Source organism: Triticum urartu, chromosome 6A, assembly GCF_056163025.1.
Source record: "Triticum urartu cultivar PI428250 chromosome 6A, HENAU_Tu73, whole genome shotgun sequence".
Lineage (NCBI taxonomy): Eukaryota > Viridiplantae > Streptophyta > Magnoliopsida > Poales > Poaceae > Triticum > Triticum urartu.
The window spans coordinates 73,234,496-73,306,584 of NC_141878.1; the positions used below are offsets into that span (position 1 = coordinate 73,234,496).

Below are 72,089 nucleotides of genomic sequence, written 5' to 3' on the forward strand. Positions count from 1 at the left end.
CTCTCTCTCTCTGTTTCCTCTCATTTAACTAGGAGCACGTGAAGAGCTTGGGCATTTGTTGCCTTCCACTATGTGGCCGATGCCATATTTCGCAAAAGTATGCCACATAACACGCATCGATGTCAAATCAAAAGATTTTGGCACCGCTCTCGCGATGTGAGAGAGTTGGCACCTCTGTGCACACAGACCCACATGTATAAACAAATCGATCAAACCAACTACACCAGCCTCTCACTCTCCCAAACAAGTGTTTTTTATTGCCTCAGTCCTCTCTCTCTCTCTCCCACGCAGTGTATTTTCATTGCGTGAGTTAATTTGGCACCGGAGCAAAGTAGGTGATCCAGATTGGGACACCAGGTGAGCAATGGAGGGGCATCGATGCCAAATGCATCACAAGTGAATTTGGCACATGTTTTGGCCTACATAGCCCACTTTTGTAATACTACCTCGTATTTAGTATAAAATTTTGACCATAGATTTACCTAAGAAAATGCCAATGCATGTCACTAAAAATTACACCATTTGAAATTATGTTCAAATACGAATCCAACGATATAGTTCTTAGTGACATGCATTAACATTTTGTCAGTTAAATCTATGGTCAAATTTTGATACTACAAAATTGGAAGAGTAAACCAGGACGGAGGTAGTACTTGCTCTTAGGGTAACCATAGAGTTACTGGAGTAGTCTAAGTTACTTTCCACTATGACTAGCCTAGGCTACTATAGTAGTACAGCATAAAAACGATGCAGGTGATCACGTGAGAAAAAATACTAAAAACATTTCTTTCGGTGCAGTGCGTAGATGCAGTTTTGAACACTACACTTGTCATAGTAATTTGGTTTCAACTTACTAGCGTGCGGGGTGCTACCCTGAGTGGTTTCAACTTTGTTTACTTCACCACGTGTCAGATGGGCCTCTAGTTTACTTATTTTCACCCACTGCCACATGGGCCAGCACACGAAGATACAGAACACGAGCTGACAAGGCAGCATGTGGATTGGTTGACCGGTCAACTAAACAATATATGGAGCTACGCTAACACAATGAGCGTATAATCCGTCGGTATAGAGAGTTCGAGTGAGAGGGGAGGCCCGTGAGAGATAGCAGAGAGAGAGAGAGAGAGAGAGAGAGCTACTCCCTCCGTTCGATAATGTAGTTCCAACATTTTTTTAAGTCAAACTTTTGAAACTTTGACCAAGTTTATAAAGAAATTACTTATATCTACAATACCAAAGATAAATGATAGTATGAAGTAAGTACATGTTGTGATGAATCTAATGATTGTTCCAGATGTAAATGTTTTTCTCCACATATACTTGGTCAAACATTTCTGAGGTTTGACTTTTCAAAACATCCACAAAAATATTTTACATCTCACGTCCACACCAGGCAGTACCGGCCATCAAATCATGAGGGTCAGGTCACGAACCAAACTGACCAATAAAGTTTGAGAGAGATTGAGGAGTCCCGATAAGGCTGAGTGGTGCGTCAGATAGCTGAGAGGGGGAAAGAGATATTCCATCCGCTCGATAATGCAGTGCATGTAAATTTTTTATAAGTCAAACTTTGGAAACTTTGATCAGGTTTACGCAAATGTTATTTATATCTACAATACCAAAGATACATCATACAAAACTACATCTCATGGTGAATCTAATGGTATATGTTTGCCGTACTAGATGTAATTCTTTTTCTCCACGTACATGGTCAAACTTTGTGATGTTTGACTTCTCGATAAATCTATATGTTATGGACCAAGGAGAGTGCCTCAGTCGAGACAGATCAAGTGCGTGTGAAGGAGAATGAGTAAGTGTGCAAAAAGAGTATGTGTGTGAAAGAGAAAGTGACAACAAACGATAAATTAGAGAGAGAGAGAGTGTGTGTGTTTTCGTTTCTTATGCGAACATATCAAGCATGCATCTCCAAGATGGAAAAGCGAGGCGAGGAGATACACGAAGATAGCTAGTGTGTGATTGTTTGCAACGGAGAGAGACACCCCTGTAGCACATGTCCAATAGAGGTGTGGCCAACAAGGAACAAAGGTCGAGAGGGACACATGGATGGCATGGACGCATGGGGAGGGAGAGAGGATGTGTTTGTGATAGAGAGATCCCGTCGAGATCGTGAGGGGACTGTATGGGTGGGAGGTCGAGGGAGTGCGTGCGCGATAGAAAGATGCCCCGAGTGAAATCGAGATAGACCATGCACATGTTTGTGATGGAGACTAAGATTAGCTAGTCATATACATATAGGGGGGGACTGTGTGTGCCTACAATTGAGTGAGAGACCATCATACTTGGCTAGTTGGGCATGAGATTGTGTGTGTGCGCGTGTGAGATGGAGAGAGAACGAGGGGGAGAGATAGAGTTTTAGATGGGCCTATCAAGTGCGAGTGAGATATGCATGTGTATGTGTGACCCAGGTGGATGGAGAGTTTGAGAGAGGGGGGAGAGCTCCGAGATGACATAGTGGTGCGTGAGAGAGTTACAGGCAAAGAGCCAAGGAATCTGTGTGCGTACAATGAGTGCACCCAAGATATCTAGCTTGGACTAGCTAGAGTATCATACATAGTGTGCGAGAGAGACCTATAGATGGTGTATATATGCATGCGAACTAGAAAGACCCCCCCCCCCACACACACACACACAAAGAGAGAGAGAGAGAGAGAGAGAGAGAGAGAGAGAGAGAGGGACAAACAAGGTTTTTGTGTCGGATGCGTGCGACAGAATTGAAGATTGTCGGCGAGAGAGAGAGAGAGAACAGGAGTCCGGGAGAGGGGGAGGTCGTGTTTTATGCATCAAAGACTGATATAAACCATGTTTCGATATAAACTTGCATTCAAATATTTAAATTGGAGAACATGTTGTCTGCAATCCACACATGAACGGATATATGCGTATATCAAACAAGTTCATTAATTTGACTTTCAACATGTTCATGGAGTACTATAATACTGTACAACATGCTACTCAATTGAGGTGTTCAATTTTGGATGTAGTTCACTATTTTGACCTACTGAACGAGCTATTTCATTGAATCAAGATATTTCATTTTGGGTTTGATTCGCGTTTTTGAGTGGGTCAACTATTTCTCATATAGTAAATCGCTAGCAACGAGCATGTAAAAACACATTACTCCCGAGCATCATCTCTCCATCTAAAAAAGAAGTGGCAAGCTAATATTTCAAAATTTGATCCGAATCGACTTGGTAAGGTAGACGTGGATGCTCGTTCTCCCAAAATTTGAACAAACCGTTAAACATCCTCTCTGCTCGGTGGAATTCGCCCGAGGAAATAAATGGGAGACGCGAAATTACCGTCCTATGTGGGACACGTATCAATTGGCCCGTTGTACATCGAGGGTAGGTTCGTAACTTCATCCAAGCGCGCCTTCTCCTCGGCCGAAATGACATGTGCCGAATAATTCATAAACCATGGTCGGCAAAACACGCTCTCCTCGCCCGAAATAGCTCGCGCCTACTATTTCAAAACACGCTCTCCTCGCCCGAAATCGCTCGCGCCCACTATAGTTCAAAACACGCCCTCCTCGCCCGAAATCGCTCCCGCCCAGAGAAGCAAAGTTACTCTACTATCCCCAACCCTCAGTATACAGACCCAAGCCGAGAAGCCTATAGGCAAGGGTAGAACTATAACTCCCCTCACATTTCAGACAAATGCGTCCGTAAGACATGGTTCCACTCCCTCCCAATTTCCTTGGGCCGCCCCCATTCATACCTCGTGGGCGCCAAATCACCTTCTCCCCGGGAAGCTCCCTTCTCCCGAGTCGCGAAACCTCAGCCCCACCTCCATGGTGCCCCCACCGCACCAATTTCACAGCCGCCCTCCTCCCTAATGTCGGAGACGCTGTCCATTTGCCGTTGTGCACTAGGTCGTGTGCCTCTTACTCCATGCTGCTGGTGCTGCCTCGACGACGGCCGCGTCAACCGTACCAGAGCCGATTCACCCCCGCTGTTGTTCACGGTGCCGGAGCGGCTCCAACTTCGGATCTGTCCAGAGTCCTGGCGCTGCTTCGGCATAGCCGTCGACCGCCGCGACATCGCTCTTTCCCTGCCGCCGGTCGCCACCGCAACCGCGTCGGCCTCACCGACTCGGCAGCTGGACCTGCCTACTTCACCATGCCGCCAGATAGGTCGCACCCTCATCTCAAATCACTTTATTTAGGCGTCAGTTGTCTGAATTTTTATTCTGGGCCAATCGATTTGCAATGGGAAGCAGCACCCCTCGAGGCGGCGGAGCTCCTAGGCTGTCGGTTGGCTGGTGTCTAACGTAAGGGTGCGGGGCCGCAAGTTCGCTGCGGAAGCAGCGCTTAGATGGCTATCTTTTAGAGTTGCGTGGGTTGAAGGTACTGCCGCCGGATCTGGACGACGGGGAGTCTTTGTGGATTGGCCCGGGGGCGGCGCAACCACGGCAGTGCGGTGGGGCGGGGGGCGGGGTTTTGGCCGGGGCCACGGACGGCGGAGGCAGGCTGCTCTACCCTTGGTCGCTAGCTCTTCGGGGAAGATTCCGAACAGTGTCAGTCGGGAGGCACAAGACGGCCAGCCATCCGGCGTAGATCGGACAGTACCAAAATAAAATAAAATCGTGTGACCCCAATTTAGTCTTCAGTCAACAAACGTGTGACCACTCTCGTACCTTGTTGTTGATCTCTTAGTGTATTTCTTCAGATCAAAGAGATATGTCGTTCTTAACATTATGCGTTATCTGCATCTTCAGACACACCGTCTTCCGACTCACCGCAGCTGCTCCAACAAGGGAAGCATACACTAGAAGGGAGCTATAGTCCCCACTCAACAGTTCCCTGCATCGAATGCGCGTGCCCAACATGCACAGCCACAACAACTGAAGGGCCATCGACAAGTCAGCACATGATGCTCACTCCTATGGATGGCAGCCAGATAGGTTTTACCCTCATCTTACTTGTGTGCAACATTTATGGCTTTGTTATTCATCTAAGCGTGGAAAATAGATCATCACATTTCACTGTATATTCATGCTGATCTCTTACGGGTCTTGTTCAGGAGTTAACGATGTTCCATAGTTCAGCTAAGATACTTGTTCTTTAGGTAACATTGTTCCATAGTTATCATCCATCAGCCAATGCTATCCCACAGGCTGGTGATTATAGTATTATGCCACTTCTAGTATTTTCTATGTTGTTCTTTAATACTTTTGTGTGCCATCTAGTTAATCTCGAGTACAAATGATACATATTCTGTAGCTTTCATCTGTGTTCTCCCTTTAGTTTATGAGACATGTTGCTGCTAGTTAACCCCAGTCCTACTATTTATGTCGTCTCCTACAGGCACTCATTACATAAATCTAACTACTAGTTGTCTTCCATGCATGTCAGATATAATTGCACACACTGATATATCCACAAGAACCTCACGGAGCAATGTAAAGGCCAATAAACTTGATGTCAATGATACCCAATATGATGGAACATGTAAAGGCCGTTCTTCAGAAGACTTGCAGAAAGATGATGAATCCTCTTCGCCCCACAAGGTCCTTGCTCTAACTTGGCCTGTGATATGGGTACAACATGCATATAATGTCCTGGAGTGTATCTACTCTGTTGCAATGCCATGTGCTTAGCATGCTGATCATGCATGTAAATATGTCATGCCTTCCTGTTTTTCAGTACCTATTCCACTCATGATAACATGTTTTCAAATTCAAGTACTGTCATTCTACTCTATCGCAATGCCATCTGCTTAATTTGGACATCATGCTTCTAAATATCTTATGCATTGTTATTCATCAGTATGTACTTCATATGTCTACCATACCATGTTTTTTTTACATTGAAGTGCTGTTCTAATGCTCTGTTGCAATGCCATCTTATTTTCCCAATCATACACGTGTATGTTGCCTTATTTATTTCTGTACGTATTCTGCTAGCATACAGTTTTACATTCAACTAGTGTTTTTTTACTGTGTTGTCCTGTCGTATCCCTAGCTCTTACACCATACTCCCTTTGTCCGGATTACATGTTGCCGAAATGGATAAAAAAGGATGTATCTAGAACTGAAATACGCCTAGACCCATCCATTTTTTCCGGATGGAGGGAATACATGTCAATATGTCATGCCTTTCTATTCTCTAGTACCTATTCCATCTCTCTGCTGCCGTATGTTTTATAATTAAAGCACCATTCTTCTGTACAAGGCATGCAAGGGGAAGACAACTATGTTAGAATCTGACGGGTTACAAACAAGGCCTTTGCAAAAGATCCAAATGCTAGGAGATAATAAACCAACTCCAGTTTTTATAGATACTGCTCCAGCACAGAGAAACCCAACTCCTACTAATAATAAGCAGATTCCAGTGGCCAAAGAACTAGTCCGCTCCAGTCCAGCAAAAATATGTCAACTCAATTCTAAGAAGCGTGTGCGTATCCTTGCATCATGAAATTTTATAGCATGCTAATCATATTTTCTACATGTTTCTTACCCATCTCTCTTTTAGAAAATAAGCTTAACAGATAGAAGATTTTCTGCAATGGTATCATTTATGAGGAATGATTCTTGCAGGAATTCTCTGTGCTCCAATGTAGATGTAAGTACCTGTTGTATATCACTATATTTTTACATCGGCATGTATTTTGTTAATCGGCGTGAATCCAACCTTTATCTGATCTAAATTTAGTTGTAGCAAAATGTATGATTAAAGGCCACAATGTTGATTTTTGCAAGGAAAACTGCCTAGTAGTTTTGCATCCTGAGCTACATGAGTGTACTATCTCATATCAGTGGGTTTGAATACTTTGGTTCTGCAGTGGGTTTTTTAGTGTTTTTTCTTACTGTGTTGTCCTGTCGTATCCCTAGCTCTTACATCATACTCCCTCCATCCGGATTAAATGTCGCAGAAATGGATAAAACTGGATGTATCTAGAACTGAAATACGCCTAGACCCATCCATTTATTTCCGGATGGAGTGAATACATGTCAATATGTCATGCCTTTCTATTCTTCAGTACCTATTCCATCTCTGTTGTAGCATGTTTTATAACTGAGTCACCATTCTTCTATATAAGGCATGCAAGGGGAAGACGGCTATGTTAGAATCTGAAGGGTTACAAACCAGGTCTTTGCAAAATATCCAAACGCCGGGAGATAATAAACCAACTCCATTTTTCATAGATACTACTCTAGCACAGAGAAACCCAACTCCCACTGATAATAAGCCGATTCCGGTGGCCAAAGAACTAGTCCGTTCCAGTCCAGCAAAAGAATGTCAACTCCATTCTAAGAAGCGTGTGCGTATCCTCGCATCATGAAATTTTATAGCATTTTGATCATATCTTCTACATGTTTCTTACCCGTCTCTCTTTTAGAAAATAAGGTTAAACAATACAAGACTTCCTCCATTGGGATTGTATTCGAGGAAAATATCTTGCGGGAATTCTCTGTGATCCAGTGCTGATGTAAGTACCTGTTGTATATCACTATATTTTTACATCAGCATGTATTTTGTTAATCGGCGTGAATCTAACCTTTATCTGATCTAAAATTAGTTGTAGCAAAATGTTAAAGGCGTCAATGTTGATTTTTGTAAGGAAAACTGCCTGGTAGTTTTGTGTACTGAGCTGCATGAATGTGCTATCTCATATCATGCACATTACTGAATTGTAGTGCTTCTCTGGTTGCCCATTCATTCATTGTGTCAATGTTGCTTTTGTATTACCTTACCTGGCTGATGATAGATGTGCCATATTGTGTTAATTTGGTGTAGGCTAGTTGCCCAAACGTTCGTTGTGTCAATGTTGCTTTCCTATTATCTGACTTGGCCAATGATAGCAATGCTAGTGTGTTAATTTTGTGCAGGCTGCTAAAGATAAGAAGACAAACTCTGAAAACAACAAGGCAACCCCATTGTTTCTTTCCAGTAAATCTAGGCCAGGTAATATGGCAATAACTCATGATTAATCTGTTTGGTTCCCGTCCTAATTTATGTTATGATGCAGTGGTCAAGACACTCTCCACTATCAATAATACAAGCCTACCAAAATGGCCATCTGAATCTGGTCAGTATCCTCTGTCTCGAATGCAATGGAATAAATGTATGTTTGTGAACCAATTAATGGCTGAAGCAATGATGGAAATGGTGGATGAATCAGAGGTGCAGAGTCATGCAACACAACAACTGATCAATGTTTTTAGAGACAGTGTGGCAAAGCAGCAAGAACTTGCCCACATGCTTATGGGCGTCATCTGTGCTGAGGTTGCATATTGTGACGTTGTAGATGGTTAGGTTTTGCTCATTTATTTGCATTGGCATCAATCTTTGATTGCCCAGTGGATGTAATTTCCTGTAATATATTCTGGATGTGCAACATTATTCCTTGTATGTCGTACCTTTGCTCCTCGTAATGGGCTCAAATTATCTAATTTGGCCTAAAGACATGAACAAACTTTAGTGGGCCCATTAAGTTAATGGGCCGTTACTAGGCCGAAAGTTAATGGTCGGCCCTCTTACCTCCCGGGTCGTTAACAGGCTGACATCGAAGCGGGCAACAGGTGGCCCCAATTTATTTCACGGGTCGTTAACAGGCCATTACTAAGTTTGGGCTACATATGGCCCAACTATACTGTAGACCTTTAGCAGGCCGACATAGACAGCGGGCTTGTATTGGACCATGAAGAGCATGAGCCGCTAAGAGGCCGAAAGTCAGGTCGTATTGTAAACGGCCCAACTGTGTTGTGGGCCTTTAGCAGGCTGAAAGAGAAACCGGGCTGGTATTGGACCTTGAAGGGCATGGGCCGTTAAGAGGCCAAAACTAAGGTCCGACTACAAATGGCCCAACTCATTTATGGTTCGTTAACAAGCCGAAAGGCACACAAGGCCAGGAATTGGCCCAACACCTAAATGGGTCGCTAAAATGCCAAAACTCAGGTCCGACTACAATTGGCCCAACTGATGTATGGACCGTCAACAGGCTCAAAGTGACACCGGGCCAGAAATTGGCCCAACACTTAAATGGGCAGCTAAAAGGCCAAAACTCGGGTCCGACTACAAATGGCCCATAAGATTTATGGGTCGTCAACAGGCTGAAAGAAACACCGGGCCGGAAATTAGCCCAACATTTAAATGGGTTGCTAAAAGGCCGAAAGATGTACATCCTGAAAATTGGCCCATCCATTAAATGGGTCGTTAACAGGCCGAAATCTCATCGGGCCGATATTGAGCCCAAATATATAGCGGGCTGTTAACGGGCTCGAACTGACGATGGGCTGCAATGGTGTCAAATCTTTAACGGGCCGAATTGGCACATCTCGTATGGGCCATGGGCTTAAATGGACCTGACACAAGTAGGCCTTATATGGGCCGGCCTGCTAATATTTACTGGTCGGCCTTTTTTCACCGGAATGGGCCATTGTTGGGTCGTGCCACGTGTCTACCTATCATAGGCGCCTCCTGTCCAATGAGTGGATGACATCTGTCCCAACGATGAGCCGACACATATTTCCTCTAGCCAATGATGATTTTACACGTGGAAAATCCCCATTGGTCGGGGCTGTTAACGGGTTATCGGATCCAAAACCCGACCCGATAGCTTAACGGCGTTCCGTTACGGTGGATGCCACGTGTCGGTCACCCTTGACGAAAGCACTTCTGTGACGCACGATTTATCATCATGGAAGTGGACACTTCCATGATGATAATTTTGGTGATGTCATGGAACACTTCTACGACAGTACAGGTATGACTATCTTGATTCTGTCATAAATTTGTCATGGATGTACATGCATGACAAAACAAGCGACCTACTATGACAAACACGTATCATCACGGAAGTGTATTTTTTTTGTAGTGTCTGCGTCGCCCGTCCTCGGGGAGGGAATCCTTAACAGAAGTAGCCCCTTAGGTGAGCATACGGATCCGAACTCCGATAGAGCCTGTTGTAGATGTTGCCCAGCTGCTCACCTGTTCTTTAGGGATGATACAGAAAAATAAGGTAAACAGATAAAAAACGTTACGGGAGTGCTTGTAGGGTGGTCCGTATTATGCTTCCGCCGATGCCCATGGTATCTTAAGTGCGTAGTGATGTGCGCGTGGTGCTAATTTTGCTAGTACAGTATGTGGGTGGCGGAAGACGAACTGCTACTTGCGTTCTGGGAGTGGTCGAACATCGGAGGGGAACTGTTTCTGGCCCCTGGCGTTCTGCTGGCGGGCCGATCGGTCGTCTTTATCGCCTGGTGGCCTCCTCCCCTTGTGGTCAGTGTTAAGCTTGCCTGCCTGCTTGAAGACCCAACAATTTCGGTTGGTATGATTTGCTGACCTATCAGGGTGACCGTGTATCTGACAAGGTCGGTCCAATATCCTTTCAAGGGTGGATGGTCCATCCTGGTTTGCCTTTAGTGGCTTCTTCCGTTGACCGGGATTCGGATTGTGAAATCCGGCGTTCACCGTTGTGTCGCATATATTACTGCGATTGTTGTGTTCAGTTCATCGTGGCTTGCCGTTGTCATCTCAGATTTCGGAAGTGCCCGGGCCGTTGGCATCGTTGCTTTTACGAGTAAGCCAGTTGTCTTCTCCCACACAGAAGCGGGTCATTAGAGCGGTAAGGGCTAACATGGATTTGGGTCCTTCCTAGCTGAGGTGACGCGCTAGCCATTCATCCCGGGCGCTATGTCTGAAGGCCGCAAGGTCTTCTGCGTCTGGACAGTCGACAATTTGGTTCTTTTTGACTAAGAACCTGGTCCAGAGCTCCCTGACTGACTCACCGGGCTCCTGGACAATGTGACTTAAGTCATCGGCATATAATGGCCGGACATATGTTCCTTGGAAGTTGTCTCAAAAGGCGTCTTCCAAATCTTCCCAGTTGCCAATAGAATTTTCTGCAAACTGTTTAGCCAGTATCGAGCTGGCCCTTTAAGCTTGATAGGTAGGTATTTAATGGCGTGGAGGTCGTCTCCGCGGGCCATGTGAATATGGAGGAGGTAATCCTCCATCCATACCGCGGGATCTGTTGTTCCATCGTATGATTCGATGTTAATGGGTTTAAACCCGTCTGGAAATTCATGCTCCATTACTTCGTTAGTGAAGCAGAGGGGGTGTGCGGATCCTCTATGTTGGGCCACACTATGAAGCACCTCCGGTAGGATCATTTTATGGTGCTCGGACCGGGCATGGTCGGCTTTATAGCGTCCGAATAGGCGACCATCATCGTCAGCCGAGGTATATCTTTGTGATCTGTACATTGATCTTGTGCGTCCTGCTCTACCCTCCGTGTCTTGGTTAATATCGCGGGTATTCCCCCGAGTTGTTTTGTTTTGATGGCTGGATGGGTTGGTATGGTGCTCTGCTTGGGCTGCTGCTTTGTCTGGAGCGAATTGTGGTCGGCCCGCCGCATTGTTCGATGTTTGTATGGGTTCCATCGCTCTGTCATCGTGTTGAGGGAGCCACCTATTCTTGGGGTGGTTTTTGACTGGGCTGCTAAGGCCATATTCTTCGGCGGCCAAGACCTCGGTCCATCTATCATTGAGCGAATCTTGGCTTGCTTGAAGCTGGAGCTGCTTCTTTCTTAGGCTCCTTGCAGTGGCTATAAGCCGGCATTTAAAGCGCTCCTGCTCGAGAGGTTCCTTGGGCATGATAAAATCCTCGTTGCCGAGGATCTCCTCTTCCTCGAAGAGTGGGAGATAATTGTTGTCCTCCGAGTCCCCATATGTGGTCTGTTCATCAGTGTTGTCTTGCCCGCCTTCCTGTTCATCCTACTCGGATTCTACCTCAACAAGGTCTTTGTTGTCCGGGGTATCGTCTTCTCTGGTGCTGGCAGTGTTTTCTCTTGGGCGATGTGATCTAATGTGCCGGTGTCCGGGCTGTGTACCAGGCGGTTTATTCTCGACCGAGTCATCCTTGTCATCGTCGAGAGCGCCGTAAGGTGTGTCTATCATACACACGTCATACCAGGAAGTGGTCATCCCGTGTAGAGCGGGTAGTAAGCTCTGGCCTTGCCCCTCATTGTCGTCCACACCGTCGATGTCTTCGGAGCGGGGGTCGGGCGTGTTGGTTAGGTCTTCAACAGTGTCTACGAAGTGGGTGGCGGGTGGGAAACAAAATTCTCCATCGTCCGCCGAAAGTTCGAACCGAACATAGTTCGGCGACGGGTCATCTACCAGGGATAGGTTTTTTAGCGAGTTTAGCATGTCACCCATGGGCGAGTGTTGGAAGATATCTATGGCGCTGAACTTGAAGATCGATAAACGATCGAGTTCGATATACGCGGGCTCGCAGGGTTCAGAGTTCGACATCGGAGGCGAGTCCGAGGTTCCGTTGATGCATATACCGTATGAAGTGGAATCTGCGTGCGGCTCCAGCACCGCGGAATCGGTAGCCCCTGTGATGGGGTCGAGCTTCCCATCTTCGGGCGACTTGATCTACTCCGGATTTAAGGCCAGAGCTGCTACAGGAGCTATCTCCTGGATGCGGCCCGATGACATGTTTAAGCCATGTTCATCGAGGCGATGGGGAGTGGTTGCCGTGGTCTCGAATCCGTTGAAGATCAAATCTCCACGGACGTCCGCGATGTAATTCAGACTTCCGAATCTGACCTGATGGCCAGGGGTGTGACTGTCGATCTGCTCCAGATGGCCAAATGAGTTGTCCCGCAGTACGAAGCCGCCGAATATGAAAATCTGTCCAGGGAGGAAGGTTTCTCCCTGGACAACGTCATTACTGATGATCGAAGGGGCCTTCGAGCCTTCTGTTGACGGCATAGTGGAACTCTTAATGAAAGCACCAATGTCGGTGTCAAAACCGGTGGATCTCGGGTAGGAGTTCCTGAACTGTGCGTCTAGGATCGATGGTACAGGAGACGGGGGACATGATGTTTACCCAGGTTCGGGCCCTCTCTATGGAGGTAATACCCTACTTCCTGCTTGATTGATCTTGATGAATATGAGTATTACAAGAGTTGATCTACCACGAGATTGTAATGGCTAAACCCTAGAAGCCTAGCCTATGTGAATATGGTAATGAGTATATGTTGTGTCCTTTCCGGACTATCCCCTTCGGTTTATATAGACACCAAGGGGATCTACGGTTTACATGGAGTCGGTTACATAAGAAGGAATCTTCGGTCGCCAAGCTTGCCTTCCACGCCAAGTAGTGTCCAATCCAGACACGAGTATGGTCTTCGATCTTCACAGCCCATCAGTCCAGCCCATGGATAACAGGCCGGACGCCCGAGGACCCCTTAGTCCAGGACTCCCTCAAGCGTGCCATGGCGGATCTAAAGGTGCAAACCGGACAAAGTCAACTTCACAACCAATGTTTGCTTTCAACTAAGAAGTGATGGACAAGAAATTAGAGTAAAGCAGTGGCGATCTATTTTCTTGCTGCGATAAATAAGTTAAGAAGATACGGAAGAGTATCGCCTCTGGTGTTGCGCCGTGTATGCATCAGTTGATAATTTCACGGTGTTGTGGTAGCGATCACTGTCGGCGGCGTGGAAGCAGATCTAGGAGGGTAGACGGTGGAGGCAGGGGAAATATCCTGGTGCGATGGACGAGCGGCCGTAGGAGCGGCGCCGGCATGGTGGACGACGGTGGGGATGAAGCGAGAGGGCGGGATACAAGGATCCCGGTCCGAAGCCGTGGATGAGAGAGGTCGATCTCTTGTAATGGACGGCGGCGGCGGGGTATCAGCTCCAGCATGGTGGAGGAGGGCGGTGGTGGATGGGGTGGCGGACTGAGGAGGCTAGGGTGGAGAGGGTGTTTTGGCGCCCACGGAGTATGAATGGGGAAATGGAGGGAGAGAGGAAGGGGGAACCATGTCTTCAGGGCGCGCTTGTCTCAAATGCGAGGAAATTTACAAACTTAGCCCCCATTTAAAATTTCCAACATCACAACAGTATTAGTCGGTTGGGGATAGGATGGTAATCTCGCATACAACGAATATTTGCCGACGAGAGTTTGTTTTGGCGCCCATCGTGTATGAATCAGGGAGGGAGTCGATTTCGGATGAGGAGACACTGTGTTTTGGTGCCCACTGTGTATGAATCCGGGTGAGAGGCGGTTATGTCACGGTTGAGTGAAATTACAAACCTACCCCTATCGAAACCTATAGAAATCGAGCCGATAGGCTTTGCATGTCACGGATAGGCAGTAATTTCCATCTCGCAAATTTTGGTTTCGGGCGGTTACTGCGACTTTCCCTGCTTTGTTCAAATTTTTGCATAGCAAGAGTGCACGTTTACCGTGCCAACTCAATTCGAATCTAGTTTGTATTCTATTTTTGTTCAGGCAGGATCCATTTTTGATTGGAACAAAATTCTATATACATCATTTTTATATATACTTTCAAAAGCACAACACCCTTTATACATAAATATGGTTTACAAATGGCATGATCTCAGATTCATAAGGCTAGATCTATCTTAATTTGGATTTTCAAATATTTGAAACCACTTTATGTTGAAATCCAATGTATGCATTCCTCATTAATTGTCTCCACTTAATGTGTGTTTCATGCGTTTTTTTACTTCTCAAACATGTGATACGTTGGAGACATATGAATCATATGTTTTCAGATCCTTTATGCATATTAATACCCCTCTGATTATGAACATGAATATGCTTTGTGAGTAGTTACGTTTGTTCCTGAGGACCTGGGAGAAGTCTTGCTATAAGTAGTCATGTGAATTTGGTATTCGTTCGATATTTTGATGAGATGTATGTTGTCTTTCCTCTTGTGGTGTCATGTGAACGTCGACTACATGACACTTCACCATTGTTTGGGCCTAGAGGAAGGCATTGGGGAGTAATAAGTAGATGATGGGTTGCTAGAGTGACAGAAGCTTAAACCCTAGTTTATGAGTTGCTTCGTAAGGGGCTGATTTGGATCCATGTGTTTCATGTTATGGTTAGGTTTACCTTAATACTTCTTTTGTAGTTGCGGATTCTTGCAAGAGGGGTTAATCATAAGTGGGATGCTTGTACAAGGAAGGACAGTACCCAAGCACCGGTCCACCCACATATCAAATTATCAAAGTATCGAACGCGAATCATATGAACATGATGAAAACTAGCTTGACGATAATTCCCATGTGTCCTCAGGAGCGCTTTCCTTTATATAAGAGTTTGTCCAGGCTTGTCCTTTGCTGCAAAAATGATTGGGCCATCTTGCTGCACCTTATTTACTTTTATTACTTGTTACCCGTTACAAATTACCTTATCACCAAACTGTCTCTTACCGATACATTTCCAAACACTTTTGCCCTTGTTTTGGACTCTAACTTGCATGATTTGAATGGAACTAACCCGGACTGACGCTGTTTTCAACAGAATTACCATGGTGTTATTTATGTGCAGGAGCAAACGTTCTCGGAATGATCTGAAACTTCACGGAGCTACTTTTCAAAATATAAGAAAAATACCTGCCAAAGATGAAGGCCAAGGGTCCCACCACCTTGCCACGAGGGTGGGGGCGCGCCTGCCCCCCTAGGGCGCGCCCCCTACCTCGCGGGCCCCCTGTTGCCTCTCCGACTCTAACTCCACCTCCATATATTGAGTTTCGGGGAGAGAAAAATCAGAGAGAAGAAATCATCGCATTTTACGATACAGAGCCGCCGCCAAGCCCTAAAACCTCTCGGGAGGGCTGATCTGGAGTCCGTTCGGGGCTCCGGAGAGGGGAATCCATCGCCATCGTCGTCGTCAACCATCCTCCATCACCAATTTCATGATGCTCACCGCCGTGCGTGAGTAATTCCATCGTAGGCTTGCTGGACGGTGATGTGTTGGATGGGATCTATCATGTAATTGAGTTAGTTTTGTTAGAGTTTGATCCCTAGTGTCCACTATGTTCTGAGATTGATGTTGCTATGACTTTGCTATGCTTAATGCTTGTCACGAGGGCCCGAGTGCCATGATTTCAGATCTGAACCTATTATGTTTTCATCAATATATGAGTGTTCTTGATCCTATCTTGCAAGTCAATAGTCACCTATTATGTGTTATGATCTGTTAACCCCGAAGTGACAATAATCGGGATACTTACTGGTGATGACCGTAGTTTGAGGAGTTCATGTATTCACTATGTGTTAATGCTTTGTTCCAGTTCTCTATTAAAAGGAGGCCTTAAAATCCCTTAGTTTCCGTAAGGACACCACTGCCACGGGAGGGTAGGACAAAGGATGTCATACAAGTTCTTTTCCATAAGCACGTATGACTATATTCGGAATACATGCCTACATTATATCAATGAACTGGAGCTAGTTTTGTGTCACCCTAGGTTATGACTGTTACATGATGAACCGCATCCGGCATAGTTCTCCATCACTGATCCATTGCCTACGAGCTTTCCATATATTGTTCTTCGCTTATTTACTTTCCCGTTGCTATTGCTATCATCACTATAAAATACCAAAAACATTACTTTTACTACTGTTACCTTTTGCTACCATTATCACCACTATCATATTACTTTGCTACTAAACACTTTGCTGCAGATATTAAGTTTCCAGGTGTGGTTGAATTGACAACTCAGCTGCTAATACTTGAGAATATTCTTTGGCTCCCCTTATGTCGAATCAATAAATTTGGGTTGAATACTCTACCCTCGAAAACTGTTGCGATCCCCTATACTTGTGGGTTATCAAGACTATTTCCGGCGCCGTTGCCGGGGAGCATAGCTCTATTCTTTGAGTCACTTGGGATATATATCTGCTTATCATTATGAAGAACTTGAGAGATCCAAAACCCAAGATCTATCCCTCAACTACGAGGGGAGGTAAGGAACTGCCATCTAGCTCTTCACTTGATTCACCTTCTGTTTTGAGTAAGCTTGCGACACCTACACCTTCTTCTGCTATTCGTTCTGATATGTCGCATGTTATTGTTGATGCCACTTCTGCTATGCATGATACTTATGATGAAACTACCTCTATGCCTGATACTACTATGCCACTTAGTGATTTTCTCGATGAACAACTTGCTGGGGCTAGAGAGATTGAAAATATTGAATCTGATGATACTGATGAAAGTGATGATGAAGAATCACTTGTTATTCCTAAGGGTTATGTCTTTGATCAAGAAGCTTCCTTAGCTATTTTAGCGTGCCAAAATAGAACTGAACTCAAAAGATTATTAGCTAAATGGAGTAAGCAATCTTTAAATGCTAGAATGAAACCTGACCCTGCTTTTGCTACTTCACCTATGTTTGTTACTGATAAGGATTATGAATTCTCTGTTGATCTTGATATAATTACTTTGGTTGAATCTGATCCTTTTCATGGTTACGAATCTGAAACTGTTGTGGCACATCTTACTAAATTGAATGATGTAGCTACCCTGTTCACTAAAGATGAGAGAACTTCTTACTTTTATATCCTTAAAATATTTCTGTTCTCATTAAAGGGTGATGCTAAGATATGGTTTAATTCTCTCGATCCTGGTTGTGTGCGTAGTCCCCAGGATATGATTTATTACTTCTCTGCTAAATATTTCCCTGCTCATAAGAAACAAGCTGCTTTAAGATATATATATAATTTTGTGCAAATTGAAGAAGAGAGTCTCCCACAAGCTTGGGGGAGGCTTCTCCAATTACTTAATGCTTTGCCTGATCATCCTCTTAAGAAAAATGAAATACTTGATATCTTTTATAATGGACTAACCGATGCCTCCAGAGATTACATGGATAGTTGTGCTGGTTCTGTTTCCAGGGAAAGAACACCGGATGAAGCTGAAATTCTATTGAATAATATGTTGACAAATGAAAATAATTGGACACCTCCGGAGCCAATTCCTGAGCCTATTCCTAAACCAACTCCGAAGAAGAGGGGTATTCTATTTCTCAGTCCTGAAGATATGCAAGAGGCAAATAAATTTATGAAAGAGAAAGGTATTAAAGCTGAAGATGTCAAGAATTTACCTCCTATTGAAGAAGTACATGGTCTTAATTTACCTCCTGTTGAAGAAACATATAATCTTAATCCTTTACCTATTGAAGAAACTCATGGTCTTGATAACCCGACACAGGTAGTAAAGGTAAATTCTCTCTATAGATATGATAAAGCTGAAATCCCATTTACTAAATTTGCTAGCCCTTGCTTAGATGAGTTTGATAAATTTATGGCTAAGCAAGAAGATTTTAATGCTTATTTTGGTAGACAATTGAAATACAATTCAAATATGCTTGAACACTTGGGTGATTATATGGCTAATGTTAAAGTGAACTTAAACTTATTAGTAAACATGCTTCTATGGTTACCACTCAAGTAGAACAAGTACTTAAAGCTCAAAATGATTTGCTCAATGAATTGAATAGCAAGGACAATGATAATGCTATTAGAGTGGCTACTAGAACTGGTAGAATGACTCAGGAACCTTTGTATCCTGAAGGCCACCCTAAGATAATTGAGCAAGATTCTCAGAGAAATAATATAGATGCACCTAGTCCTCCTAAAAGGAAGAAAAGGAAAAAATGATAGGACTTTGCATGCTTCTAGTGATCATATTGTTGAAACACCTGAGAATCCAAATGATATTTCTATTTCTGATGCTGAAACTCAATCTGGTAATGAACCTGAAACTAGTGGTAATGTTAATAATAATGTTCATAATGATGCCCAACCTAGTAATGATAATGATATAGAAATTGAACCTGCTGTTGATCTTGATAACCCACAATCAAAGAATCAACGTTATGATAAAAAAAGACTTTATTGCTAGGAAACATGGTAAAGAAAGAGAGCCTTGGGTTCAGAAACCCATGCCTTTTCCTCCCAAACCATCCAAGAAAAAGGATGATGAGGATTTTGAGCGCTTTGCTGAAATGATTAGACCTATCTTTTTGCGTATGCGATTAACTGATATGCTCAAAACCAATCCTTATGCTAAGTACATGAAAGATATTATTACAAATAAAAGAAAGATAACGGAAGCTGGAATTTCCACCATGCTTGCTAATTATACTTTTAAGGGTGGAATACCAAAGAAACTTGGAGATCCAGGAGTACCCACTATACCATGCTCCATTAAAAGAAACTATGTTAAAACTGCTTTATGTGATCTTGGAGCCGGTGTTAGTGTTATTCCTCTCTCTTTATATCATGGACTTGATTTGAATAAGTTGACACCTACTGAAATATATTTGCAAATGGCTGATAAATCAACTGCTATACCTGTCGGTATCTGTGAGGATGTGCCTGTTGTAGTTGCAAACATTACTATTTTAACGGACTTTGTTATTCTTGATATTCCCGAGGACGATAGTATGTCTATTATTCTTGGAAGACCCTTTTTGAATACTGCAGTGGCTGTTATTGATTACACTAAAGGCAATGTCACTTTTCATGTTAATGGCAATGAGCATACAGTACACTTTCCGAGGAAACAACCTCAAGTTCATAGTATCAACTCTATTGGGAAAATCCATCAATTATATTTGGAGGTTTTGAATTTCCTCTTCCTACTGTCAAGAAGAAATATGATATTCTTATTATTGGGGATGTGCATATCCCCGTTGAGGTAACATAGTGTTATTCGAAATTTCTCCGGTTCCATGTTATTCGGAATGAGTTCGTTAACAAGACTTGATCAACCTTGTTAGAGGATTCCTTTTGATGATCATGAGATGGATGAAACTAGAAGGCACAACCTTCTGTACCCTCCTTTTACTTTCTGTTATTTATATTAAATAAAATAAAAATAAATATTTTTCTCTCTGTTATCTGATTATCCGTGCAATATAAAAATACCTCGAAAATAAAAGTTCTCCAAATGCCCTGAAATTTAAATATAAATTTTTCTAGAATATTTGAGGATTTATGGAACTGAGAACACACCAGGGGGGTCAACCACCTGCCCACGAGGGTGGAGGGCGCGCCCCCTGCCTCATGGGCCCACGGTGGCCCTCCTCCACTCATTCCTGCACCCACACACTTCATCTTCCTCCCCCAAACACGAATAACCGGCTCAAGCACGAGTTCTGGCTCATTTTGCTACCATTTTCGATCTCCTTGCTCAAAGCACCTCTCACAAAACTGCTTGGGGAGATTGTTCCTTGGTATGTAACTCCTCCATTGATCCAATTAGTTTTTGTTCTAGTGCTTTATTCATTGCAAAATTGTGTTGCTTAGGTGACCCTGTTCTTGAGCTTGCATGTCAAATTTATATGGTCAAAAGTAGTTTTGATGCATGATATAGGCCCTAGGCACTTGTAGTAGTTGCTATCAATATTATTGAGTTTGGTTTACTTTTATTTTGAAGTTACTAAAAAATTTGAGAATTTTTCAGAGGAAGAAATATGCTTAGGAAAATGTTCCAAGGTGGTTCTTCAAGGAAGCAAGGACCAAGGCTTGCAATGCGTGATGCTGATGAAGAGCCACCAAGAGACACTCCAGTGCGTCCTTGTGAATGGCCTTCTGAGAACTTTATGGATCGAGCGGGAATTAAGGAAGAATTTAACGCATATTTGTGTAACGCTGATCTTGTGAGCTTTGAGGAAGAGAAGTGCAGCCAGTATCACTATCTCACCAGTACCTTTGTGAGGAGGTTTGAATTTTCAACTTCACGTAATTCTCCAACTGTCCTGTTTGATCTTTATGATAAATCTTACACTATGGACTTAGAGGATTTCACCACTGCTTGCAAACTTCCACAATGGGGTAGTATAAGGGATCCTCGCAAATCTGAATTTAGAGATTTTCTTTTTAGAATAACTGTGGGAGAATCTAGAGATATTACACAAGCTACCATAGGGAGCATTCACTTTCCTGCTATACATTATTTTTCTCTCTTCATAGGTAGATGCATTAATGGTAAAGATGAGGCATGTCACATGTGTGTCCCCGATCTTAGTATTCTGAGGAGTGCCGTGTTAGGAGACAAATCATATAATTTGGGAGCCATTGTTGCACGTAGGTTGCATCTTAATAGACTTAATGGAGATATCTTTGGTGGAATTTATGCAACCCGCATAGCTAATTTTCTTGGTATAGCCATACGCGAAGATGATATTGAATTACCTCCTGCTTATCTAGATTTTAATGCTATGGTTCATCACCAGTTTGTCGAGAGGAACGAATCACCTCCCCAGTATCGACTAATCTTTGACAGACGCCATATTGTCCGTATTACTCTCCCTGCTCCTGCCTTCTTTAATTATGAGGCAAGAGGAGGATATACTATTACCAGAGAGGAGGTAGATGAGTACGAGAGGAGAGAGGAGGCCGCTCGTCGCCACGCTGCAGCTCAGCAGGCGATAGCCGATGCATCGCAGTACAACCCCAACTACTATTATGGATATCCGCCAGGCTAGCCGTGGCCATAGACCAACTTAGGCCAAAAGCCTAAGCTTGGGGGAGTACGTATTTCCCACCGACATTACATTTATGTTCACACACTCATTGCTAGATGTCGGTGGTCATACTTTTTCATTATATCATCCATGCTAGTTTATTTTCCTTTTTATGCTTTCTTCTTGTGTGTTCAGTAAACCTTAAGAAAAACCAAAAAAATAGTTGTAGCTTTTAGTTAGTTTACTTTCCATGCTTGTAGAAGTAATTAAAAAGAAAACCCAAAAACATTTCTTGTTCTTCTTTTGCTTGTTGGGAGCTTTCCCGTGTAAATAGTTTTATTTCTTTTCTTTTCTTTGGGGATCGATAGGAGAAGACCATAATTAAATTGTTGAAGTGGCTCTTATATGCATTATTGTTGATCTGACAAAAGAGCCCATATTGCCTTGTCTTCTCCCGTTTATTGAATGCCTGCAGATTTCAGCTTAGTCCAATGCACGTGCACTATTATTATTATTCACATCGTTCGGTCGTGCAAGTGAAAGGCAATTATGATATTATATGATGGATTGGCTGAGATGAGAAAAGCTGGTATGAACTCAACCTCTTTTGTTTTTGTAAATATGATTAGTTCATCATTCCTGATTTAGCCTATTATGAATAAACATGTTTGCAATGAAAATTAGAGATCATAGTTTCTTGTGCCATGCTTGATTAGCTATGAGTTATAATGGTTTACCTTGCGTGCCAACATGCTATTAAAATGGTTATGATGTGGTATGATAGGGTGGTATCCTCCTTTGAATGATTTAAGTGACTTGACTTGGCGCATGTTTACGCATGTAGTTGAAACAAAATCAACATAGCCTTCATGATATTTATGTTCATGGTGGATTATATCCTACTCATGCTTGCATTCGGTGTTGATTAATTTTAATGCATGTTCATGACTGTTGTCGCTCTCTAGCTGGTCGCTTCCCAGTCTTCTGCTGGCCTTCACCTGCACTAAGCGGGAATACTGCTTGTGCATCCAAATCCCTTAAACCTCAAAGTTATTCCACATGAGTCCACTATACCTACCTATATACGGTATCTACCTACTGTTCCAAGTAAATTTGTATGTGCCAAACTCTAAACCTTCAAATAAATATCCTGTTTTGTATGCTCGAATAGCTCATGTATCAACTAGGGCTGTCTGTATCTTCCATGTTAGGCGGGTTATTCTCAAGAGGAGTGGACTCCGCTCCTCACTCACGAGATAAATGGCTGGTCACCGGGATGCCCAGTCCCATGCTTTATGCAAACTAAATCAAAATAATTGCAAACAAAACTCCCCCTGAGACTCTTGTTAGTTTGAGGCACTCGTTGTTTCGAGCAAGCCATGGATTGATGCTTGTTGGTGGAAGGGGAGTATAAACTTTACCATTCTGTTTGGGAACCGCCTATAATGTGTGTAACATGGAAGATATTGCCATCTCTTGGTTGTTATGTTGACAGTGAAAGTATACCGCTCAAAATATTATTCATCTCTATTTCAAAACCGAGCTCTGGCACCTCTACAAATCCCCGCTTCCCTCTCCGAAGGGCCTATCTATTTACTTTTATGCCGAGTCATCATCCTCTTATTAAAAAGCACCAGTTGGAGAGCACCGTTGTTATTTGCATTCATTATTGTTAGTTTACATTGAGTATGACTTGACTGGATCTCTTTTACCATGAATTACAATGTCTAGTCAGTCCTTGGTCTTTAAAGGTGTTCTGCATTTATGTTTTGCGGTCTCAGAAAGGGCTAGCGAGATACCACCTTGTTATATCATATTATGATTGTTTTGAGAAAGTGTTGTCATCCAAGATTTATTATTATGGCTCGCTAGTTGATTATGCTATTGATATGAGTAAACTTGAGACCTATGCGTTATTGCAAATGTGGTTAGTTATAATCTTTGCTGAAAACACGAATGTTGGCTTTACATGTTTACAACAACAAGAGCAAACAGAGTTTGTAAAAGTTTTTCTTTATCACTTTTAATTTGTCAACTGAATTGCTTGAGGACAAGCAAAGGTTTAAGCTTGGGGGAGTTGATACGTCTCCAATGTATCTACTTTTCCAAACACTTTTGCCCTTGTTTTGGACTCTAACTTGCATGATTTGAATGGAACTAACCCGGACTGACACTGTTTTCAGCAGAATTACCATGGTGTTATTTATGTGCAGGAGCAAACGTTCTCGGAATGACCTAAAACTTCACAGAGCCACTTTTCAGAAAATAAGAAAAATACCTGCCAAAGATGAAGGCCAGGGGGCCCACCACCTTGCCACGAGGGTGGGGGGCGCGCCCCCCTACCTCGTGGGCCCCCTGTTGCCTCTTCGACTCCAACTCCACCTCCATATATTGAGTTTCGGTGAGAAAAAAAATCAGAGAGAAGAAATCATCGTGTTTTACGATACGGAGCCGCCGACAAGCCCTAAAACCTCTCGGGAGGGCTAATCTGGAGTCCGTTCGGGGCTCCGGAGAGGGGAATCCATCGCCATCGTCATCATCAACCATCCTCCATCACCAATTTCATGATGCTCACTGCCGTGCGTGAGTAATTCCATCGTAGGCTTGCTGGACGGTGATGGGTTGGATGGGATCTATCATGTAATCGAGTTAGTTTTGTTAGGGTTTGATCCCTAGTGTCCACTATGTTCTGAGATTGATGTTGCTATGACTTTGCTATGCTTAATGCTTGTCACTAGGGCCCGAGTGCCATGATTTCATATCTAAACCTATTATGTTTTCATCAATATATGAGTGTCCTTGATCCTATCTTGCAAGTCTATATTCACCTATTATGTGTTATGATCCGTTAACCCCGAAGTGACAATAATCGGGATACTTACCGATGATGACCGTAGTTTGAGGAGTTAATGTATTCACTATGTGTTAATGCTTTGTCCCGGTTCTCTATTAAAAGGAGGCCTTAATATCCCTTAGTTTCCGTAAGGACCCCGCTGCCACGGGAGGGTAGGACAAAAGATATCATGCAAGTTCTTTTCCATAAGCACGTATGACTATATTCGGAATACATGCCTACATTATATCAATGAACTGGAGCTAGTTCTGTGTCACCCTAGGTTATGACTGTTACATGATGAACGCATCCGGCATAATTCTCCATCACTGATCCATTGCCTACGAGCTTTCCATATATTGTTCTTCGCTTATTTACTTTCCCGTTGCTATTGCTATCATCACTACAAAATACCAAAAACATTACTTTTACTACTGTTACCTTTTGCTACCATTATCGCCACTATCATATTACTTTGCTACTAAATACTTCGCTGCAGATATTAATTTCCAGGTGTGGCTGAATTGACAACTCAGCTGCTAATACTTGAAAATATTCTTTGGCTCCCCTTGTGTCGAATCAATAAATTTGGGTTGAATACTCTACCCTCGAAAACTGTTGTGATCCCCTATACTTGTGGGTTATCAATGATCTTCCACCAAATAAACCAATTAGCATCAACTACAAGGAGTAATCAACACTACTAGCAACCCATAGGTACCAATCTGAGGTTTTGAGACAAAGATTGGATACAAGAGATGAACTAGGGTTTGAGAGGAGATGGTGCTGGTGAAGATGTTGATGGAGATTGACCCCCTCCCGATGAGAGGATCGATGGTGATGATTTCCCCCTCCCGGAGGGAAGTTTCCCCGGCAGAACAACTCTGCCGGAGCCCTAGATTGGTTTCGCCAAGGTTCCGCCTCGTGGCGGCGGAGTTTCGTCCCGTAAGCTTGCTTATGATTTTTTTTCCAAGACGAAAGACTCCATATAGCCAAATATGGGCATCAGAGGGTTGCCAGGGGGCCCACAAGGCAGGGGGGTAGGGCGCGCCCCCACCCTCGTGGATGGTAGGTGGCCCCCTCTGGTACTTCTTTCACCCAATATTTTTTATTTATTCTGAAACGTGCTCCCGTGAAATTTCAGGACTTTTGGAGATGTGCAGAATATGTCTCTAATATTTGCTCCTTTTCCAGCCGAGAATTCCAGCTGTCGGCATTCTCCCTCTTCATGTAAACCTTGTAAAATAAGAGAGAATAGGCATAAGTATTGTGACATAATGTGTAATAACAGCCCATAATGCAATAAATATCAATATAAAAGCATGATGCAAAATGGACATACCAGGGACGGGGGAGTATGCAAGTATAATGATGTAAGTATTGTCAAATGTAGTGAAATTGAATTCATAATTGCCATGTAAATTTCAACGAAGAGAAAAGGGTAGGACACTTATAAAAAGATGAAAAAAAGTTATAGTTGACATGTAGTGTGGTCAATGGTTGCCATGTGCTTTGTTTACAATTTGCCATGCAATCATAACGTATATCTAGTTATACTTTCTCTGATGTGAGATTTCTCTAGTAGTTGCCGTAGAAACCATATGGAAAAATCCAGTTCCAGGACAAACAACGTGTGCTGCAGTTGCCATGTAGAAGATGCTATATTTAAAATGTGCAATCCAACACGTTTGACGTGTGTAATCCAACAGGTTTACCATATGTAATATAGTATGTTTGCCATGTGGAATCAGCTAGATTTGCCATGTGTGATGCACTAGATTTTCCACGTGTGGTCCACTAGATTTGCCATATGTGATCTAATTTTTTGCAAATGAGAAGGAGAGACAAGAATGGAGTAAGAACAATCAAACAAAAAATTGAAGGAACAAGGTTTGGGATGATGAACATGCTAACAACGGGAAACACGCCTACCATAACTTATGCAGGTATGTGACACAAAAAGAAGCTGCCAGATTTGAAAAATGTGTAAATCCTATAGATTTGCCATGCATAATCAACTAGCTTGACCATGTGTAAATTACTCCCTCCGTAAAGAAATATAAGAGCATTTAGATTGCTAAAGCAGTGGTCTAAACACTCTTATATTTCGTTACAGACTAGTACTAGATTTGAAAATAATAATTGTGAGCAACATATGCGCCATGTGCAGACCATTAAAAACCCAAAACCTGTTTTGCATGGCACAACTTTAAATGTTCAATATGGGCCGGCCCGTTTCATGTGTTAGCTCGCGCGCTTCAACGAAAGCGCAACAGCTGGACACCGATAATTTGTCGCAAGAGCGACAAATAGGGACTAGAGCCTTTTCCTCTCCTCTCCCTGTTCTACAGTGTTCGAGAGAGGTGAAACACAAACTCTTCTCGTTCCCCTTTCCACCGACGGCCAGATCCGCGGTCTCTCTCCTCTCCGGCCGCCATTCCGGTGGTGGGAGAGTGGAGGGGCCCGGGTTCTGTGCCTTAGGTGTGTTTATAGTAGCTTAGGTCTTCCCGGTGGCAGCGGTGGGGTGGTGCCGGCGTCGCGTCTGTGGAATAAAGGTTCAGCTGCTCGTCTTCCACCTCGGCACCGTATTCTGGGGCGATGTCGTCGAGCGGCCGTCGTAGGGTGCTCGTCGATCTATGGATTTGGCGGGCTTCGGTGGCCTGGGCTAGGTCGTGGCGGCGGAGGTGACGACCTGGCTGTGGCTTTTTTGTCCCCTGTCTCGGACTTCGCGGCGGTGAGGTGGGCTCCGGCCTCACAGTGGAGTTTCTGGGGGTGGTTCTGGAGTTGGAGACGCCGGTGCGCGTCCTTGCTTTCTCTGGCTGGCCGTGGTGGCAGGGGGAGGAGCAGGCGTGCCTGCGCGCTGGACAAGGTTTCTGGAAGCGACGACCTTGGGTTGCGGCTTATGGTGGAGGATCTGGCCGTCTTTTGCTGGGCGGTGTGGCTTCGTCCCCAGATCCGGAGCGGCGGAAGCTCGGTGAGCGCTCTCGTTAGTGGGAGATGTCGCCGGCCGTGTTCCTTCTCGGTTTCAAGATCCAACTCTGAGGAGTTGGTGGCTACTGCGGCTCAACAACGCCATCTGGCAAGGGGCTTCTTCACCTCCAAGGACAAGACATCTGCAACAAGCTGTTCTCCCATCGGCCATTCCGGCGCCGGTGATGGATCCAGCTGTGTTGCGGTTGCAATGAACACGAAGAAGATAAGGGACCTGGGTGTAGTTTCTTATTTCTTCAGGGTCCTTTTCGTAGTTTTGGTGGGGTCTGTTGTTTCCTGTTCCCTGTCTTTGCTTCTGTATTCTCTCGGATGTGTATTGTCTGTTTCCTTAACATGAATACAGCGTAGCGCATGCCTTCGGGTGTATGTTTTCAAAAAAAAAAAAGAGCGGCAAATAGGGATTTCCCTCGCGAAACGTTCGCTCGATAAGATTCCCCCTAACGGCCCCACCGCCCAACAACAGGCCAAGGCCCAGTACCTCTGAGTCTCTCTGACGGCCCATCCGGAACCCTGACGGGCTGGCCCCACGCGAGCCCTCCTACCCTCTCGTCTTCGGTCTTGGAGCACAAGATGAACGCCGCACCGCACCACGCCAACAAAAGGAGGAAAATAGCACGCCCGAACCCTACTACTGCTACGGGCACGCACCACTAGCACACCCCGCATCGTCGCCGGATCGGAAGAGCAGGGGGGAGAGCCGAGGAGGAAGAAGGCCGAGGATGTTCCGCAACCAGTACGACACCGATGTCACCACCTGGAGCCCGCAGGGGCGGCTGTTCCAGGTGGAGTACGCCATGGAGGCGGTGAAGCAGGGCTCGGCCTGCGTCGGCCTCCGCTCCGCCACCCACGCCGTCCTCGCCGCCGCCAACAAGTCCGCCAACGAGCTCTCCTCCCACCAGCGCAAGGTCTTCCGCGTCGCCGACCACGCCGGGGTCGCGCTCGCCGGCCTCACCGCCGACGGCCGCGTCCTCTCCCGCTTCCTCCGCAACGAGTGCATCAACCACGCCTTCGTCTACGACGCGCCGCTCCCCGTCTCCAGGCTCGCGCTCCGCCTCGCCGACAAGGCGCAGGTCCGTCCCCGTCTCCCGTCCCGATCCCCTTTTCGTCTTTTCCTGCCCCGATCTGCTCGCGCGCCTAGGGTTTCGTGCCGGAGGGGTCAGATCTGGTGCGGGAGATGCGTGGTTTCGTGCGTGGTGGGGTAATCCCGGCTACGATCTATGCTGGTAACTAGGGTTTTCATTCATGGCGAAGTCGCGGGGAGCACGATCCAGTGGTACAAATGGTTACGATTTTGACGATTTCGCTAGTGGTAAGGGTCAGGACCCACCCTACAATTTAGTTATGTGGAGTGTTATTATTGTGCTTGATTTCTTATGCTCTGTTTTAGAATTGTGCAGCAACTGAGAACTGTGGTGGTATCAGAGTTTCCCTCTGATGAGTCCTCCCAGCTTAATAACTGATACCATACAAAGCCTGAATCTGAAGGTCTGTAGTTGTCCCCATTGAGCTGACTCTTGGGATTTAGTACGGCATAAACACTGTCTTATGTGTACTAGGTGTAATCGCGCTCTGCACTGCGCTTGAATATTATGGTATGGATGTGCTCCACTGAATGAGCATACTATGTCATGCGTAAAAATTGTCATCCGAAAAACTGGGATGAAGAAACTTGAACCAAGAGCTCTTGATTTGAATGAAAAACAATTATAGGATGCTAATAGTACATATATAAACATTGATGTTGTAAACCTAGTTTAGTTGATAGTCATTGATGGACCAAGATCTCCACCACCTAGCATAAACCACAGCTGCAGATCGATCCTGTGGCGCTGCAATCTGTCCACGAAGGTGCAGGCCCCTGCTGATGCCAGCTGCGGGCTCTCATCCTGTCTGTACGCACCCCTTTAGCTCCTTAAGGTTTGCCCATGTTTCCTGCGATCAGCAAATCTGAATTTCTGTTGCCTATTTGGTTGCAGCTAGAGTTTGTGGTTTGTTTCGTCTGTCAATTTTATTTTACCTTTCCTGGTTACCATGTTCGGTACACTCATCCTTGCAAAAGAGAAATGTATGGTACCTTCAGTTTGTTATTACGTCCTACAGGTCTTCATTTTTTCTCCTCTTGTCTTGCTAGCAAAGCCTATAACAGATATTATAGCAAGATTTTAATTTGAGATGCATGCCATCTATCATTACATGGGCATGAGGAACAACATTTTATACATGAAAGTTTCCTTCTACAACATTTGCTTTACCTTCAGAATTTATACGCCTTAAGAAAAGCAATGTTGTTGCTGAGGGAAAACATGTTTTTGAGAAATTAACAATATGCTTTAAGATCATTTTGCCTGAAATTTCTTCTAAGAAATGCTATCATTGCCAAATGATGTAACATACCTAGTGTGTGGCTGGTTAGAGCTTATTACAAGATATCAACTATAAACTAACACATGTTCTAGCATTCCATGTCACCTATGCAAAGAACATATCCAATCCTCTATAGTCCACTTCCAATTAACAGGTACCTCAATCCTCTATAGCTTATTACACACTTTTAGTGATTGGAGTTGTCAATCAAATCCTAAACTCTACCTGTACCGCTGTACAAGTCTTGTAACAACTTTGCTCAACCCCAGTCAAGCACGCCCAGTCGAGGCTGCTCTTCAATCTTTCAGGGTGAGTGCCATCACGCCGATTTCTGAACTTTGCATCTACTCCCTCCGTTCGGAATTACTTGTCTTGGATATGGATGTATCTAGAACTAAAATACATCTAGATACATTCATTTCCGCGACAAGTAATTCCGAACGGAGGGAGTACAACTGAGTGCCAAATAAAATTCAAATTTCCTGTCCTAATTCAGAGAGAGAGAGGCAAGACTAAAACCAGGGAGGGAGGGATTTCTCTAAGTCTTCTCTAAGTCACTCAGTTACTGGTTTAATCTCATGATTCTAGTCTAGTATTAGCAATCAAATCATTGCCGTCAAGCCAGCATGTGTGTAAGAATATTTTTATCTGAAGGACATGTTTCCACCGCTATCCATTTATCTGCACATCTTGTGGTGGGTGATGTATTGACAATGTACTTTAACGTTGCAGGTTTGCACACAGCGTTCATGGAAGAGGCCCTATGGTGTCGGTCTCCTTGTTGCGGGTCTAGATGAGTCTGGAGCCCATCTCTACTACAACTGCCCCAGTGGGAACTACTTTGAGTACCAGGCATTCGCCATTGGCTCCCGCTCCCAGGCAGCGAAGACTTACCTCGAACGCAGATTCGAGAAATTCAACGCCTACACCCCGGACGAGCTCATCAAGGATGCGCTCTCAGCCATAAAGGAGACCCTCCAAGGTGAGAAGCTGACCAGCTCCAACTGCACCATTGCCATTGTCGGCAGAACGGAGGATGGCACCGTCGAGCCCTTCTCCATGATTGACTCCAAGAGGATCCAGGAAATCATCGACTCCATGGAGGCCGCCGATGAGGCGCCAGCGGCCGACGCGCCTGCTGAATCAAGCTCGATGCAGGAGGACAGGGGCGATGCGCCTGCGGCAGGGGATGCCCCAGCAGCGGATGAGCCGGCAGCACCGGACGCACCGGCGCCCATGGACATCTAGGCGTCTTCTGATGATCTATACATGTCATGTCCGTCCACCCCCATTGCCGCAGCGCTATTCAGAGTTTCAAAAAGACTAGACTGTTGTTTTAGAAAGGTTGCCATCCATTGTGTGTACTCTTTGCTTCTGTGCCACTACAGCTTTGTGGTGCCTGCGTCTGGACTGATTGATTTTTATCTATCATGTGATGATGTCGCGGACAGAATCGTCTGGTTGGGGGAACAGATTTACGTTTTATTTATCATAAAATCATGCTACCTGTTGGAGTGTTTGCTGTTTTGTTTTCTGGTTACTCCCTCTCTAAACTAATATAAGAGCGTTTAGATCACTATTTTAGTATTCTAAACGCTCTTATATTAGTTTACGGAGGGAGTACTTTAGAAATTGAACAAACTCAGACACGGACGAGGACAATTTCCGCAATGAAAATGAAGAACAATCTAGCAATAGCAAAATTCAGACTTGGGAATTGGTTTGTCGAATATTAGTTGGTACTTGACTATAGCCGCACATTGGCAATGAATAGGAATGGTACAGGGGAATTTGCGTCCTTGCGACGGCTAGATACAGCAGATCACCTGTGCTAGCAATGCAGGCCATGCGGGTTCTCGTCGAACCCCCTAGTGCAGTACGAGTGTTGAAAAACTTGCCAAGAGACAGAGATGCTGCTATCTCCCGCTGTGTGCTGGAGCTTGCATCACCAGGCCATCAAAGTCCTAGCGAGATGTTTGACTATATAACGTGGTAGCTTGAGGGTCATAAAACGTTTTCGGAGTGTGTAGATGGTGAATATATATGCATAAACAGGCCGTAGTCGCCGCTTGGTATTTTCTAAGTGCACAAGGATTTGGCACACACGACTGCCCAGACACCCTCGTATTCTTCCCACACGAATGGGTGGATACGAGGGTCCGCGGACACTCCAAACACAAGACCAATTTAAGAGGTTCGGTTGGATGATTTTCTTTTGTTCTCTCTCCTGTCTGAGCAGTGATCGTGCTGTCCAGCGGAAAGTTTGAGAAGGATTTGTGGGCTCTGGCTGTAAATGCTCGTAGGATTTTGCAAATGAGATTAGGCAAATCTTTTGTAGCAGGCAGGCGTAGTGCCCTCCCTCAGCCGTACAATGAAGGAGGCACACTACATCCGACCGGCGAATTTACTGGCTACTGTACAGACAGCACAGCCGTAGGCCGCGTGGCCCATGTGCGCCATCACTCCCCACCCAGCCCATTTACGGGTACCACGCGCCAGCAGAGTCGCTGTAACTGTGAGCGCATGCGTGTGCCATTAAAATTAAAATCGTCGGCCGGCTCGTGCTCTCTCCCCCATCGCCACTGCCGCAGCGGAACAGCCATGGCGATGGCGGCCTGCTCCGTCCGCCTCCTCGCCGCCGCGGCGCACCGCCGGGGCGCGGCCGCGTTCCTCCACGCGCCGCGGCGGCCCGTCGCGTGCTCCCTCTCGTTCCCGCGCGGCCACGGCGGCATCCGCGGCCGCGCCGGCCTCTCCTCCATCTCCCTCCCCTCCTCCGCCTCCTCCGCGCAGGGCCACGCGCCCTTCAACCTCCTCCCGCCGGACTCTGAGCCCTTCATCCAGTGGGACGCCCTGCCTCCGCAGGACACCTCCGCGGGCGGCGCGGGGGCAGGCGGAAGGGAGGAGGGCCCCGCGCTGGTGGTGCTGCTGGGCTGGCTCGGCGCGCGGCAGAAGCACCTGCGGAGGTACGCGGACCTGTACCGCGACCGCGGGGTCGGGTCCGTGCGGTTCGTGGTGCCCGTCCGCGAGCTCCTGGGGCTCGACCTCGGCCGCCGCGTCGAGCGCAGGGTCGCCGACCTCTCGGCCGAGATCGCCGCCTGGTGCGACGCCGACCGCAGCCGCACGCTCCTCTTCCACACCTTCAGCAACACCGGCTGGCTCGCGTACGGAAACACCAAATCATCCTCCCTCTTCTTTAAGCTCTTCGATTCTCTGTAGGATGTGGAGTGTTAAAATCTGAAAGAAAAAACAAGTTGATAACGCAATTTAGTTAGGCACCTGTGCACATTGACATGGGGGCGCTTGCACTTGGTGCCGCATGTTTTAGTTGTGGCATTGTGGTTTCCTACACGAGGCTGGTGGCTTAAACGTGCTTGGTTGATCCAGTAGGCGTGCCATTATCGAAGAGATCTTGAGTTAGAGTAGGAGCATGCTTTGCTCGTGCAATAATGTGGGATCTGTTGCTAGTTTGGAGGAACCTGGTGCGACGCCGACCGCAGCCGCACGCTCTTCTTCCACACCTTCAGCAACTCCGGCTGGCTCGCGTATGGAAACACCGAATCCTTGTCCATATCTAAGCACTTCAATTCCTTATGTACTACTAACCTCTTTTGTTCTCCGGTAGAAACCGAAGTGTTTAAATCCGGGCGAAAAGTTGATGTGCACCATAGTTATGTTTGCATAGTTTGCCCCTTTGAGTTAGATTCCACATTGTCATGGGACATTTGGTTTGCTACACGAGGTTGGTAGATAAAACGTGCTTGGTTGGTACAATAGGCGTGCCATTATCGAAGAGATCTCCAGTAAGAGCAGGAGCATGCTTTGCTCGTGCAATAATGTGGGATCCGTTGCTAGTTTGCAGGAACCAACAAGTTAATGTGCCAACAGCCCAACATTACTTTTGAGAGACTCTCCATTTCATGTTTGGTCTGTATAACAGTAAGTATAATTAAATCTCCTATTTTTTTTTACCACCGGTCATAATCTTAGAGAAATGGCAAGGTAAATAGTAATAACTGAATTCAGATAAGATCGGATTGTGTACTATGAAATACTCCCAGCAATTATCTCTAACGCCTTTTATCTTTCTATGTACTTACAAAGAGATTAGTTTGTTCTGGTAGAAATCGGAGGGTTTGAATCCGGGTAAAACAAGTTGATAACACATTGTAGGTAGGCACCTTTGCATGGATTGCCCCTTAGATTCCACACTGACATGGGACGCTTGTCCTTGGTGCCACATGTTTCTGCTGTGACAAGTTGATTTGCTACATGAGCTTGGTGGATAAAATGTGCTTGATGGATCTAGTAGGCGTGTTATTATCAAAGAGATCCCAGTTTAGGGGAGGCGTACTGTTTGTACGTGTGTGCGGGTACAAGGGCTGTTGCTAGTTGGGGAAAACCAGAGGGTGCCAGCATACTTTGGAGAAACTCTCTTTTTGCTGCTTGTATTTTGTTTAATTGCTTAGTTTAATGCCTTTGTTATTTCCTTGTACTTGTACTCACAATAGGGCTGATCCTATCCCACTGTTATTGTCCAAAAGAGAATACATAATATATCCTTCTGGGAGATCTTTGGATGAGTGGGTTGAATAAAACAGAGTGGGGATCTGATAACAGCATGGTTATAGACTATACTCAAGTTTCTATGGTTGATTTGGTAAATCTTGCCTGTTCTGTCAGTGGTGTTAAATTTTGCTCACTGAGCTTCAATATCCAATGTCCAACAGTTCTATCTGATAACAGCATCGTTGCATGTTGTTAAGGATACTTTTAAATATTAATCTTACTTAAAACCCAACTGGAATTAGAGCTTTCCTTTGTCCATCTCTTTCACCTGATGCCCATGGCTTTAAATTTACCGCGGATATAACACTTTTTTGTTTTTATTTTATTTTCAGGTATGGTGCGGTACTTGAGAATCTACAATCAAGAGCTGATATAATTGAGAGGATAAAGGGATGTATTGTAGACTCGGCGCCAGTTCTAGAGATTAGACCAGAGGTTTGTATATCTTGCTTGAAATAAGCTTTCAACTGGTAGTGATAAATGCTGAATCCCCTTCTTCCATTTTGGCCTGTGGGAAATTTGTGTCTGGAACATTTCGTTGTAAGTAATATACTATTTCACCAGAAAAACTTGTATACTTGGAGTTTCTCATGTGTACCCTAAACTCAGGTCTGGGCTGCTGGTTTCTCTGCTGCCATGCTGAAGAAAAGTAGTTCTTTAACAGGACCTTCAGCTGACTCCCCTGATGGATCTACATTGAATGGTGCCTTGAACAAAGTTACTTCTGTCTCAGAGTTAACGAAACCATCATGGGGTGAAACTTTTCTTCTTTCAACCCTTCAAAAGTTCTTTGAGATTGTCCTTCACCTACCTGATGTAAACCGGTATGTCCATTCACCATTAATAATATTGCTTCGGTTACATGGTATTTAAAGCCCACATTTCTGTTTGTAGTAAAGTCGGCCAAGGCATATGCAATGAAATAAAGTTACAATGGGTGTTCTTTTAGCAGTGAGATTATGTACTCTAACTAATCCATGCAGTCATATCTAAACATGATAAAGAAAATTAATAGCTTATTCAGTGTCAAGAAACTGGCCTCCTTTGGTTCATAGGATAGGAATAGAAAAATCATAGGAAGTGAGATGACATGCATCTCAATTGCTATAAAGAAAGAGATGTCATTTGATGCATAGGATATGAATTTTTCCATTGAATCTAGGCTAATGTTTATTTTTTCCTTTGAAATGTGAAGGATTGATTCCTATTCCTATCCATTCCTACAAACCAAAGGGCTTCAAAGGAACTTTTCCTACAAAGTTCCTATCCTTTACAATTCCTACAATATTCCTATGAACCAAAGATGGAAGGATATATGCTTTCCCATTACCAGTTTTTGTATGTGTATCCTGAAACTTAGGTTATCTGGATGGCAAGATACATATTTGCATTATTTTGTATTGTTCATTGTTGGGATGGTTTGTTGACCCTTCTAGTCTGGAATCTACATGCAGCCTAAAATCATCATTAGGTACCCATAGCCATACCATGACTCAATTCCTATAATAAAGGGCCTGCATCATTTCAATTTTTTAGTATTTGCTTCTTACATGCACCTGCCCTTGGAGAGTTGGAGGATTGGATTGAGGAGAATATTATATTGTAATTTGTAGTAAAAACTTCGTGTGTTCTGTCCAGTTACTTACCTTTTGAGATTGATGTTGCTGGTTCCCTGTTTCTTCTTAAGCTGTTCTCTGGCAAATATCCTAATCTCCCAACATGTAAAAGCCTACTAGACGACTAATATCTCGTGTGCAACCTGCATCTGCGTGTTTGTTCAGTTGTTCTCCATTTTCGTCCTTACTGTATGGTTAAACTAGTGCATGGTTATAGTTCATTTTCGTAGACGCATCTTTAATTCATCTCATACCCTTTTACCATGCATTTCAAAACGACCGGTTTTCATCTCCAAATATATTGGCCACAGAAACACCAGATGCGTCTTCATATTCTGATATTCATCTGCCCCTTCTGATCATGTTCAGGAGAATGCACAAGGTCCTCTCAGTTCTTTCAGATAAGCAGCCGCCCTGCCCCCAGTTCTACCTGTACAGCTCCGCCGACAGAGTGATCCCTGCCGAATGCGTAGAGAGCTTTATCAACATGCAGAGATCACTCGGGGTGAGCGTCTCAGCACACAATTTTGTCTCGTCGCCACATGTGGACCACTACAGGAGCTTCCCTCACCTGTACTCTGCCAAGATTGACGAGTTCCTGAAGGTCTGTTCCCCAGTTAGTGTATGATGATGAATCGACGATTAATCTTGCTGAAGATCTATTCCCCACTTAGAGATGAGTTGATGGTTAGTCTTTGGACCAACACGGTGGTTGAAGATTCTAGTGAAAATTTGATCGGTTTTGTATTTTTTAGCGTACGTAGCGCGCGTACGGTGTAGGATGCTTCTACATGGGTGTTTGAAGAGGGGTCATATCGCCGCATCCATGTGAGCTCCATATACTCAAACTCAAGCAACTCTTTGTAGGTACGTGATGATCGAACTGTCTATTCCTTTTGGGGGAATTGTATTGTCCATTCTTGGGATAATCTTAGTATATGTTAAGCACAGGTGCCTAGTTAAGCATCTTATCTACTCTGCGAGGCAAGAAAAAGCTGTTTTCTTTTGCCAATGATTATGTAATAACGAGATCATGCTAGTCTTTTCTTGATGAAATCGCATATAATTTTTGCTGAGTTGAAAGACATAGATAACTGCATTGTCCCATAAGGTAAAAACCATGGCAGCACAATTAAAGATATTATATGTTTTTTTCTTATCCATTTATCATTATGCGTGGAGACAGTACATACATCTGTAACCACAGTGTGGCATACTGGCATTATGCCCAGGATCGATCTGGTAGCTAGTGTCATATCCATGGCATGTGTTGTTAATTCGAAACTCCAACTAGTATGGAGAGTATCTATAATAAGCTGCATTCGTATGCATGCATCCTTCGTCGACTTGGAAGAGGGGCTGCCATCTTTAATTTACTCACGCATCTCCTCCTGCACGAAAAATACAAAGAAAAAACAGTGAATAAGTTAGGAGCCTAGCTCTACGTTGCAGGTAACCGAAGATCCTAGTGATGATGCGGCTGGTTTGATCACCTGGATAGGCAGAGATCAGGCCGAGGGCGCCGGGCACACGTACAGCGGCGGCACGGCGCCGGCGTTGGCGCAGCTGACCATGAGGTTCCTGGGCGGCGTGAGGCCGCAGACGTCGCGGATGAGGGCGAGCGCGCGGTTGACGGGGATGCCGACGGCGATGGCCCGCTCCAGGGTGTGGTTGAAGATGTGGCATAGGCACGCGGGCTGGTCTCGGACGATGGTGCCCAGGCCCTTGCAGCACCCCGCGGGCGCCTTGGACATGCCCGCGTCCCTGAAGAAGGCCAGGCACGGGCTCAGCTCCAGCAGCGACCCCATGCACGTCGCCGACACGTCCACCTCCGCCGACGGCCTCGGGATGGCGGGCTCCGACGCCGGCCTCGAGATGATGGGTCCCGACGGCCTCGAGAAGATGGACTTGGGCTCCGACGTGATGCTCTTCTTCGCCGCGTCGGCCGCCGTGGCGACGGCGAGGGCCAGCAGCAGGAGGAGGACGGAGGCGGCACAGGTCTTGCCGGACGACGCCATTGTGCTTGACTTCGCCGGAAGGGTTTAAGCCAAGCACGTACGTGTATGATTAGTGAGTTTGGCTTGCGAGTCTTGGATGGGCTTAGAGATGCTCACCGGTCCATCTATTTATAGTCAAGGTCTCAAGGAGAGGGCCAGGGCGCAACCATCTGTGAGTTTGTTTCATGGTTAGTTCCATGCACGGATCTTGCGAGCAACACGAAGATGGCATGAATTGCCGAGACGAGACGCGACGCATTTCTAACTCTGGCCGTCTTACCTACAACATAGTCTAAAAGATTAATTTCGAGCTCTAATGTTGCATAGCGATGAACAAAATGCGTACCGGCAAAATAAACTTCTAGAGAGAAAAATGCACGCGGTGTGCATGCATGCTGTTTCAAGGGATTGTTTGGGGGGTGCATGAGACAAGTGATCATCGATGGTGGTGGTGTTGCACATGAAAACACCAGTTCACCAGGTTCAGGTTGTTGGTATCGAACTGTCAACGAGAAACAAGGTTCCAGGCAGAGACATAGGCACAGACCTGAGCAGGGGCGGACCCAGGAAAAAAACTTGAGAGGGGGCAAAAATATATGGTCCTGCTATATTTTTTAAGAACCTTATTCCACGGCAGGGGTTTCTGCGGTCATTAAGGAGAAAAGATTCCAGTTTATAAGGACTAGCAAACATGTCCATGCGTTGCAATGGAAAAAAAACAATTGCATTCTCCTAGCACATTAAGCACGAGTCAAGACCCCTCCATAGGTCCACTTTATCTATTTCAACATAGCACCTAATTCGTCTTGTCGCTTATCCTCCTCGCCTTCACGGAAAATAGGCCATGGTGTCAACCTGATCGTAATGCGTCCGAATGTGGTCAATCGCATGGTCATGATCTTGGACCACATGTACACCCATCATTAAACATATTATCACAAGTGAACGGCTAATAGTTTTAAAACTAATCTAGTCGAGCTGGGTGTGATGGCCACACTTCCCGAGCTACGGCCTACATGTAGTCTATACCCCCTCATACCCCCACTCCCTTTTAAATTGTGTATACATTTTCAAAATGCATCAACATTCTTTTTAAAACATAGCACATATGCCCGTGCGTTGCAACGGGAGATAAATAGTATGCATTTAAAGTCAGTGACAATTATATGTGCAAGCAAAATCTTATGTGCACATGAAAAAAAGAACGTTTAGCTTCTCAGTTTCGCCGCTTGTGAAAGAATCAATCTGTTTTTTTTTCATTCATTAATCGAGGGCATTTAAGAGTTTTGTTACGTCACCGTACGTCAGATAAGGCACATGAGTTATTCAATCTACTTTTCCTTTCAATCCTGTCGATCGAGGGGATTTTAAGGTATGAAGTTTCTAAATATTCAAGGAGACATGAACAATTTTTTAAATACGGAACAGTTTTTTTAATTATGTACACTTAAAAAAACACGAACAAAATATGAAAAGGAACATCTTTTTAAATTATCAAACATTTTCTGAAAATACCAACTTTTTTTATAAAAATATTAACATTATTTGACTTTGTGAACACTTTTTAAAAACGGGAACATGTGTTGAAAATTCATAAGATTTTTAGAAAATGTGTATCTTTATACAAAAGATTATTTTTAATTGTGCAAATTTCACTAAAAAAGAATATTTTTCAAAGTTGGGGCATTTTTGAAATGCCATTTTAATTTAAGACATCTCGAACAATTTTTAAAAACAATAATTTTTTTTAGAAAATGAGAATTTTTTTGCAGGTTCCGAATATTTTTCAAAATAGCAACAAAATTTCGGAGTTCTTAACATTTTCAAAAAAATGTTTTTCTTAAGTCTGAATTTTTTTGAGAGTTTTTAATTTCATAAATAAATTCTAAAAGAAAAATAAACTTGGAAGGGAAGAAAGAGATAGGGAAAGGAGAATAAAATAGAAGTAAAGCACAGAAACAAAGAAAATGTGCCAACCCACTATTGGCTGTCCTGTGCGAAAATCCGACAAAAAAACATGACCATTATTTGTATTTTTTTAACATTTTTTAAAATTGGAACATGTGTTTCATAACATTTTTTAAAAATGTTTATCTTTTATACACGAAGATCATTTTTAATTTTGAAAATTTAAATAATAATAATAATAATATTTTCTTAATTTGATGCATTTTTTGAAATGCCAGTTTCTTTTTAGACATCTCGAACAATTTTGAAAAGTATGTTTTTTGCAAAAATGGGAAACTTTTTGCATCTTCTGAATATTTTACAAAATAGCAAGAAATTTTGGAATTCTGAACATTTACAAAAAAATGTTTTTTTAATTCTGAACGTTTTTTTGAGAATTTTTAATTTACGAAATAAATGATAAAATAAAAATAAAATTGGAAGGGAAAAACGAAATAGAAAATAATAATAATAATAATAGAAGTAAAACACAGAAACAAAGAAAAATGGGCTAGCCCAATATTGGTTGTCCTGTGCAAAACTCGACCATTTGTCACCTAGTGCGGGAAATAGTATTTTATCAGCTGCGTTGGCAGATAAATAAGTGGGCTGGCTTCACTGGGCCAGAGCACGCGGCCCATGTACAGAAATTCTTTTCGGCATAAAAATTAGTACCACCTCGGATAGGAAAAAAGTTCTTTTCGACGGTGAACGGATGAAAAAATTAGCGAAACGCACCTTGCTTTATTAGTAGGTATAGAAAACATGACAAAAAACAAACATTCCCAGTTGATTAGGGAAAAGCCAAGCGAAAACCAAAAACCAAAAACACAGAAAAATGGTAAAGTTTGGGGACTATGAATAGAAACACTAGCGACATCAAGGAACATCATCTGAGCCAGACACAAGAGCGCCATGACCCAAAACTAGCAAGTGTGGCTTAAGAGCAACCAACCTGAATATATGGCTATATTCACGTTCATGGTGAACACATTGATAGAAAGTAAAACACTTGGCATAATCACATCATTCTCCACATGGCAACCAAGTTAATTGAGAAGTGAAAGAAAACTAACCATTTACGACCACATCTTGTTCCTGAGTTGCATAAGAGAACATTATTGACACATTGTTCTAACAATCTAATCTACAACCTGCAAGGAAAAAAAACATTATCAAACTAGGGAAGAATGGAAACACCGAAGAAGGCCGGTATTAATAAAATAGAAAAGAGCTTTAGCACATTCCTTTCGTTTCATCAAACAACAAACTTTTACGGCATGAAAAATGTATAACAATCACTTCATTAGAAGCTTGTCCAAATCCACTAGTTAAGGCATCTTGGGCGTTGTCGTTTTCTGAAAGGAAAAAACTCTCCATGAATTGCCAAATTTCATATGCATACATAAAGAAGAAATGTGAGGAAACTAGGAAGTATTAATAGTTAACCTGAATAATCTGAAGTAGAACGTTGCATACTGAAATTTACATGTCACGAACTAGCCAATAATCTGAAGTAGAAAGTTGCATACTGAAATTTACATGTCACAGTTTTTCTGAACTATGCTAATCACTTGAATTGATAAATTATACACATAAGTAAATGCAACTAACATGGTTCCTAACATAGGAATTGTAAACAAACAAAATCTATGGGGGGAAAGGAACCTAGATGACTTCTACGGTTTACCTTTATGTCAATTAGAATTAGAGAATTGAAAATTAGGGCTCCTGTTTGTTGATTTGGTTGTGCGGCCGCTGATGCGGTGTCATAGTTCAAGGCCGCGATGGCGCGAGGGATCGGCGACACAAGTCAGGGGATTGCAACGGCTACGCGGCGGCGTGAGAGAAGAGATCGGGGATTCCGTCAGGTAGGCGTGCGTGTATAAGGGAAATCTAGTGATCGGGTCTTTTTTAGCGCATCGGGCGATTGAGTTAGGCAACGATTAGAGCCGTAGGCTGCAGCCCATGAGACAACGTGCGTGCGCTGTTGACGGAAGGAGTTCTTATTCAGTGGGCTGTATCTTAATTTGGAGTCCGGCTTTTAGAAATAATAATACAGAGAATTGGGCTGAGCAGGGGCAGGGTAATGGGCTGAGTGGGGGCACATGGCCTACTACGTTGGCAAACTACAGGTGATCGTAAAAATCAAGTGGGGGCAGCTGCCCCCACGTCCATGAACGTGCGTCTGCCCCTGGATATGAGGGCTGGGTGGTTCTTCAATTGTTAAAAATTCAAATATTAAAAGAAAGGGAGGGGAATTCTTTGTTTTTGCCACTCGAGATTTTGCCATTTTTTCTTATTCCACTCTAGATTTTGACATTTCACTTTTGCCACTCTTAGCTTTTGGTTGTCATTCCGTGGCAAAAGCAAAATAATTTCATTTCATTTTTTCCACTCTTAGCTTTTGAAATGTATCACAATTGTCACTTTGAAAATTTTGCATTTGCCACGGGAATGATAGTTGTGATAATTGTCAAAAAACTAAGAGTGGCAAAAGTGAAATGTCAAAAATCTAAAGCGGCATAAGAAAAATTGGCAAAATATAGAGTGGCGAAAACAAAAGTTTCCCAAAAAGAAAAGGACATATCATTTTAATCTGCATGCCCACTATGTTGGCCTTGAAGAGACTAAAATTGAGAAGTTATTCGACTCCTTTTTGAGATCCCTTAAAGTGGAGGTTTCCCTATGTTGTTATGCAGATTGGGTTTAAGTGCCAATTATACTATTTTAACTATAAATAACTTCATTAAGAGCTATTTTTTTCACCGCAGATAGCTAGTTTTGACCGAAATTACACTAGTTTGATGGTATAGACAATGTATTTAAGGTATTTCACATAACATATGATAACACATTTCAACACATCATAACATATAGTACTAATTATATATCGGTTTTGCTATTTTTTAGGTGTCTGGAATTTTTTGTTGCGTTAGTCCATTTGTGGGTCGTCCAATTCTATGCTAAGATTTGTGTTGGGATGTGTTGCTCCTTTGCGTTTATTCTCTTTCTTTTCGTTGATATGTCTTATCTTATCGTGTCCGATTCAGCGAAACCCACTTATCCTTCGCCCACTCAACCCACATTTTCTTATCCACGCATCCCCTCTCCTCCGCTCTGTAGTCTCTTCAGTTTCTTTGATTTTGAGTCACTCCACTCTCTTGCTGGTCTCCTCTCCATCGCATATTCCAGCAAGGTTTCATCTTTTCTCCTGCATTTTGTTCATTTATTGCCCCCTTTTGTCATTTCTCCTTCATCCCTCCCATATTTTTTGTATGTTCTGTTCTGTGGTCTCGATTATTCCAGGGTTTTGAGATGTGGCGTTTTTCTGCTGGTTATCTTCTTTGAAGATTCGAGATAGTTCTTGGAAGTGTGGATTCAGTGCTTGTGTGGATTTAGTTCTGTGAAGGGTTTGTTGGTGAGCTTTTCAGAAACCCTAGCTTCCCCCGCCCCCTCCCCTACTCCTTGTCCTCGGCTCTTTCCACTGGCATCAGTTTGCTCCTACCTCCATTGTATGTTGATTCTCTGTATTGTACATGAATATCTGATTTATATTATTGTTTGTGATGTATTAGTGATTGTTTATTTCGGTTTGTCTGGTTACCCTAGCTTATTTTAGTTATTTTATTTTTATTAGTATTGATAGTTGCTGCTTTTCCTTTTTCATTCTTGTTGTGTATTTATGTTATGATTAATCTACTGTGTGGTATGTAGTTGTTTCTTGTTTTGTGATTTTATTTTTGGTATCTAGATATAATTTGTTGTTCTCCTTTTAATGATTGAACTCCTTATGTTTTAAATGTAGTATTTAGTGTACTATTTAAAAATATTTTTAATTGTGTATTGATAGTCTGGTTTCATCATTATCCTGGAAGTAGCTATATTCTAACACCCACAATGTGGCTATATCTCCCACGTGTCGGGGCACGACTTAGAGGCATAGCCGCATGGTAGATTTGTCGCAAGAGGGGTAATCTACACACAATCGCATGTATTGAATAAGAAAGGGATAAAGAGTTGGCTTACAATCTCTACTTCACACAAATAACAAGTTAACATACATCACCCAAAGTACAATCAAAGGTCCGACAACGGAACCAAAATAAAGGAAGACAACCCCAAATGCTAGATCCTCGATCGTGCCAACTGGGATCCACTACTGATCATCCAGAAAAGACACATAACAACGACCAAGATCTTCATCGAGCTCCCACACTTGAGCTCGGTTGCGTCACCTGCACTGGTATTATCGGCACCTGCAACTGTTTGGAAGTATCCATGAGTCACGAGGACTCAGCAATCTCACACCCACGAGATCAAGACTATTTAAGCTTATGGGTAGGATAAGGTAATGAGGTGGAGCTGCAGCAAGCGCTAAGCAAATACGGTGGCTAACATATGAAAATAAGAGCGAGAAGAGAAGCAACACAACGGTCGAGAACCTAGAAGTGATCTTGAAACTACTTACGTTCAAGCATAACAGAAGATCGTGTTCAGTTGCCGGACTCTGCCGAAAAAAGACCATCACAGCTACACACGCGGTTGATGCATTTTAATTAAGTCAAGTGTCAAGTTCTCTACAACCGGATATTAACAAATTCCCATCTGCCACATAACCGCGGGCACGGCTCTCGAAAGTTTATACCCTGCAGGGGTGTCCCAACTTAGCCCATCACAAGCTCTCACGGTCAAAGAAGGATATTCCTTCTCCCAGGAAGACCCGATCATGCTCGGAATCCCGGTTACAAGACTTTTCGACAATGGTAAAACAAGACCACCAAGACCACCCGACTGTGCCGACAAATCCCGATAGAAGCGGCACATATCTCGTTCTCAGGGCACACCGGATTGTCCAAACTTCTGGTAGGCCAGCCCAGAGTTGCCCCTAGTGGCCACCGGCGGTTGAAAGGTTGGACCAACACTCAGAGGAGCACTGGCCCGGGGGTTTAAAATAAAGATGACCCTTGAGTCTGCAGAACCCAAGGGAAAAAGGCTTAGGTGGCAAATATTAAAACCAATGTTGGGTCTTGCTGGAGGAGTTTTATTCAAAGCGAACTGTCAAGGGGGTCTCATTCTCCCAACCGCGTAAGGAACACAAAATCAAGAAACATAACACCGGTATGACGAAAACTAGGGCAGCAAGAGTGGAACAAAACACCAGGCAAAAGGCCGAGCCTTCCACCCTTTACCAAGTATATAGATGCATTAAAGTAAATAAGAGATAATAATGATATCCCAACAATATCCATGTTCCAACATGGAACAAACTTCATCTTCACCTGCAACTAGCAACGCTATAAGAGGGGCTGAGCTAAAGCGGTAACATAGCCAAACAACGGTTTGCTAGGAAGGTGGGTTAGAGGCTTGACATGGTAAAATGGGAGGCATGATAAACAAGTGGTAGGTAGCACGACATAGCGATAGAACGAACAACTAGCAAGCAAAGATAGAAGTGATTTCTAGGGTATGGTCATCTTTCCTGAGATCCCGCAAGGAAGAAGAACGAGTCTATGAAGAAGACGAACCAACGTAATCGAACGGATCCTCACAAACGCAACGTAACGGAAACTATTGAGAAGAAGCACAACTGGAAAGAAGCAAACAACATGGTAAACCAACAAGCATAAACATGGCATGATGCACAACTAATGATGATGCATGTCTGGTTTAATGAGGCATGACATGGCAAAGTGCAACAAACAATACTATAAGTTAAGTGGAGCTCAATATGCAACGAATTGCATACTGACAGAACTTCACAACAGTTATTTAGTTCGCTCTCGTTTATGTACCCAACAATATTAAATGTTGTTAAACATGGCAAGAGGTGAAGCATAAGTAAACTAACTATTTAGGCAAGTTTAAATGAGGCCGGAAATAACAAACAACAATTCCGGAAAATCCCCATATGCAAATTTGAGAGTTGGTACTGTTCTGCCCTAAACCATATTTTAGAGTTTTTAAACATGCAAATTAATGCCACCATGTTAAACTAGGCATTTTTCTACCCCATTAACATATAAAGTTTGTTAAGTTTGGAGCTACGGTTATTTAGTTATGAAATAAATCATTTTAACATGGCAATATGCAAATTATATGCAAACACCATTTAAACATTTTTAACATAGATGAAAGTGGCATATCATGAAACTAGACAAAATTCTAAGCATTTTACATACATAAAACATTTTAATATGATGCACGGTTCATGAATTATTAAATGCATGAAGCTTATGGGGTTTTCTGCAAAACTGTTAGTCTCTGGATAATTGATAAAATCGCCAGAACGAAAAAACAATGATGCATGCCGAATCTGGTGGGCACCGGGGGGCTCACCATGGGCCTCGGCCCAGTCGATGGAGTTGGCTGCAGGCTGCGAGAGCGGCTGGGTCGAAGGAGAGGAGAAGATGGGCCGGCTCGGTTCAGTGGGGAGGAGCGCTAGCCACGCAGCCCAGGTGACAGCGGTGTCAACGCGCGGCGACGCGCTGGCGTGGATCGAGGCAGGGGCATCTTCCTCCTGCTCGAAGCAGAGCAGGGGAAGGATGCGCGGCGGCCGGGAACGGGTCCGGGGCGGCGGATCCGACCGCGTACGGGACTTCGGCAGTGGCAGGAACTTGAGGTGGCGGCCATGGCGTCGTTCCTGTACCTGAGAGAGAGAGAAAGAGCATGATAGAAAGACAAGGATGGGGAGGATAAGGAAGAAGCAGGGGAAGAGGAGGTCAGGAGGAAGGGATCCAGCGCTGGCTGGCTCCGGTGGCCCGCCGGAGCAGCGAGCGACGACGGTAGGCGATGGGGAAGTACGCGGCGGCTCGAGTCCTGCTGGAGCTCGGGGTAGCTCATGAAGGAAATATGCCCTAGAGGCAATGATAAAGTTATTATTTATTTTCTTATATCATGATAAATGTTTATTATTCATGCTAGAATTGTATTAACCGGAAACTTAGTACATGTGCGAATACATAGACAAACAGAGTGTCACTAGTTTGCCTCTACTTGACTAGCTCGTTGAATCAATGATGGTTATGTTTTCTAACCATAGACATGAGTTGTCATTTGATTAACGAGATCACATCGTTAGGAGAATGATGTGATTGACTTGACCCATTGCGTTAGCTTAGCACTTGATCGTTTTAGTTTACTGCTATTGCTTTCTTTATGACTTATACATGTTCCTATGACTATGAGATTATGCAACTCCCGATTAACAGAGGAACACTTTGTGTGCTACCAAACGTCACAACGTAACTGGGTGATTATAAAGATGCTCTACAGGTGTCTCCGATGGTACTTGTTGAGTCGACATAGATCGAGATTAGGATTTGCCACTCAGATTATCGGAGAGGTATCTCTGGGCCCTCTCGGTAATGCACATCACTATAAGCCTTGCAAGCAATGCAACTAATGAGTTAGTTGCGGGATGATGCATTACAGAACGAGTAAAGAGACTTGCCGGTAACGAGATTGAGCTAGGTATTGAGATACCGACGATCGAATCTCGGGCAAGTAACATACCGATGACAAAGGAAACAACGTATGTTGTTATGCGGTTTGACCGATAAAGATCTTCGTAGAATATGTAGGAACCAATATGAGCATCCAGGTTCCGTTATTGGTTATTGACCGGAGAGATGTCTCGGTCATGTCTACATAGTTCTCGAACCCGTAGTGTCGGGGATATACCCCGCGGTATGACCCGGCCGGATATATGACCCGGGCAGACTTGGCGTTTCATTGGTAACCCAAGAGAGACAAGAAACAATCTCTGGGGCTAGACACAAAGGGGGAGCCGGTTTGTGCGGTGACTCTCTCATGAGTATAATGAGATCTAGCCACAAACAGCATGTAGGGCTATTACCGGACGATATTTTTCGGGGCCCGAAGCTGTCTAAATCCTTGTCTTGTGTTGCGTTTCTTGATTCCGCTTAACCCCTCTCAAGATACTATAAAGATCCGTTGGCCTCACGACTAAGTCCTCACACTAGGACATTTGTCGTGACAATCCATAACAGTTGACGCCCACCGTGAGGTTGACGCACGATGGTGTTGAGTTTTTGGAGGGATTTTCTCTTAGGGATTGAGAAAATTGCGATTAGCCAGATGAAAAACCGGCACGAAAGAATCGCGTAGGATAACCCGCCTACGAGGTTTTGGGTCAGAAGAAGTTAGGGTTCCGTGTGCGCCGCCGCACATAACCTGTCGATCCGCCAGTCCGAGTAAATACAATTTCCGCCGATGCGGACCGGAAAGACCGAGACCGACTCAAGATTCGCTTCAATGTTCTACGGCTGCTACCCTGCTACTATCATTACGCATTGTTCAAACCATCAAATCGGGTCAGTAGTAAGTATTGGTACTACTACGTGCTAGTGGCCGACTTGGTACTTACGTGAAGGTGCTGGAAAGATTTTTTTTGGGTACACAAACCAAAGGAACAGAACTCTTTTTTTTTTGAGGGGGAGGAACAGAACTCTATTAGAAAGAATCAAATCAACCAGGTGCTGACGTACTTCTAAAAAAAATACAGGAGAGGGCCACGCCCTGGAGGAGGTGGACGGGGGTTTGTCAATCAAAGCGTGGCTCCGCCTCATCGCCCAGAGCCGCCTCCTGTTGCTGGCCGTCTCTCCAACGGCTGCCCGTCTCCGCTGCGGTCGCGCTCGACTACTCCGAGCTGTGGTCGCCTCCGCTTGTAAACCGGCCTTTGTCGTCTCCACCTTCAGCCGTTTCCAAAGCGCTCCCGATGCAGAGTACCAGCGGCCAGGAAATTAAGTCGGACTCGTGGCTCAAAAGAAAAGGAAAAAGGGGTTACTAGCCCACGTGAGATACATTAGAAGAAATATTCCTTGATTGATTGGACGTTTGAGCCCAAACTCAGAAGCAGGCTAATCTGATTCTACTGCTAGTCCTAGTACAGTTCAGATTTGTTATTTCTTCTACGATTAAAAGCCGGCACCTCCGAGATTAATTGGAAGAGGTTAAGTGCTACTATCGGATCATCATCATTAGAAGATTAAAAAAGGAAAATTGCAGCACGGCGCGCCGAGGCTGCAGGCATTTTGGGCGCTCCACTCACGAGGCTGGGCTTTGTATGCTATTGTCAAAGAACAGTGTGTGCACACGCTGGTACTTCAATCAGTCCTCCATGTGAGATTAGAAAAAAGAACAGGAGGAGAAGGTCACGTGGAGACATCAGGCTACAGCCATGGTCTCCGCTCCGAACCGTCGACGTTTCCAGCAACATCGACGTCGCGGCCCTCTACTACTTCTAGTCGCCGTCTCTCCACGCCCCTGCGCGTCGTTGCCTGTTCCAAACCGCAGCCGCGCCCGAGCCGCTGCGGACGCGACCCGCTGCAGGCTCCACCGCGCTGGCTCACCACCACATGCGTCTGCTGGCTCGCTGCCACCACGCCACGAGCCCGCTATGTTGTGGCCGATGTCAAACCGTCATACAGCTGAGCCGTCGTAGGCCTACCTCGTTTTTCGACCCGCCGGATTCAGTCACCGCGGTTCTGCCCACCGGCCTCCGTCGTTGCTTCCGCGGCTTTGCCCGAGCCATTTTTTCACTGCCAGGGACTCGCCTCATCGACCTGCCACTGCATTGCTGGCTTTATTCCGTTCTGTCGAGACGGTCTGTTGAGAAGAGAAAAGTTGGTTCAATCCAATCATAGCACAGTACGCCTACATTGTACAGCCACTGCAAGCCGGAATCGATCCAGCTACTTGTGTGCTTGGCTGCTTGCTAGCTAAGTAGCTAGCTAGCTTTGTAGATCAACTCCGGTTCTGAAGAAATACAAAAAAAGGACGGGTGATAAACAGCCAAAGGTGGAGTCACTTTGACTCATCACAAAGGACCGGAAGATGCTTCATCTTTTCTGAGCCAAGCTCTGAAGCTATATGGATCAAGAGAGAATTCAGCGACAGTACTGAATATTCGCAGCTGCTACATGCAGATCGTCTGTTGTTCGAGACAGATTAGGTGATGTCCATCTAAAGTTTATTTTAAATACATATTATTTTTATCAAAGAACAATTACTTGGTCTATGATATTTTTTCGTAGAACCATTATTTCTTAAAAATGGTGTTGCAAAAGAGGTGTGAGCAAATATTATTTTTGCACTAGCGCTTATCCTGCGCAGGTTGCCGCCCCCGGTACATCAACACGCGATTGACTTATTGTCCGCCCCCGCGGCCGATTCTCCCACCCGCGCCGGCTTAAAACGCCACAGGCGACTCGCCCGTTCGCTCTCGCGGCCGGTTCACGTGTCCACGCCGGCTTACAAAGCCATGGCCGACTCCTCCGTATGCTACCGTGGCCGGCTCAACTGCGATTGATTTCAGCTTCGCCGTGGTAATCATCAACTCCGCGGTGGATAACTACTGGCCTGACGTATCAGGTGAAATCCATCCAATATATTTTTATATTACATATTGCTTTCTTTAAAAGAGCAATTACGCTGGCTTGCAAGTTCTCTAATGCAGGGCAAGTTATCTACTGCAAAAGGGACTATTGTATCATTAAACTGTTGAATGGCTCACACCGATTTATATTGCGGTCAAATAGAAAGAATCTCAAGCCAACTCTTTGAGTCGTCTTAAGACTCGGGGGCTACGATGACATGGTTCACTAAATGTTGCCGGTGTAAAGGCCATCAGAAAATTTCCGGCTCAAAATGAATAATTCCGGTTTACAATCTGGTTCAAGGGAAATCTGTCTCCCACAAAGCTCTGAAGATTTCAATATCCGGCTCAACGCCTGGTTCAAGACGAATTCATTACTCACAAGTTTGAGTTCTCAGAAAAATTAAAGGGACCAAAGAGAGTCTGTTGCAAAGCACAACTCAAACATAGGTACCCTGCTTCAAAAGACCACTGGGGGCTGATTGTATTTGAATCTAGCTTAACCTCTTTTGGTTCCGACTTTGATCGTATTCGAATCAGAGTCGTTAAAAAGTCTCAAGGTCATTTGGGGGCTTCCTGTTCAAACATAGGTCATATTCGAACCAAAGAGAACATAGCTGTCGGTACCCTCTTGATCGGCGCAATGCCAAACCCACTAGGGGGCTTCTTGATCGTATTTGAATCATAGCTTAACCCCTTTTGGGTCCGACTTTGATCGTATTCGAATCAGAGTCATTAAAAAAAACTCTCAAGGTCATTTGGGGGCTTCCTGTTCAAACATAGGTCTTATTCGAACCAAAGAGAACATAGCTGTCGGTACCCTCTCGATCAGCGCAACACCAAAACCACTAGGGGGATTCATGATCGTATTCGAATCCTAGCTTAACCCCTTTTGGTCCGGTTTACTGATCGTATTCGAATCAGAAGCCTCATTTTTTCTTTTTTGGCTTAAGTTTTTTTGAAAACAATCTTTGGTTTTGTCTTGAGACCTTTTTGTTCATATCTGAAGCATATATGTGGTTTCGATTAACCCGACTTGACTTTGGATGATAAGTCGCCATATATGACAATCATAAACATTTGGAAGTTTTGCCTTCTAAAGATTGGGTTATCACCCTTACTGCACAAGTATCCTAAACCGGCAGTACGATTCAATATCATAGGAACCGGTTTTCCAAACCGGATTATATTATTCAAATCTTTAATAGCCAACATGGCTGGATTTTTATTATGGTTATCAATAGCCAATATTATGATGGAGGTCTTAGCTTACGACCCGACACTTGGGGGCTACATTATTCAAATTAAGATTACATCAAATATGCAAGTCCCATGTCACCGCCAGCATGCACCATGGCACTTGGGGGCTAATGTAAAGTCATTTTTTGATCAACTTATTGAAGACTCGACTCATCCCATTGTAATGAGCCGGCCCTTGGGGGCTACACGTTGCTGCTCAAGTTTACATGATCATATTTACAAAGTCCCTGCTCATTATTGCATAATGACCCGGCCCTTGGGGGCTACACTGGTTGAAATTTTTATGAGCATAAGGCAATTACAAGTCCCAGGTTGCTGCAAGCATGACAACCCGGCACTTGGGGGCTACAGGTGATATGCATATAAGGGAGGAGTAACTTCAAATTCTCAGTTTTGAGCAAATCAGGTATTATATTATTATCGAAGAAATCTGCAAAGTTTATGACCCGACATCATCATAAGATTAACCCGGCATCAGCAACAATTACATGACCCGGCATCATTTGTTTATAACCCGACAATTTTGGCAATCATAAATTGGCAAATTCTACATCTTCAAGCCGGCTAAATATCAGTTGAATATTTGAAGAACAATATTTTTATCAAGTCAGAGCATTGAAGACCGACTCAAATGGATTCTTTATTTATAATATTTCTTCTACAAGCAAGTTGATTATGAAGCCGACCTATTGACCCAGATTTTCGAGAAGGAGGAAATGACAAGGACTTAAGGATGATCAGGTGCCGGCTTACAAGAATATTTAACCCGGATCACAACCTGTCAAATTTGCTCGTGTGCTTATATTGCAGATCAGTTTAACATGGATAAATCCAAATTAAACCGGGGGCTAATGTCGGGGATATACCCCGCGGTATTACCCGGCCGGACTTGGCATTTCATTGGTAACCTGCTAGAGGATTGACGACTCACGTGTCTGGCGGTTCACTAGTGTACCGACTCACGAGCCTGAAGACTCATTGGTCACCCGACGAGTGTTTCAGATGGATGACCCAAGGCCCAGAAGGCCGACTCATGTTATGATGGGCCGAATTAAGAGGAAAGACATAAGGAATATTCTCCTACAAAGGAATCAAGACTAGGACTACACTTGTAATAGAGTAATCCTAATCCTACTAGGACTAGTCATGTAACCCGCCCCTTCAACATATATAAGGAGGGGCAGGGCACCCCAAGAGGGACAAGAAACAATCTCTGGGGCTAGACACAAAGGGGGAGCCGGTTTATGCGGCGACTCTCTCATGAGCATAATGAGATCTAGCCACAAACAGCATGTAGGGCTATTACCGGACGATGTTTCCCGGGGTCCGAAGCTGTCTAAATCCTTGTCTTGTGTTACGTCTCTCAATTCCGCTCAACCCCTCTCAAGCTACTACAAAGATGCATTGGCCTCACGACTAAGTCCTCACACTAGGACATCTACCGTGACAATCCACAACACGTAGGGTCCGCACGCTTAAAGTTCTGTGACGATCGGTATTATGAGTTTATGTGATTTGATGTACCGAAGGTAGTTCGGAGTCCCGTATATGATCACGGACATGACGAGGAGTCTCGAAATGGTCGAGACATAAAGATTGATATATTGGATGACTATATTCGGATACCAGAAGTGTTCCAGGTGATTTCGGAGAAAATCGAAGTGCCGGAGGGTTACCTGAACCCCCCCGGGAGAAGTAATGGGCCACATGGGCCTTAGTGGAGAGAGAGAGAGTGCCAGCCAGGGCAGGCCACGCGCCCCCTCCCCCTCTGGTCTGAATTGGACTAGGGAAGGGGGGGAGGCGGCCCCCCTTTCCTTCTCCCTCTCCTCCTTCCTTTCCCCCTCCTAGTAGGAGTAGGAAAGGGGAGTCCTACTCCTACTAGCAGGAGGACTCATCCTCCTGGCGTGCCCTGCAAGGGCCGGCCGGCCTCTCCCCTTGCTCCTTTATATACGGGGGCAGGGGCACCCTAGAACACACAAGTTGATCATTGATCTTTCTTAGCCGTGTGCGGTGCCCCCCACCACCATAATCCACCTCGGTCATTTCGTAGCGGTGCTTAGGCGAAGCCCTGCATCGGTAGCTTCATCAACACCGTCACCACGCCGCCGTGCTGACGAAGATCTTCCCCGAAGCTCTACTAGATCGTGAGTTCGCGAGATGTCACCGAGCTGAACGTGTGCTGAATGCGGAGGTGCCGTACGTTCGGTACTAAGGATTGGTCGATCGTGAAGACGTACGAATACATCAACCGCATTGTCATAATGCTCCCGCTTACGGTCTACGAGGGTATGTAGACAACACTCTCCCCTCTCGTTGCTATGCATCACCATGATCTTGCGTGTGCGTACGAAAATTTTGAAATTACTACGTTCCCCAACAGTGGCATGCGAGCCAGGTTTATGCGTAGATGTTCTATGCACGAGTAGAACACAAAGGAGTTGTGGGCGTGGGCATATACATATTGCTTGCCATCACTAGTTGATTCTTGATTCAGCGGCATTGTTGGATGAAGTGGCCCAAACCGACATTGCGCGTACGCTTACGCGAGACTGGTTCTACCGACGTACTTCGCACACAGGTGGCTAGTGGGTGTCTGTTTCTCCAGCTTTAGTTGAATCGGATTCAATGAACATGGTTCTTTCTGAAGATCAAAAAGCAATCACTATACCTTGTTGTGGTTTTTGATGCGTAGGTAAGAACGGTTCTTGCTCAGCCTGTAGCAGCCACGTAAAACTTACAACAACAAAGTAGAGGACATCTAACTTGTTTTTGCAGGGCATGTTGCGATGTGATATGGTCAAGACGTGATGAGATATAAATTGTTGTATGAGATGATCATATTTTGTTTAAGTTATCGGCAAATGGAGGGAGCCTTATGGTTGTCTCTTTGTTGCATAAGATGCAAGCGCCATATAATTGCTTTACTTTATCGCTATGCGATAGCAATAGTTGGTGAGACGACCATGTGATGACACATTGATAGAGATCAAGATGATGGAGATCATGGTGTCATGCCAGTGACGATAGATATCATGATGGTACTTTGGAGATGGAGATCAAAGGCGCAAGATGATCATGGCCATATCATGTCACATATTTTGATTGCATGTGATGTTTATCCTTTATGCATCTTATTCTGCTTGATTGACGGTAGCATTATAAGATGATCTCTCACTAAATTTCAAGGTACAAGTGTTCTCCCTAAGTATGCACCATTGACAAAGTTCGTCGTGCCGAGACACCATGTGAAGATCGGGTATGATAAGATCTACATTCACATACAATGGGTGCAAGCCGGTTTTGCACACGCAGAAATACTCGGGTTAAACTTGACGAGCCTAGCATATGAAGATATGGCCTCGGAACACTGAGACCGAAAGGTCGAGCGTGAATCATATAGTAGATAATGATCAACATAGTGATGTTCACCATTGAAAACTACTCCATTTCACGTGATGATCGGTCATGGTTTAGTTGATCTGGATCACGTGATCACTTAGATGATTAGAGGGATGTCTATCTAAGTGGGAGTTCTTAAATATGATTAATTGAACTTTAATTTATCATGAACTTAGTCCTGATAGTATTTGCATAACTATGTTGTAGATCAATAGCTCGCAATGTAGCTCCCGTTTATTTTGATATGTTCCTAAAGAAAACTAAACGATGTTAGTAGAAATGATGCGGATTGGATCCATGATCTGAGGATTATCCTCATTGCTGCACAGAAGAATTATGTCCTTGATGCACCGCTAGGTGATAGACTGATTGCAGGAGCAGATGCAAACGTTATGAACATTTGGCAAGCTCGATATGATGACTAATTGATAGTTTAGTGCACCATGCTTTACGGCTTAGAATCGGGGCTTCAAAGACGTTTTGAACGCCACGGGGCATATGAGATGTTCCAAGAGTTGAAATTAGTATTTCAGACTCATGGCCATGTCGAAAGGCATGAGACCTTTGACAAGCACTTTGCCTTACAATATGGAGGAGAATAGCTCAACGAGTGAGCATGTGCTTAGAATGTCTGAATACTACAATCAGTTGAATCAAGTGGGAGTTAATCTTCCCGATAAGATAGTGATTGACAGAGTTCTCCAGTCACTATCACCAAGTTACTAGAACTTCGTGATGAACTATAGTATGCAAGGGATAATGGAAATGATTCCCAAAGCTCTTCGCGATGCTGAAATCGGCGAAGGTAGAAATCAAGAAAAAGCATCAAGTGTTGATGGTTGATGACACATCCATTTTGCATCATGCTTTTATATAGATATTTATTGCATTATGGGTTGTTATTTCACTTTATGTCAGAATACTTATGGCTATTCTCTCTTATTTTACAAGGTTTACATAAGGAGGGAGAATGTCAGCAGCTGGAATTCTGGACTGGAAAAGGAGCAACTATTAGAGACCTATTCTGCACAACTCCAAAAGTCCTGAAACTCCACATAACTTCTTAAAAATAAATAAAGAAAAATCCTCGCCAAAGATGAAGGCCAGGGGGCCCACACCCTGCTCACGAGGGTGGGGGGCGCGCCCCCTAGGGCGCGTCCCCCTACCTCGTGGACCCCCTGGTGGCTCTCCGACGTCCATCTTATCCTATATGAGGTCTTTCGATGAGAAAAAATAAGAAGGAACTTTTCGGGACGAGACTCCGCCGCCACGAGGCGGAACCTTGGCGGATCCAATCTAGAGCTCCGGCAGAGCTGTTCTGCCGGGGAAACTTCCCTTCGGGAGGGGGAAATCATCACCATCGTCATCACCAACGCTCCTCTCATCGGGAGAGGGCAATCTCCATCAACATCTTCACCAGCACCATCTCATCTCCAAACCCTAGTTCATCTCTTGTATCCAATTCTTGTCTCAAAGTCCGGGATAGGTGCTAGTAGGTTGCTAGTAGTGTTGATTACTCGTTGTAGTTGATGCTAGTTGGTTTATTTGGTGGAAGATCATATGTTCAGATCCTATATGCATATTATCACCCCTCTGATTATGAACATGAATATGCTTTGTGAGTAATTATGTTCGTTCCTAAGGACAAGGGAGAAGTCTTGCTATTAGTAGTCATGTGAATTTGGTATTCGTTTGATATTTTGATAAGATGTATGTTGTCTAGCCTCTAGTGGTGTTATGTGAACGTCGACTACATAACACTTCACCATTATTTGGGCCTAGAGGAAGGCATTGGGAAGTAATAAGTAGATGATGGATTGCTAGAGTGACAGAAGCTTAAACACTAGTTTATAAGTTGTTTCGTAAGGGGCTGATTTGGATCCACATGTTTCATGCTATGGTTAGGTTTACCTTAATACTTTTGTTGTAGTTGCGGATGCTTGCAATAGAGGTTAATCATAAGTGGGATGCTTGTTCAAGTAAGAACAGCACCCAAGCATCGGTCCACCCACATATCAAATTATCAAAGTATCGAACGCGAATCATATGAACGTGATGAAAACTAGCTTGACGATATTCCCATGTGTCCTCGGGAGCGCTTTTCCTATTATAAGAGTTTGTTCCGGCTTGTCCTTTGCTACAAAAGGATTGGGCCACCTTGCTGCACTTTATTTACTTTTGTTACTAGTTGCTCGTTACAATTTATCCTATCACAAAACTATCTGTTACCACTTATTTCAGTACTTGCAGAGAATACCTTGCTGAAAACCGCTTATCATTTCCTTCTCCTCCTCGTTGGGTTCGACACTCTTACTTATCGAAAGGACTACGATAGATCCCCTATACTTGTGGGTCATCAAGACTCTTTTCTAGCGCTGTTGCCGGGGAGTGTAGCGCCTTTGGTAGGTGGAATTTGGTAAGGAAAAATTTATATAGTGTGCTGAAATTTACCGTCACTTGTTACTATGGAAAGTAATTCTCTAAGGGGCTTGTTCGGGGTATCTTCACCCCGTCCAGCAGAGCAAAGAGTTGCTCCTCAACCTACTGAACCTATTGAAAATGAAATTCCTTTTGAATTTCCTTCGAGTATGATGGAAAGACTGCTAGCTAACCCTTTTACAAGAGATGGAACAAAGCATCCTAATGAGCACTTAATATATGTGGATGAAGTTTGTGGATTATTTAAGCTTGCAGGTATACCCGATGATGTTGCTAAGAAGAAGGTCTTCCCTTTATCTTTGAAGGGAGACACATTGATATGGTATAGGCTATGTGATGATATGAGATCATGGGACTATAAAAGATTGAAGCTGGAATTTCATCGAAAGTATTACCCTATGCATCTTATTCATCGTGATCGCAATTATATATATAATTTCTGGCCTCGCAAAGGAGAAAGCATCGCTCAAGCTTGGGGGAGGCTTAAATCAATGTTATATTCATGCCCCAATCATGAGCTCTCAAGAGAAATGATTATTCAAAATTTATATGCTCGGCTTTCTGATAACAATCGCACCATGCTCGATACTTCTTGTGTTGGCTCTTTTATGATGAAGACTATTGAATTCAGATGGAATTTATTGGATAGAATTAAATGCAACTCTGAAGATTGGGACCTCGACGAAGGTAAGGAGTCAGGTATGACACCTAAGTTTGATTGTGTTAAAATCTTTTATTGATACCGATATTTTCCATAAGTTTAGCACTAAATATGGACTTGACTCTGAGATAGTAGCTTCTTCTGTGAATCTTTTGCTACTTATGTTGATCTCCCTAAGGAGAAGTGGTTTAAATATCATCCTCCCATAGAAGTAAAAGTAGCTGCACCTATTAAAGTTGAAGAAAAGACTGTCACTTATAATGATCCTATTGTTCCTACTTCTTATGTTGAGAAACCACCTTTCCCTGTTAGAATAAAGGATCATGCTAAAGCTTCAACTGTTTTTCGTAAAAGCAATATTAGAACTTATACACCTCCTGAGCAAGTTAAAGTAGAACCTAATGTTGCTATTGTTAAAGATCTCTTGTTTGATAATATTGATGGGCATGTTATTCAGTTCGAAGGTGAAACTGCTAGAATTGCTAAACCTTGTGATAAAGATAAACATAGACCTGTGGTAGGCGTGCCTGTTATTTCTGTTAAAATAGGAGATCATTGTTATCATGGCTTATGTGATATGGGTGCTAGTACTAGTGTAATACCTATTGACTTATACGAAGAAATTAAGAATGAAATTGCACCTGCTGAGTTAGAGGATATTGATGTCACAATTAAACTTGCCAATAGAGATACTATTTCACCAATTGGAATTGTTAGAGATGTTGAAGCCTTGTGTGGGAAAACTAAATATCCTGCTGATTTTCTTGTTCTTGGTTCCCCACAAGATATCTTTTGTCCCATTATATTTGGTAGACCCTTCTTAAATACTGTCAATGCTACCATAGATTGCAAAAAGAATGTTGTTACTATTGGCTTGGATGATATGGTTCATGAGTTTAATTTCTCTAAATTTAGTAAACAACATCATGAGGAAGAATTACCTAGTAAGGATGAAATTATTGGTCTTGCTTCTATTGCCGTGCCTCCTAGTGATCCTTTAGAACACTATTTGCTAGACCATGAAAATGATATGTTCATGAATGAAAAAGGGAAATAGATGAAGTATTGTTTAAACATGAACCTATTCTGCAACACAATTTGCCTGTTGAAATTTTAGGGATCCACCTCCATCCAAGGGTGATCCCGTGTTTGAGCTTAAACCGTTGCCTGATAATCTTAAATATGCTTATCTTGATGAAAAGAAGATATATCCTATTATTATTAGTGCTAACCTTTCAGAGCATGAAGAAGAAAGATTATTGAAAACTCTGAAGAAGCATCATGCTGCTATTGGATATACTCTTGATGATCTTAAGGGCATTAGTCCCACTCTATGTCAACATAAAATAAATTTGGAAGCAAATGCCAAACCAGTTCGTGATCCTCAACGACGTCTGAATCCTAAAATGAAAAAAGTGGTAAGAAAAGAAATACTAGAGCTTCTAGAGGCAGGTATAATCTATCCCGTTGCTGATAGTGAGTGGGTAAGTCCTGTCCATTGTGTCCCTAAGAAGGGAGGTATTACTGTTGTTCCTAATGATAAAGATGAATTGATTCCACAAAGAATTATCACATGTTATAGGATGGTAATTAATTTCCACAAATTAAATAAAGCTACTAAGAAAGATCATTACCCCTTACCTTTTATTGATCAAATGCTAGAAAGATTATGCAAACATACACACTATTGCTTTCCAGATGGTTATTCTGGTTTCTCTCAAATACCTGTGTCGGCTAGAGATCAATCAAAGACTACTTTTACATGCCCTTTTGATACTTTTGCTTATAGACATATGCCTTTTGGTTTATGTAATGCACCTGCTACCTTTCAAAGATGCATGATGGCTATATTCTCTGACTTTTGTGAAAAGATTTGTGAGGTTTTCATGGACGACTTTTCCGTCTATGGTTCCTCTTTTAATGATTGCTTGAGAAATCTTGATCGAGTTTTGCAGAGATGTGAAGAAACTAATCTTGTTCTGAATTGGGAAAAGTGCCACTTTATGGTTAATGAAGGTATTATCTTGGGGCACAAAGTTTCTGAAAGAGGTATTGAAGTTGATAAAGCCAAGGTTGATGCTATTGAAAAGATGCCATGTCCCAAGGACATCAAAGGTATAAGAAGTTTCCTTGGTCATGCCGGATTTTACAGGAGGTTCATTAAGGACTTCTCAAAAATTTCTCGGCCTCTAACTAATTTACTGCAAAAAGATATACCATTTGTCTTTGATGATGATTGTGTAGAAGCATTTGAAATACTTAAGAAAGCATTAGTCTCTGCACCTGTTGTTCAGCCACCTGATTGGAACCTATCCTTTGAAATTATGTGTGATGCTAGTGATTATGCGGTAGGTGCTGTTCTAGGGCAAAGAGTTGATAAGAAACTAAATGTTATTCATTATGCTAGTAAGACTCTAGACAATGCTCAAAGAAATTATGCTACTACTGAAAAGGAGCTTTTAGCAGTTGTATTTGCTTGTGATAAATTCAGATCTTATATTGTTGATTCTAAAGTAACTACTCAAACTGATCATGCTGCTATTAAATATCTTATGGAAAAGAAAGATGCTAAACCTAGACTTATTAGATGGGTTCTCTTGCTACAAGAATTTGATTTGCATATTGTTGATAGAAAGGGAGCTGAGACCCCCGTTGCAGACAACTTGTCTAGGTTAGAAAATATTCTTGATGACCCACTACCTATTAATGATAACTTTCCTGATGAACAATTAAATGTTATAAGTACTTCTCGTAGTGCTCCATGGTATGCTGATTATGCTAATTATATTGTTGCTATGTTTATACCACCTAGCTTCACATACCAGCAAAAGAAAAAGTTTTTCTATGATTTAAGATATTACTTTTGGGATGACCCACATCTTTATAAAGAAGGAGTAGATGGTGTTATTAGACGTTGTGTACTTGAGCATGAACAGGAACAGATCCTACGCAAGTGTCACTCCGAGTCTTATGGAGGACACCACGCTGGAGATAGAACTGCACATAAGGTATTGCAATCTGGTTTTTATTGGCCTACTCTCTTCAAGGATGCCCATAAGTTTGTCTTGTCTTGTGATGAATGTCAAAGAATTGGTAATATTAGTAGACGTCAAGAAATGCCTATGAATTATTCACTTGTTATTGAACCGTTTGATGTTTGGGGCTTTGATTATATGGGACCTTTTCCTGCCTCTAATGGATACACACATATTTTAGTTGCTGTTGATTATGTTACTAAGTGGGTAGAAGCTATTCCAACTAGTAGTGCTGATCATAACACTTCTATTAAAATGCTTAAGGAAGTTATTTTACCGAGGTTTGGAGTCCCTAGATATTTAATGACTGACGGTGGTTCACACTTTATTCATGGTGCTTTCCGTAAAATGCTTGCTAAATATGGTGTTAATCATAGAATTGCATCTCCTTATCACCCACAGTCTAGTGGTCAAGTAGAGTTGAGCAATAGAGAGCTTAAATTAATTTTGCAAAAGACTGTTAATAGGTCTAGAAAGAATTGGTCTAAGAAACTTGATGATGCATTATGGGCTTATAGAACTGCATATAAAAATCCTATGGTTATGTCTCCGTATAAAATGGTTTATGGAAAAGCATGTCACTTACCTCTCGAACTAGAACATAAGGCGTATTGGGCTATTAAAGAGCTCAACTATGATTTTAAACTTGCCAGTGAGAAGAGGTTATTTGATATTAGCTCACTTGATGAATGGAGAACCCAAGCTTTTGAAAATGCCAAGTTGTTTAAAGAAAAAGTTAAAAGATGGCATGAAAAAAGGATACAAAAGCGTGAGTTTAATGTAGGTGATTATGTATTGCTATACAACTCTCGTTTAAGATTTTTTGTAGGCAAACTTCTCTCTAAATGGGAAGGCCCCTATGTTATCGAAGAGGTCTATCGTTCCGGTGCCATAAAAATCAACAACTTCGAGGGCACAAATCCGAAGGTGGTAAACGGTCAAAGAATTAAACATTATATCTCAGGTAATCCCATAAATGTTGAAACCAATATTATTGAAACCGTAACCCCGGAGGAATACATAAGAGACACTTTCCGGAATGTTTCAGACTCCGAAAAGGAATAGGTATGTGGTACGGTAAGTAAACCGACTCCAAAACAATTTTTAACGCAATATTTCTCCGTTTTGGAATATTTAGAACAATAGAAAAATAAGCAGCAGTCCGGGAAGGACACGAGGGCCCCACGAGGGTGGTGGGCGTGCCCTACCCCTCCGGGCGCGCCCCCTACCTCGTGAGCACCTTATGTGCCTTCCGGACTCCGTTTTCTTGCACGTTATGTATTTTGGTCGGTAAAAATTCATTATATAATCTCCCGGGGGTTTTGACTCCCGTATCACGCAAATATCCTCTATTTTCGTTTCGAGCTGTCCCGTTGCAGATTAAATCAACATGTCTTCCCAGGATTCGGAAGGAGAAAGCTATGTGGATGATTACTTAGCAAATCCAAAGGTCTATGGAGATGTGGAACACGATGGATGGACCACGGAGGAAGAAGAGGACTATGAACCCAAGGGGAAGGAGGAGACGAGCTCAGATGAAGATGAAGCACCATTACCTCAACTTGGGGACATGCACGTGGAGTTCAAAAAGTCAAGTCTCCCTGATAGGGTAAAGAAACCCAAGTTCGAGTTTATCCCTTTTCGTCTCTTGCAGGAAAATAAGCAGGACCTATGCAAAAAGATATTAACCCTGGAGTGGGAGATTGATGATTTGAGGGACCAAAATGCCGTCCTCAAGCGCAAATTAAGGGAGAAGCCTAAGCCATCAACTAAGCCAATATCACCACCACCTTCTTCACCGACAAAGGAGATATAATCACATGGGTATGGGCACTCCCCTTGGCAACTGCCAAGCTTGGGGGAGGTGCCCCGGTATCGTATCACAATCACAACTCCTATCTTTACCGTTTTTCTTAGTTTGATCCTGTTAGTAGTATCTTGATCTAGTAGAATAAAGTTTATGGCATGATCTAGTTTTGAGTTTTGCTTTATGATCTTTCTTTGTAATCGAGTCCGTGAGCTATATATAATAAAGATTAGTGTTGAGTCAAGGGCTTGATTATTTTTCCATGATCTTGGATGAATAAAAGAAAAGAGAAAAGAATAAAAAGAAGCAAAGAGTTCATAGTGATCTTATTAAGAGTTATGACTTCACATAGAAAGAGTATGATGATTAAAAGTTGTTGGGAGTTGGCAGACATAGCTTTGGTCATTGTTGCAATTAATAGGAAGTAATAAGGAAAGAGAGGTTTTCACATATAGATATATTATCATTGACATCTTTTATGATTGGGAGCACTCATTAAAATATGACATGCTAAAGAGTTGATGTTGGACAAGGAAGACAACGTAATGAGTTATGTTTTTCTTATATCTGAGATAAAGTATGTTGTCATGGATCCTCTAACTTGTTGAGCTTGCCTATCCCCCTCATGCTAGCCAAATTCTCAGCACAAGTAGAAATACTACTTGTGCTTCCAAACACCCTTAAACCAGTTTTCCCATGAGAGTCCACCATATCTACCTATGGATTGAGTAAGATCCTTTAAGTAAGTTGTCATCGCTGCAAAGCAATAAAAATTGCTCTAAATATGTATGATTGATTGGTGTGGGAGAAATAAGCTTTATACGATCTTGTGATGTGAAAGTAATAAAAGCGACGGACTGCATAATAAAGGTTCATATCACAAGAGGCAATATAAAGTGACGTTCTTTCGCATTGAGATTTTATGCATCCAACCATAAAAGTGCATGGCAACCTCCGCTTCCCTCTGCGAAGGGCCTATCTTTTATTATTATCTTCTACCTTATGCAAGAGTCATGGTGATCTTCACCTTTTCTTTTTCATTTTATCCTTTGGCAAGCTCAACATGTTGGAAAGAACATGATATATATATCTAATTGGATGTAGGGGAGCATGAACCATTATTGTTGACATTACCCTTGAGGTAAAAGGTTGTGGGGCAAAACTATAAGCTCCTATCTTTCTCTGTGTCCGATTAAAACTCCGTAACCACAAGTATTGCGTGAGTGTTAGCAATTATGGAGGACTAAATGATAGTTGAGTATGTGGACTTGCTTTTTAGCTCTGTCATAGACTCTTTCCGATGTTATGATAAATTGCAATTGCTTCAATGACTGAGATCATAGTTTGTTGGATCCCAATAAGGTTTATGATTTATACTCTTGCATTGTGAATAGATCATCACTTGAACATAAGTAATCATATGACAAAATCTATATATGTTGCTGTTATGAGAATAATCATGATGCCTTCATGTCCGTATTTTATTTTTTATCGACGCCTCTACCTCTAAACATGAGGACATATTTATTGTTATCGGCTTTTCGCTTGAGGACAAGTGAAGTCTAAGCTTGGGGGAGTTGATACGTCAATTTTGCATCATGCTTTTATATCGATATTTATTGTATTATGGGCTGTTATTTCACTTTATGTCACAATACTTATGGCTATTCTCTCTTATTTTACAAGGTTTACATAAGGAGGGAGAATGCCGGCAGCTGGAATTATGGGCTGGAAAAGGAGCAAATATTAGAGACCTATTCTGCGCAACTCCAAAAGTCCTGAAACTCCACGGAACGTCTTAAAATAAATAAAGAAAAATCCTCGCCATAGATGAAGGCCAGGGGGCCCACACCCTGCTCACGAGGGTGGGGGGCGCGGCGCGCCCCCCTACCTCGTGGGCCCCCTGGTGGCTCTCCGACGTCCATCTTCTCCTATATGAGGTCTTTCGATGAGAAAAAAATAAGAAGGAACTTTTCGGGACGAGACTCCGCCGCCACGAGGCGGAACCTTGGCGGATCCAATCTAGAGCTCCGACAGAGCTGTTCTGCCGGGGAAACTTCCTTCGGGGAGGGGGAAATCATCACCATCATCATCACCAACGCTCCTCTCATTGGGAGAGGGCAATCTCCATCAACATATTCACCAGCACCATCTCATCTCCAAACCCTAGTTCATCTCTTGTATCCAATTCTTGTCTCAAAGTCCGGGATTGGTGCTAGTAGGTTGCTAGTAGTGTTGATTACTCCTTGTAGTTGATGCTAGTTGGTTTATTTGGTGGAAGATCATATGTTTAGATCCTATATGCATATTATTACCGCTCTGATTATGAACATGAATATGCTTTGTGAGTAATTACGTTCGTTCCTGAGGACAAGGGAGAAGTCTTGCTATTAGTAGTCATGTGAATTTGGTATTCGTTTGATATTTTGATAAGATGTATGTTGTCTAGCCTCTACTGGTGTTATGTGAACGTCGACTACATAACACTTCACCATTATTTGGGCCTAGAGGAAGGCATTGGGAAGTAATAAGTAGATGATGGGTTGCTAGAGTGACAGAAGCTTAAACCCTAGTTTATGCGTTGCTTCGTAAGGGGCTGATTTGGATCCACATGTTTCATGCTATGGTTAGGTTTACCTTAATACTTTTGTTGTAGTTGCGGATGCTTGCAATAGAGGTTAATCATAAGTGGGATGCTTGTTCAAGTAAGAACAGCACCCAAGCACCGGTCCACCCACATACCAAATTATCAAAGTATCGAACGCGAATCATATGAACGTGATGAAAACTAGCTTGACGATATTCCCATGTGTCCTTGGGAGCGCTTTTCCTATTATAAGAGTTTGTTTCGGCTTGTCCTTTGCTACAAAAGGATTGGGCCACCTTGCTGCACTTTATTTACTTTTGTTACTAGTTGCTCGTTACAATTTATCCTATCACAAAACTATCTGTTACCACTTATTTCAGTACTTGCAGAGAATACCTTGCTGAAAACCGCTTATCATTTCCTTCTGCTCCTCGTTGGGTTCGACACTCTTACTTATCGAAAGGACTACAATAGATCCCCTATACTTGTGGGTCATCGGTTGACAAGACCACTAGTTTCAAGTAAAAATTCAAGGGAAAGAAAGGGAACTTTAAGAAGAATGGCAAGCAAGTTGCCACTCCCATGAAGAAGCCCAAAGCTAGACCCAAGCCTGAAATTGAGTGCTTCTATTTCAAAGGAAATGGTCAGTGGAAGTGGAACTTGCCTAGATATTTGGCGGATAAGAAGGATGACAAAGTGAACAAAGGTATATTTGATATACATGTTATTGATGTGTATTTTACTAGTGTTTATAGCAACCCCTCAGTATTTGATACTAGTTCAGTTGCTAAAGATTAGTAACTCGAAACAGGAGTTGCAGAATGAATAGAGACTAGTTAAGGGTGAAGTGACGATGTGTGTTGGAAGTGGTTCCAAGATTGATATGATCATCATCACACACTCCCTATACTTTCGGGATTAGTGTTGAACCTAAATAAATGTTATTTGGTGTTTGCGTGAATATGAGTTGATCATGTTTATGACAATACGGTTATTCATTTAAAGTCGAAGATTAATTATTGTTCTATTTACATGAATAAAACCTTGAATGGTCATACACCCAAGGTGAATGGTTTATTGAATCTCGATCGTAGTGATACATATATTCATAATATTGAAGCCAAAAGATGCAAAGTTAATAATGATAGTGCAACTTATTTGTGGCACTGCCGTTTAGGTCATATTGGTGTAAAGCGCATGAAGAAACTCCATGCTGATGGGATTTTGGAATCACTTGATTATGAATCATTTGATGCTTGCAAACCATGCCTCGTGGACAAGATGACTAAAACTCCATTCTCTGGAACAATGGAGCAAGCAACTGACTTATTGGAAATAATACATACTAATGTATGCAATTCGATGAGTGTTGAGGCTCACGGCGGGTATCGTTATTTTCGGACCTTCACATATGATTTGAGAAGATATGAGTATATCTACTTGATGAAACATAAGTCTGAAACATTTGAAAAGTTCAAAGAATTTCAAAGTGAAGTGGAAAATCATCGTAACAAGAAAATAAAGTTTCTGCGATCTGATCGTGGAGGAGAATATTTGAGTTACGAGTTTGGTCTTCATTTGAAACAATGCAGAATAGTTTCGCAACTCACGCCACCTAGAACACCACAGCGTAATGGTGTGTCTGAACGTCATAACCGTACTTTATTAGATATGATGCGATCTATGATGTCTTTACCGATTTATCACTATCATGTTGGGGTTATGCATTAGAGACAGCTTCATTCACGTTAAATAGGGCACCATCTAAATCTGTTGAGATGACACCGTATGAACTATGGTTTGGCAAGAAACCAAAGCTGTCATTTCTTAAAGTTTGGGGTTGTGATGCTTATGTGAAAAAGTTTCAGCCAGATAAGCACAAACCTAAATCGGAAAAGTGCATCTTCATAGGATATCTTAAAGTGCATCTTCTATCACAGACCCGAAAGGCAATATCTTTGTTGCTAAGAGTGGATCCTTTCTAGAGAAGAAGTTTCTCTCGAAAGAAGTGAGTGGGAGGAATGTAGAACTTGATGAGGTAATTGTACCTTCTCCCGAATTGGAAAGTAGTTCATCACAGAAATCAGTTCTAGTGACTCATACACCAATTAGTGAGGAAAATAATGATGATGATCATGTAACTTCAGATCAAGTTACTACCGAACCTCATAGGTTAACCAGAGTGAGATCCGCACTAGAGTAATACGATAATCCTGTTCTGGAGGTCATGTTACTTGACCATGACGAACCTACGAACTATGAGGAAGCGATGATGAGCCCAGATTCCGTGAAATGGCTTGAGGCCATGAAATTTGAGATGAGATCAATGTATGAGAACAAAGTGTGGACTTTGGTTGACTTTCCCAATGATCGGCAAGCCATTGAGAATAAGTGGATCTTCAAGAGGAAGATGGACGCTGATAGTAGTATTACTATCTATAAAGCTTGAATTGTCGCAAAATGTTTTCGACAAGATGAAGGTGTTGACTACGATGAGATTTTTTTCACTCGTATCGATGCTTAAAAGTCTATCCGAATCATGTTAGCAGTTGCCACATTTTATGTAATCTGGAAAATGGATGTCATAACTGCATTCCTTAATGGATTTCCTAAAGAAGAGTTGTATATGATGCAACCAGAAGGTTTTGTCAATCCTAAAGGTACTAACAAATTGTGCAAGCTCCAGCGATCCATCTATGGAATAGTGCAAGCATCACGGAGTTGGAATGTACGCTTTGATAGTATGATCAAAGCATATAGTTTTATACAGACTTGTGGTGAAGCCTGTATTTACAAGAAAGTGAGTGGGAGCACTACAACATTTCTGATAAGTATATGTGAATGACATATTGTTGATTGGAAATAATGTAGAAATTTCTGGAAAGTATAAAGGAGTGTTTGAAAGGAGTTTTTCAAAGAAAGACCTTGGTGAAGCTACTTACATATTGAGCATCAAGATCTATATAGATAGATCAAGACGCTTGATATATTTTCAATGAGTACATACCTTGACAAGATTTTGAAGTTGTTCAAAATGGAAAAGTCAAAGAAGGATTTCTTGCCTGTGTTGCAAGGTGGCAAGTTGAGTAAAGACTCAAAACCCGACCACGGCAGAAAATAGAAAGAGAATGAAAAGTCATTCCCTATGCCTCAGTCATAGGTTCTATAAAGTATGCTATGCTGTTTACCAATCCTATTGTATACCTTAGAATGATTCTGGCAAGGGAGTACAATAGTGATCTAGGAGTAGATCACTGGACATCGGTCAAAATTATCCTTAGAGGACTAAGGAAATATTTCTCGGTTATGGAGGTGATAAAAGAGTTTGTCGTAAAGAGTTACGTCGATGCAAGCTTTTGACACCGATCTAGAAGACTCTAAGTCTCGATCTAGATACATATTTAAAGTGGGAGCAATTAGCTAGAGTAGATCTGAGCAAAGCATTGTAGACATAGAAAGAATGCAAAATACATACGGATCTGAATGTTGCAGACCCATAGACTAAACTTCTCTCACAAGCAAAACATGATCACTCTTTGGGTGTTAATCACATAGCGATGTGAACTAGATTATTGACTCTAGTAAACCCTTTGGGTATTAGTCACATGGAGATGTGAACTAATCACATAAAGATGTGAACTAGATTATTGACTCTAGTGCAAGTGGGAGACTGAAGGAAATATGCCCTAGAGGCAAATAAAGTTATTATTTATTTCCTTAGATCATGATAAATGTTTATTATTCATGCTAGAATTGTATTAACCGTAAACTTAGTACATGTGTGAATACATAGACAAACAGAGTGTCACTAGTTTGCCTCTACTTGACTAGCTCGTTGAATCAATGATGGTTATGTTTCCTAACCATAGACATGAGTTTTCATTTGATTAACGGGATCACATCATTAGGAGAATGATGTGATTGACTTGACCCATTCCGTTAGCTTAGCACTTGATCGTTTTAGTTTACTGCTATTGCTTTCTTCATGACTTATACATGTTCCTATGACTATGAGATTATGCAACTCCCGATTACCGGAGGAACACTTTGTGTGCTACCAAACGTCACAACGTAACTCGGTGATTATAAAGGTGCTCTACAGGTGTCTCTGATGGTACTTGTTGAGTTGGCATAGATCGAGATTAGAATTTGTCACTCCGATTGTCGGAGAGGTATCTCTGGGCCATCTCGGTAATGCACATCACTATAGGCCTTGCAAGCAATGCAACTAATGAGTTAGTTGCAGGATGATGCATTACGGAACAAGTAAAGAGACTTGCCGGTAACGAGATTGAGCTAGGTATTGAGATACCGATGATGGAATCTCGGGCAAGTAACATACCGATGACAAAGGGAACAACGTATGTTGTTATGCAGTTTGACCGATAAAGATCTTCGTAGAATATGTAGGAACCAATATGAGCATCCATGTTCCTCTATTGGTTATTGACCGGAGACATGTCTCGGTCATGTCTGCATAGTTCTCGAACCCATAGGGTCCGCACGCTTAAAGTTCTATGATGATCGATATTATGAGTTTATGTGATTCGATGTACCGAAGGTAGTTTGGAGTCCCAAATATGATCACGGACATGACGAGGAGTCTTGAAATGGTCGAGACATAAAGATTGATATATTGGACGACTATATTCGGGTACCGGAAGTGTTCCGGGTGATTTCAGAGAAAACCGGAGTGCCGGAGGGTTACTGGAACCCCCCGGGAGATGTAATGGGCCACATGGGCCTTAGTGGAGAGAGAGAGGGCCGGCCAGGGCAGGCCGCGCACCCCCTCTGGTCCAAATTGGACTAGGGAAGGGGGGAGAGGGCGCCCCCCTTTCCTTCTCCCTCTCCTCCTTCCGTTCCCCCTCGTAGTAGGAGTAGGAAAGGGGAGTCCTACTCCTACTAGGAGGAGGACTCCTCCTCCTGGCGCACCTTGCAAGGGCTGGCCGGCCTTCCCTTGCTCCTTTATATACGGGGGCAGGGGCACACTAGAACACACAAGTTGATCATTGATCTTTCTTAGTCATGTGCGGTGCCCCCCTCCACCATAATCCACCTCGGTCATATCGTAGCGGTGCTTAGGGGAAGCCCTGCGTCGGTAGCTTCATCAACACCGTCACCATGTCTTCGTGCTGACGAGGCTCTTCCCCAAAGCTCTACTGGATCGTGAATTCATGGGACGTCACCGAGCTGAATGTGTGCTGAACACGGAGGTGCCGTACATTCGGTACTGAGGATTGGTCGATCATGAAGACGTGCAACTACATTAACTGTGTTGTCATAACGCTTTCGCTTACGGTCTACGAGGGTACGTAGACAACACTCTCCCCTCTCGTTGCTATGCATCACCATGATCTTGCTTGTGCGTAGGAAAATTTTGAAATTACTATGTTCCCCAACAGCTCATGGCAGTGCCCGTCTGCAACGACGGGGCTGACGAGTTTGTCGGGGACGCCGACGTCTTGCAGGCGTGGAGGCAATGGAGCTCGAGGGGAGGCTTGGACGTGAAGGAGCAGGGCGTGGGGTCCTGTGCAGGCGCGCACAGGAGGAGCTCGAGAAGGGTGCCATGACGCTGATGTGCTCTGATGTGAGGAGGCAGAGGGCGGGGGTGCTGCTGCTGTTGTCACCGATGGTGGCGAGCTTCGGCTCGAGGAGAAGGCCGAAGCGCTTGGGGACAGAAGGGAGGGCGCGCGAGGGTGGCTGCGATGGTTGGTTGGGTACAGAGAACAAGGTGAAGGTGGCGGTGGGATTTGGTGGGGATCTGGATTGGGAGGAGTTGGTGTATCGAGATGTGAGCGAGTTGTGTGCTGGTTGGTTTGGAGCGGATCCCGATGGGAGAAGGTGGGTGGCAGCGCAGCGATGGGACAGGAGGAGGATTTGATGGATGGATGGGACAGGGCTAAGGTTAGACTAGATTAGGATTAGGGGTCTTTATATAGGGAAAGGAAGGGGTATTTGGATCATCCGATCGGGAACGGGCAGTCGAGAATAAAAGGTTAGGAAGTCGAATTAAGAAAACAGAGATGTTTTATAGATGTCAGGGGATGATCCGGACCCAACGGTAACGACTGCCCGGGTCGGGTTCGGGACAGTTTTTGGACGTGCGCGAGGGGTTTGAGTATTGTGTAAAGAGGGTTGGGCTGAGATGAGAGGGGAAGGAGTGCAGCCCGACAACTGTTTCCGGAGACCGAAAACGTCTGGCGTTAGACTACTAGCGGTGCCGCTATAGTTATCCGTTGGGGCGTCAAACGGACTCCGAATGCGATGAAACTTGGCAGGCGGCCTACCGACAACATAACAACACCGCATGCCAACTTTCAACCCATTCCGAGAACATTTTTTAGCCACTTATAAAATAATATTTCAGACGTGCCGTGGGCGCGTGCAAGTGTGTCTAGGCTCAGAACGGACAACAGAGAGAACTGGAGGAACCCGGACGGATGCAAGTTTTGAAAACATGATGATGCAATGCACATGATGACATGGCAAGATGCAACACGCAAGAAAAAGACATGGCAACGATGGCGAAAAACTGGAAGACACCTGGCGGATCGGACTCGGGGCGTCACATATATCCCGTGGTGTTTGCCAAAACTTTGATCGCCCTGGTGTTGTGTTGGGCGTGCAACATAGTTTCTTCACCATGGCTTTGCCTCATTGTTATGACCATTGTCCGGTTTGATTAGTGTTTGATGACCCACAAGTATAGGGGATCTATCGTAGTCCTTTTAATAAGTAAGAGTGTCGAACCCAATGAGGAGCAGAAGGAAATGATAAGCAGTTTTCAGCAAGGTATTCTCTGCAAGTATTGAAATAAGTGGTAACATATAGTTTTGTGATAAGATAAATTGTAACGAGCAACAAGTAACAAAAGTAAATAAAGTGCAGCAAGGTGGCCCAATCCTTTTTGTAGCAAAGGACAA

The 72,089-nt window shown here is 43.5% G+C and overlaps 3 protein-coding genes across 3 annotated transcripts; 2 read left to right on the plus strand and 1 right to left on the minus strand.

Moving 5' to 3' along the window:
- The first annotated feature begins 27,658 nt into the window (after positions 1-27,658).
- Positions 27,659-30,972, plus strand: LOC147964021 (proteasome subunit alpha type-1). Its single transcript, XM_087526653.1, has 2 exons — positions 27,659-28,159; positions 30,186-30,972. Exons 1-2 carry the CDS (start codon positions 27,809-27,811, stop codon positions 30,699-30,701), a joined length of 867 nt encoding a protein of 288 aa, XP_087382779.1. The 5' UTR covers positions 27,659-27,808; the 3' UTR covers positions 30,702-30,972.
- Positions 30,973-31,962: 990 nt separating this feature from the next.
- On the plus strand, positions 31,963-36,718 carry LOC125527823 (uncharacterized). Its single transcript, XM_048692331.2, has 4 exons — positions 31,963-32,614; positions 34,352-34,454; positions 34,629-34,843; positions 36,005-36,718. The coding sequence occupies exons 1-4, from the start codon at positions 31,977-31,979 to the stop codon at positions 36,261-36,263; spliced, it is 1,215 nt and encodes a 404-aa protein (XP_048548288.2). The 5' UTR covers positions 31,963-31,976; the 3' UTR covers positions 36,264-36,718.
- A 150-nt stretch (positions 36,719-36,868) lies between these two features.
- On the minus strand, positions 36,869-37,997 carry LOC125527824 (non-specific lipid-transfer protein C6-like). The gene has a single exon (XM_087526654.1). It carries the CDS (start codon positions 37,651-37,653, stop codon positions 37,144-37,146), a length of 510 nt encoding a protein of 169 aa, XP_087382780.1. The 5' UTR covers positions 37,654-37,997; the 3' UTR covers positions 36,869-37,143.
- Between the last annotated feature and the right edge of the window lie 34,092 nt (positions 37,998-72,089).

Excerpts from the sequence above, each read along its gene's own strand:
- LOC147964021 (XM_087526653.1), top strand. The coding sequence starts at position 27,809 with ATGTTCCGCAACCAGTACGACACCGATGTCACCACCTGGAGCCCGCAG. Across the intron at positions 28,160-30,185 it reads GCCTCGCCGACAAGGCGCAG|GTTTGCACACAGCGTTCATG; the intron begins GTCCGTCCCCGT and ends TTAACGTTGCAG.
- LOC125527823 (XM_048692331.2), top strand. The coding sequence starts at position 31,977 with ATGCGTGTGCCATTAAAATTAAAATCGTCGGCCGGCTCGTGCTCTCTC. Across the intron at positions 32,615-34,351 it reads AGCAACACCGGCTGGCTCGC|GTATGGTGCGGTACTTGAGA; the intron begins GTACGGAAACAC and ends TTTTATTTTCAG. Across the intron at positions 34,455-34,628 it reads TTCTAGAGATTAGACCAGAG|GTCTGGGCTGCTGGTTTCTC; the intron begins GTTTGTATATCT and ends CCCTAAACTCAG.
- LOC125527824 (XM_087526654.1), bottom strand. The coding sequence starts at position 37,653 with ATGGCGTCGTCCGGCAAGACCTGTGCCGCCTCCGTCCTCCTCCTGCTG.